This window comes from Ambystoma mexicanum, chromosome 6q, assembly GCF_040938575.1.
Source record: "Ambystoma mexicanum isolate Mex_15411 chromosome 6q, UKY_AmexF1_1, whole genome shotgun sequence".
NCBI classification, from domain to species: Eukaryota; Metazoa; Chordata; class Amphibia; order Caudata; family Ambystomatidae; genus Ambystoma; species Ambystoma mexicanum.
In genome coordinates this window covers 1,343,526,093-1,343,598,181 of record NC_090937.1, presented here as the reverse complement: position 1 = coordinate 1,343,598,181, position 72,089 = coordinate 1,343,526,093, and positions in this window count along the sequence as shown.

Below are 72,089 nucleotides of genomic sequence, written 5' to 3'. Positions count from 1 at the left end.
ATGCTAGCTTTTCACCACACATGTAAAAATGGGCCTTTGCAAAATGAAGGAAAAAAATGGCCCGTTTAAAAAAGACATTGTTGAATGAAAATTTGCATTACCTAGCAATGTGAAGGGGTTATGTTTTGTGTGATAACACACACATGTGCTATTTTATTCCACAGGTTTGTTTTAATTCAGGACCCAAAATAAGAAAATAAAAATTTCAAAACACATGGGATGAATATGCAAACTCTCAAAAACAAGTTATTCCGGATGGCAGAGCGAAAATCTTCCCCCTCAGGAAGGGAGCCATACCATAAACTCTCAGCAAAAATGAGCAAGAGACAAAGGACTGTCATTTGTTTCCAAAGACTATTTCATAAATCAACTTTAAAGACGTTTATCCCTGCAGCAAGAATTTGTAAAAATTTAGGGGGTAATTCATAGAATTCAGCGCACAAGTGGCGCACACGGCTGGCGCACTGTGTGCACGTGCGACTTTCTGCGCCAGCCGCGTGTGCTAAAATCCATTTCCGCGCACAGCGTATTCATGGATTTTAACATCCAAAACCAGCCATGGCCCTGAACCTGCAGCAGCGCCAGTTATGCCCCAAGCCCTTCTCCGTGCGCCATGTACAGCGCACAAATCCCGTACATGGCGCACAGGCTCACAACCACGAAAACGCCTGTAAAACTCCCTGTGCACCCCTCCGAATACACGTACCCCGCTGCGTAGGTAGTCTCACACGCGATTGGGCCTGTGCGAGCAGGGTACGTGGATTCCTGGGGTGCGCAGGAACTTTCACACGTGATTGGCCCTGTGCGTGCGGGGTAGGTGGATTACTGGGGTGCACGGGAAGTTTCATACACGATTGGCCCTGTGCGTGTGGGGTACGTGGATTACTGGGGTGCGTGGGAAGTTTCACACGCGATTGGCCCTGTGCATGTGGGGTACGTGGATTTGTGAGGTGTGCGGGAAGTTTCACACGCGATTGGCCCTGTGCGTGCGGGGTATGTGGATTTGGGGGGTGTGCGGGAAGTTTCACACACGGCAGGCCCTGTGCGTGCGGGCTATGTGGATTACTGGGTGCGCGGGAAGTTTCACACGCGATTGGGCCTGTGCGAGCGGGGTACGTGGTTTACTGGGGTTCGCGGGAAGTTTCACACGTGTTTGGCCCTGTGCGTGCAGGGTATGTGGATTACTCGGGTGCGTGGGAAGTTTCACACGCGATTGGCCCTGTGCGTGCGGGGTACGTGGATTTGGGGGGTGCGCGGGAAGTTTCACATGCGGCAGGCCCTGTGCGTGCGGGCTATGTGGATTACTGGGGTGGGCGGGAAGTTTCACACGTGATTGGCCCTGTGCGTGCAGGTACGTGGATTACTGGGGTGCGCGGGAAGTGTCACACGCGGCAGGCCCTGTGCGTGCGGGCTACATGGACTACTGGGGTGCACGGGAAGTTTCATACGCGATTGGGCCTGTGCGAGCGGGGTAAGTGGATTACTGGGGTGTGCGGGAAGTTTCACACGCGATTGGCCCTGTGCGTGCGGGGTACATGGATTACTGGGGTGTGCGGGAAGTTTCACACGCGATTGGCCCTGTGCGTGCCGGGTACGTGGATTACTGGGGTGCACAGGAAGTTTCACACACGATGGGGCCTGTGCGAGCGGGGTACGTGGATTACTGGGGTGTGCAGGAAGTTTCACACGCGATTGGCCCTGTGCATGCAGGGTACGTGTATAACGTGGTACGGGGGAAGTTACACACATGCTTTCGCTGTCAGAGCGGGGTATGTGTATCCAGGGGGGTGCGCAGGGAGTCCCACACGTCAATTGGCAGTGTGGGTTCTCACAGGTGTGCCCTCTACCCCCTCCACAGACCCTGCAGTCAAACCAAATCACAGGGGACTACCCAGCCCCCCTGGACATGTCCTGCAGGCAGTCCATCCACCATGGGCATGCCCCCAGCCAGGCCACATGTCCCCTTGCACTAGTGATCACCAACCCATGTCCCCCAGTACCCCCATCCCCCAGCAGTGAGCAGGCCCCCACTCATGTCCCACTCATGTCCCCCAGCACCCCCCCAGCAGTGAGGGGCACCTGCCAGCAGGCCCCCACTCATGTCCCCCAGCACCCCCACCCCCCAGCAGTGAGAGGCACCTGCCAGCAGGCCCCCACTCATGTTCCCCAGCTTCCCCACCCCCCAGCAGTGAGGGTCACCTGCCAGCAGGCCCCCACTCATGTCCCACTCATGTCCCCCAGCATCCCCACCCCCCAGCAGTGAGGGTCACCTGCCAGCATGCCTCCACTCATGTCCCCCAACACCCCCACCCACCAGCAGTGAGGGGCACCTGCCAGCAGGCCCCCACTCATGTCCCCCTCCACCCCCCAGCAGTGAGGGGCACCTGCCAGCAGGCCCCCACTCATGTCCCCCCACTCACTCACCCACCCAGCAGTGACATGCCCATCTCATGACACAAACTAAAAGTCAACGATGTACATCAACACATGTCCATCACACACACACACACACACACACACACACAGGTTTCCATTGATTGAGTAAACCCACATGTCAACATGCATGAACCCAATAAGTGAATCCCACACATTGAAGTAAAAGATCAAAATGAATTAACATGAAAACCAATTTAAAGTACTTAAAGCATAAAATAATGGCAAACATGAAATGAAATGCATGTCCAAATAAAAAAAAAAAAAATTCCTCAAAAAAACCCAAGTAATCCAAAAGAAAAATGGCCAAAACTCTCTGTCCACCAAACCAAAATGCAAATGAAATTCAAAAAGGTAAATCCATTGATCCATCGTGAGATGAAATCAAAATGTCCAAATAAATCCAACGTCCAACTATGTACAATCCAATTTTCAAGGGTCCATGAGCCCAACGAAACAAATTAAACCTATCTAATAACCCACCTAACAAAAAAACTATATACAAAAGTGTGGGGCATAGTCCAAAAGCCCCAAAATAAAAAAAAGGAAACCTAACACTATAAACTATTTACAATGGCGACGGGCAAGTCCTGTGGCTCACTCAGTGATGTTTTCAGCCAGGGCATCATCGAACTCCATGTCTATTTGCTGGAGGCGGGCCTCTGTCCTGGCACCGAGGTCTCGCAGGGAGGCACTCATGGCCTGTTCCAACTCCCTGCAAGTCGCCTCGAGGCACTCTCCCCGCCTCAACGCCCGACGCATGGAGAACTCCGCCCTGACCATGGTGAGCCGCGCCTCTTCCACCCTCTGCTGCTCCGCACCTATACGCACCTATACGCTGGCCCAACCGCAGCCACACGGAAGACACACCCATTCCAGGGTCCTCCTGCCCTCTGGCCAATGCCTACCCCCCTGATGTCGATGACCCCTCCCACCTAGAGCCTGCTCCTGCTGTTGCTGCTGCTGCTGCTGTCCATGTGCCCTGTCCGATGATGCCTGCACCTCCTCCATCAGCTGGTCTCCAGTTGTGGTGTCCACCCCTGCTGAACCGCCGACTCCCGACTGTGGCAGGGATGGGATCTCCACCAAGCTGGCTGTGTTGGTCAGTCAGGTCCACATGGGGCCCTGGCGGAATCTGGGCCGGAAGACGGCAGGGAGAACGACTGGCGCATAGTCTCCACAGAGGGGGAGAGGTCCGTCAGAGTGCGCGTCACATGTAGGAACCCACCGACCAGGGCCCCTCCCAACAGTGCCACGTCGCAATGCTGCTGTTCGTGATGGCGTGCGTTCTCTGCCCAGGAAGAACGCACGTCATCACGAATGTCACATGTTCGCAACGTAACACCAATCAGGACGGAGCCCATACGTTCATGGGACCCCTCGTCCGCTAGTAGTGTAGAGGTAGATGACATGGCACTCTCCCCTACCTGCAGATGGGCCTGGGACGGGGCATCCCTGCTGATGCATGGTGGTGCAGTCACAGGGTCAAGGACAGCGACATGCACAGGCCCCTCCGTGGTGACCTGTGCTGCCTCCTGACCCTGGCCCTGGACTGCACCACTTGCACCAGTGGTACTACCCCCAACAGGCCCCATGTGCGGCTCAGTAGCGGGCTCCTCCTCCTCTGTGGAGACCACCAACCTGGATGTCTCCACACCGACTTCTGCCATTGCAAGCCCCTGGGGGGGCTCACCCGGCCCTTCCACCACAGCCGTAGTGGCAGACGCGGCAACAGCCCCCTCACTCCCGGATGATAGCAAGTCCTGGGAGGGTGGCTGGGCCTTGCGTCACCACCCGGTGGAGGCATCCCCGCCGCTTGGCTCCACAGCACCGTCTCCGCCCTCTTCTTCACTTGATGCTGCGTAGAGTAGACAAAGAACACAAGCATCAGGGTACAGTACAATATTCCCCTAGACAGGAAGCAATAACACATGAGTGGCAGTGTCAAACGTCACTTCCATCCTGTCCCTCCACAACACATGGGTGAATGCACGCAACACACATGCAGAAACAGGCACAGCGCCTGCAATCAGCATCAGCATCCATGTACAAGGGCCTCTATTAACCAAAATGTTGCCTTCAAACTCACATGCATCATGGCTCACACTGATCCCATGCACACACATCACCGGAGGGTCATGCATCATGGCTTGTACAGCACAGACACAGTGGATCGACACAGTGCATACAACGGTGACCGCACTGCATGAGTGAATGTACACATCATCACGGACACGTGTCATGTATCCATGGAATTTCAAAGTCACGCACACACTTCTCAGACACACACACATGTGCACCATACATGTACATGACAGCAGCACCCATTCCTCACACCCCTCCATGTCCAATAACAGACACTGGCATGCTTTCATGTGTGCATTTGGCATACAGCTCCCCATGTTGCATTGTAACACATGCACCAACCATGTGGTTCACACATTGCTGGTCTCACATGCATGACCATGATGTCCCTGCACACACACATCCATACATGGCCTATGTCACACATACAGGCAAGTATCAGACCACCAGTACACTGCAACATGCCCTGTCTCACACACCAATGCTTGGCCACTTACCACTCAAATCCAGACGGGTCTTCTCCGAAGGATCTGGGCGTGGAGCGCTGGGCATGCGTGTTCCAGGACCCTCATCTGGATGTCACTCATGCTGACCCGGCCCCCTTCCGCGAGGCGCCGGGCCTTGTAGAGGGTCCTGGACATGAAGTCCTCCCAGCGCTTCTTGACGTGCTTGATGTCGCGGGTTGCCACCCCCTCCGCGTTGATGGCAACCACTACGTCGTCCCAGATCCTCTCCCATCCTTCCTTGTTGGTGCGTGATGTTCCGAAGAGGGCATCAAAATGCCCCAGGACATGCTCCACCACGACACCAACTTCCTTCACACTGAAGCTGGTGGCCCTCTGCCTCTCTGGCTGGGGGTCGCCAGTGCTCTCAGATGGTGTTTGCCCCGACATGGCAACCCCTGAGCAGCAGATGGCAGGTGGGAGCGTTCTCGGGGTTTTGGGGGGCAGTAATTCGGACTTCTGGGCAGGAGAGTGGTCTTCCGTGTGTTGTTGCGTGGCCAGCTTGATACGAAGTGATTTGGCATGTGAAAATCTTGCACGTCTGCGTGTAATTCGAGGAATGGCCCTTAGCGCGTAAGCGCATCTGTGACGTTACCCGCGTGGGCGTTTCCCTCATGACATGGGCATAGTGGTTCAGGGCACGTGAAAAAACTGCATGTCCGCATGTGAATGGTGAATGCGTGTAATCCGGGGAAAGGGCCTACGCATCTGTGACATGACGCGTGCGGGCGTTTCTCTCAACACGGGTGCATGTTCATCGTACACGACCAAAAACTGCACGTCCGAGTGTCAGCTCTTGTAATTGGAGGAAAGGGCCTTCGTGCATACAGGCGTAAGTGACATTGTACGTGTGGGCCGGTTTAAAAGGTACGTGTAGGACCCCATTTCCTTGTACGTGCTTTTCATGGAGAGCGAGTGGGTGAATTCTGTACTTCTTGTCGGTTCACAGGTGATTACTTCACAGCGTTTCAAGTTCGTACTCCCTGTTACCTCTGACAGCGTTAATTTTTTTTGTTGGGCCTGTTTCCTCAAACAGCGTTCACTTCTTCTTTTGTCCTGTCTCCTCATACAGCGTACAATTCTTAGTTTGGCGGGGGTGTTGCCAACGCGCGTCTTTTTCACATTCTTTTTCCAGGCAGACGGTGAGTCGCGCACGTATTTACCAACTGTGCTTGCCCCGTGTGTCGCATACCCCTTCAGAGGTCATTGTAGGCTGCGTGTAACACACGTACGCTTATTTTTGTGTTTATGGGTGCCACAGCGTAGTGCAGGTTCATTTTTCCACACATGTGGTCTACGAGGGGTTGCGTGCATGTTATCTTTTGTTTTCGGGGTGCCTGTGCATTGCGTGACACGTCATCTTCCCCCAGGGGTCACTGACAGCCTTGCTAGAGCACCAGGGTACGAATTCCATTTAGTACCATACCCCTTTCACCCCCATTTGTCCAGGACAATCGTTTACTGCTACTCCCATATGCACAACGACATCAGTGCCATGGTTAGGAGGCGACCAAGCGGTAAGGGAGGCAAAGGTGGCCGACCTCCAAAAGGTGGGCGTGGTGGGCGTGGTAGTGGACGTGGCCAGGATTTGCATGGTGCCCCTAGATCCCCATGCGTGGAGGAGCAATCAGGGACGCCCATGCACCCCCCATGGTTGTGGGAAATGTAGCTGACACCATCCCAGCTCAGCCCTTGTTGGACCAGCCCATTGTGGCACCTGAACCGGCACAGGATGACTCCCATGCTGACTTCCAGGTCAGCAAGTCTACGCCACGTGTGGCGGTGCAGGTTGGGGTCACCAGGCCACGTGGATCTGGGTCAGCTATGTCATCTGCTGCCCCAAGTAGGCAGGGGGGGAGGCTGCAGGGGCAGCTGCAGCTCAATCCACCCTGGCTCTGAGTCTCCCAGCCGGGACAGTGTCGGTCCTGGTCCATCGAACTGACGTTGCCCCTGCCAACATCACCCTGCAGCCAATGCCTGCACGAAGACCTACAGACGCCGAACTTGATGCACTAGTGGCCTATGTGTCAGCACATAGCCGTGAAATGGTGGTGACTGCAGGGTGCAAGACCACACCTGGTCAACGTAAGGCACACTGGCAGACCATCGCGGACATCATTAGTGCCCTTGGATTTGTGAGGCGCTCAGCTGATGATTGCTACAAGCGCTGGAATGACCTGAAACGCAGAGAAAAGAACAAGCTGACCTCAAATCATGCTTCTACTCTGGTGACTGGTGATGGGTCTCCACAAGAGGATAACCAACTCAGTGAGCATGAGTCTGTTGCTGGAACCTTCATCACAGAGGAACAGATCCAAGGCGTGGGAGACCTACCAGGTTACGACGCATTGTCCGATGAGTGCCCATGCATGTGTGTGTAATCCATGTGTATGTTGTGTGGGTGACGGGTTCTGATTGAGTGCCAGGTGAGGGTGTGTGCACCTGAGTGGTATGGGTCACCCATGTGCTTCCTACAAAACATTCACTTGCCTTGGATTTGGGTATGACAGTATCCCTTCTGCCCACAGTAGCCATTTAGTGCCACATTACTGCAGTTGCCCCTGAACTGTCATCTTGCAACAACATTGTTCAGAATTTTTCAGTGTTCATTCAGGCTGATTGTTTCAATTCTTCCACTTTTGCAACACATTTTTCAGCCCTATTGACACATATGTTACATGCTTCTGTCATTGATTACACCCCATATTGGCCCACATTTGTTACCTTGTTATGTGAATGATTAGACCATTCAGGCTGATTGAGTATTGGCCTGCTCACATTGATTTTTGGTGCCTGTTTGTATGTGGTACTTGATAGTTGTTTCCTGTGATGTTAAAGTGACCAACCATTGATGTGTACATCTGCCTGCAATCACTGTATTCTTGTACACTGGATGTGTTGCAGTGAGTGGCACATGCGTATTTTGTCACACTATATAGCATTGTTCATCTCATCATGTCCATCTCACGTGGATGGCTGACAGTACTCATTCACTGACATATGGCTGTACTTGTCAAATGTACCATGGCTATGCTACATGCCATCTGTGTGCTGGCATGTGTCATGTATGTGTATAGGACATGCCACTCACAGGCTAATGCGTGATGCCAGTGCTACCCAGAATGCAGCAAATGTGTTGCTTTTCCATCTTGGTATCATCAGTGTCTGCTTTTTGCCTCCCCTTCCAACTCAGTGACAGTGCATGCATGCCAGGGTTATAGTCATGTGGGACATGTGTAAATCATGTACTGGATCTCTGGCTTGTCAGGCCTATGTGTGTCCTAGGGTGCTAATGCTTGTTTCCATTTTTTGTGTTTCATGTTTTTGCAGGTGATGACGCACTTGATGCTGTTGAGGTTGAGGAGATGGTGCAGACCCAGGAGGAATCTCAGGCACAATCTGGCACCAGTGGGGGACGTGGTGTGGTGGTGGGTGAAGAAAACCCAATCTTACTGCAGACCATACTGTCCAGGGGTGTCTCTGGGTGCACCTCCCCAGACCTCTATTCAGGTGCTGAATCGGATGATGAGACTTATGTGCCATCACAGGTGAGTGTTTCTGGCAGGGATTGTGTTCTGTCCAACCCACCTGCACCAGGGGTAGAACCCTCTAGGTGGATGTCAGTGTTGGTAAGTCTGCCTTTGGCGGTTATGGATGCAGGGTCACACTCCACCACATCTGATCCTGTTCCTGGGCCAGTAGATCAGAGGGGGAATGCAGTCCTGCAGCCTCAGGCATTGCCAGCACAGCAAGGTGCAGATTGCCTTGCCTGAACAGGTGTGGTGCCCGCCAACGCGGTGGTTGTATGCCACCAGGCAATACTGCATGGGGAAACTCCATGTACGGTATGGCAACCCAACAGGCAGCATCAGTTGAAATGATGGCTCAGGCAATGGAGAGGGTGGTCACTTCCATTATCCCTCCTGAAAGGCAGATGGAGCAACAACAGCAGGCAACAGACTCCATTTGCCGATCACACAGGGAAGACATGTTGGCGTCCAACAGGGACCGACAGGTGGCACTGGAGACTCTGCGGGAAACCATTTCTATAGAGTCACAGGGCCACAGGGAAGCCCTGAGGGTAGAACTCCATAACCTCAGGGAGACTCTTGTTGAACTTGAGGCTTCCACAAATTTGAGGACAGAACAGCAGCTGGAGCGGCTCACACGTTCACTCTCAGCTGAGCTGCAGGCAACCCAGGAGGAGATCCGGGAATCACGGGAGGCAATGCGTGCAGAAATGCAGGCAACCCATCAGGTGCTGCATTGGGATCTCTGTACTATTATCCTCCAGAACGAGACCTTTCACACCCGCATGCCTGCTGGCATGAAGGACCATACCAGGTCTTTGCGTGGGCTGCCTCCCATAGCACCACCACCTACCGATGCAGCAGCAGAGGGTGATGAGAGCGACAGCAGCACTTCTCCCACAGTAGCGTAGCCGTGCAAGCCATGACCCCATGGAGGTGTTTTTTTTTTAAACATCCACACAGGTGGGAGTTGGTGTGCACCCTGTCCTCGGACCTCTTGGGTGGCCCCCCTGATCCCCACATGGCCATTTTTTACAGTGTGTTGCCTTGTGTGGCTCTCGTGGGCATCCACTGTGTATTCCGGCTGGGCACATGCAGGCTTGTCCTGTGTTTGGGTTAGATGCTTGGGTTCCTGACACACACACCCCTCCTGCTTCCTGTTTCCATGGGCTTGCAAAGGTTGTGACCAAGTGAAAGTGACTTACACAGTGACATTGGGCTCCCATGAGCTGTGTGGGCAGCCTGTAGTCATAACTGTGTGGACATCCCTAGTGGGGTTTGTTTTTGTATTGAACACTACATGGTGTATTGATTTGTGCTTGTGCATCCATGTCTTCCTCCTTATCCGCAGGTACCTTCTTCATGTCTTCACAAGGCCGCCTCCTTTGCAGATGCAGTTCATGTTGTATGCAGTACACTGACACATTTGCCTGACAGCAACACTCTGGAGTTGGAAGGGGTTGATGTGCTGGCTTATTGAGGTTGGACTTACATTACTTTGAGTTTGTACTGTCATATTTTGGCGATGTTTCATGCTGTGTTGCTGTATTGTGTTGCTGGTAAGTATTTGGTCATGTGTGCTGTTTGTTATTGATTACTGGGAGCATATTGTCTGTGGCCTGTTTCCATTTGGGACAGTGCACTTTGTGACACTTGTGTCATGTGTTGTGCATTCCTTTGTTTGCTTTCACATTGCAGGACATGCCATGGTGTGTTGGGTGGCGGAGATGGGGAGGGGTTGGGTGACATGGTGCTATTTTCATCTTGTATTTTGCAAGGGGCAGTAATTCATGCAGCATAAATGTGTGTCTTTTTGTGACACAGCATTGGTTGTCTTTCAGTAGGTAGGAATGCACACAATGTAACACTTCCAGGTGACCAATCTCAGGCTGGTATGGTTGTGACAGTTGACTGTCCCTTATGTCATCATCATTGATTGTCAGCTGGTATGTGCCAGGGCTGTGTGCACTCCACAGGGGTGTGATTTTATTGAAGTAATTAGCCACCAGATGCGTACGGGTGCCTCACCATGTGCCCTTTCCCCTCCCATGCGCAGCGGCCGTGCTTGTGGTTGGGGATGTGGGGGCACCACCATGTCCACCGGCAGGCCCCGGCGTGTTGTAATGCTGTGCAGGACACATGCTGCCACTATGATCCTGCACATTACTGGGGGCGCTAATAGCAGCTGCCCACCAGAGCGGTCAAGGGGGCGAAAGCGTGACTTGAGCACTCCGAATGTGCACTCCACTATGCCCCGGGTTGCAATATGACCTGTGTTGTATCTTACCTCGGGTGGTGTGGTGGGGTTCCGAATTGGCGTCATCATGTGGGTGCTCAGAGGGTAGGCACTGTCCCCTGGGGAGGTGATGATGGGTATCATTAGTGGGGTTGTGACATTACTCAGTATCTGACATGCATGCGTGTGCAGGGGCATTTATACTCACCAGCAGCCATGTATCGCCATGCCGTCCAGCTTCTAGGTCCCGGTTTAGGGTTGACATTCTGTAAATTAAACTGTCATGAGTGGACCCTGGATAGTTGGCATATACTGAGGTGATGATTCCCTTGGCATCACATACTACCTGCACGTTGATGGAATGCCAGTGCTTGCGGTTTCAGTAGATGTGCTCAGTTGCCCTGAGAGGACGTAGAGCCACATGGGTGCAGTCAATGGCACCTAGCACTTTGGGGAAGTGTCCCACCCCGTAAAAATCCCGGATGACAGCATGCCTTTCTGCAGGTGTTCTGGGCAGGTATATGTGCCTGTGGACTGATGGGCATGCAGCCATGATGGCCAACACCTGGTGCAGGCAGCGTGACTGCGTGGCCTGTGACACCCCCCCCACTATGGCACTTGTCTGTTGAAATGAACCAGTGGCCAAGAAGTGCAGTACATTGAGCACCTTTTCCAAGGGGCTCAGTGCTTGGGAGCACAGGGTGGGTCATGTGAGGTCATCCTCCCACTCACTCACCAGGTCGAGTATTATGTGAGGTGGAAACCTGTACCTCCCATACACCTGGTCATCAGGCATCCCAAAAAGGCTGGTTCTTGGTGTAAAAATTATGGCCCTGACTATCCTCCTCCCCCTCCTGCGGTATCCCCCGACCACTGCTGCGAGGAACGGTATATTCATCTTAGCGTCTGAGCTTGTTTGTTGTTTGCGCGCACTTTTATGCTGCGTGATCCACGTACACCTGCTTCCTGCTGTGTTTCCGGAATAGCATGTCTTTTTTGGCGCACGCGTTAACCCTGTTCGATTCCATGAATTTGTGATGTAGGCGTGCGTGTGGGCGTTCCGCGCATTTGCCTCCTGTACTTCCCCGTGATGTCCTCATTTTCACGTGTTGTTACCCATTCCGCGTGTTACGCCCCGTGTTACGCCTACTTTTGTTGTGTGCGCTGCGCTATGTGTGCTTTCGCTGTGCCCGTAGCACATGCGGTTTGAAGATGTGTGCGCCAGCATGCGCCACGCAGGATTTAAGCGCACATCCATGGATTTACACACGCACGGACTTCCATGAATCGCAGTGCGCGAATTTCGCTGAATTTTTCAGCGCACATTCATTCCATGAATCGGCCTGTAGAATTGTCGCAGTGTAAAAATGATTTGTTGGGCTTTCTTTTAAGACATGTTAGAATTCACTGACACCTTGTGGACAGAAATGGCAAAGTCTGGTGGATTACAAGAAAAGCATCCATTTTGCAAATGCACATTTTTGTACATACATCCCTTATAATAATCCACACCCATCTATAAAAATATAGAATTGAAAAGCACGAAAGACTAGTAGAAGGGTGAAACAAGGTCTCACGGACTGGAGGATTGGACTGTATGTGCTGCATGTTTGTGTCAAAATTGGATTTTAGTTAAAGTAACTGTGGGAGGTTTTTGGACATTGTAAAACTCACATCATAAATCAGACTAAAATTCCCAAATAAAAAGGGGAAAGCTGTGGTGTTTTTGGGAAGCATCCTGATGCCATCCTGCCATCCTGCCATCTTGCCATCTTGCCATCCTGCCATCCACTTCACCTTTAGTATCCAGAGACCAGAATTGTCATTCCAGAAGTGCCATCCGGTGACCAGAACTGCCCAGCTGTTTGCCAGGTGCCCTGCCAGGTAGTGACCAGAACCGTTGACTGTCTAAAATCCCAAACTAAAAGTGGACTGTGAGTATATCACCACCCCATCTAAACCCATAGCCTATCTTGTCTTTGTCCTCATCCCACTTTCTAAGTCATCCTATCCTTATCCTGATAACTTGTTCAAACTGTCAGCACTTGATTTCTGGTTCTATTAATTTTGTCTTGTGTAATCCTAAACCATTAGTCCTATTTCGAGTGATCGGACTGGTTCCGCCAAGGTTGGGCCCTGGGGTGAGAGGGTTGAACTAGTGAATCAACCCTGGAGCTTACTGTGTCCCTCTTTGCTGGCTTAGCCTGAATACTCTAGTGTAAAGTAAAACTATTCTTGTCACAACTGATTTCCTTTCCGATCTCTTTCGCGTCTTCATTTTCCTCATAGTGCACTTTTCTAAACCTTGCATGACTCATCCTATTTACTAGCTAGAGACTTAATTTCACTTTCATATTGTTCCTTTGATATAACTCTACACCCCAACCAAATCAGTGTATTTCACCCGTTTTTATTAAAAACCATTTGGGTAATTTCAGGCAGGAATTGCAAAATTGCAAAGTTTCCAACTTGTCATTTTGCTGCAATCTGTTTTAAACTTTCCACACATTTTCGAACTGTATGCTTTTGGTTATCTAAATCTCTGTGATTGTTAATGTCTTTGCATTGTTTCTTTAGTGAGGAGTTATATTTGCTTCAAGGTTTTTAAGACACATTCATTATTTATTTATCCATTTCCGAGTTTCATTTCATAACATTGCAAGGGGATTGAGATCCGTTTTTCTTTCTTATTTGGGGAGGGAAGATAAGATTTGGTTCTGTTTCCTGTTTCGTATTCCTGGTTACCTACTGCTTCTGTTCATCCACTCAGAATTGATTATGTGTGGGTTTAGCGTTAAGGGAACATTGCAGGGGAAATTCTAACTGAGGTGCTACCTTTCTAAATCAAAAAGTGCTCCTATTCGGCTGTGCTGTGTATATGTTTCACTAGATGGTTAAACCCAGTGCATTGCTCCCATTCTCAATGTAATTATCACCCCATTGGTGATTGCTGCCCATATTGAAAATGGTATGATTTCTTTTGAATTGTAAAATAAATAAATAAATATTGTATTTTACCAACCAGCCTGGTTCATGGTCCATTGTGACCTGGGGTATTTGAAAAGGGGGTGTGATATGAGTGGTGTACCATCTCAATATTGAATCTATATCATATTAAAAAGATAAGCATTTCAGTCGTGCGCTGCATACTAGGCCGAGACGAAGGTGTGTGTCTTGCCTGATTAAATCCTTAACAAATGTAAATTGTGTGAATTTTCATGTACAGACATGAAATGAAAGTTTAACACATAGCAGCTTCTCTGCTGTTGAAGCTTTTTCTTGCATCAATGGAGTCATTTAAAAAAAACATACACATAGATGCATTACAATAGCATTCAACTCATGTTCCATTACTAACGCTGCAATGACTGTATGTTACAATTGAAAGACTCCCCAACTCCATTTAATTCTGTTGCTTTTCACTCTTACAAGGACTGATTTCATTTGAATGTGCTTTCATTGACTCCTTACGTTTCCTAGATCTCTTCTTCACAGGTGCAGGTATAAGGTTCAAGTGAGGATCATACACTACATGCAACCAAGTATATTCTTCAATGCAAGAAATAACCTTCTACATTTTTTCACACGTGACAAAGCTACATTTGACATTCCTTCTTTAAACATTGTATGACCAATTAAACAAGTGCTGATCTAACGTCAACTATTGTGATTTAGGAATAGTTATACCGCTCCTACTTCAAATTATTTATGCAAGAGAGGAATTCAAGAAATTCAATAAATATCGCTACATGGAATACCAGAAGATTTAAACAGTTGATAAATCCTTTGACTAACTCTCATATTAACTTGTGTGACATAATCATTTTACAAGAAACATGGATACTAAATCAACCTGTTTGGCCAGATTACAACCTCATAACGGTCCCTGCAATCAGACATTCCAAAGGATGTTCTAGTGCAGGTCTCTTAATTGGAAATAAAATTGAACTAAATGCTAGTCTTGGGCAACACCGAATCCATACATCCAACTTGCTCGACTAGATTCAAGAACCTCCCATATTGCTATTTTCAATATCTACTGATATTAGAAACTGACCAATTTTTTGATCACATAATCAATATGTTAGATCTGTTCATGAGCGAGCCAATACCCTGCATAGTTTTACTTGTAGGAAACCTCAATATTGCGTGTTTTAAGGGAAAAAATAAACAATTACAATCCAGAGCCAAGAGATGGCTTGAATTAATGAATGACTACAAGAAAGAAATTTAACCATTCTTAATCAGACCTTCGCAGCAGACTGCCCACCCAAACCCACATGGAAGCGAAATCGATCCACAACAGTTATCAACTACGCTTTCCTATCAATTGCAGCAATAGTTCTAGTGAATGAATTCAAGATTATTCAATCTGATAACAGTGACCGTAATATTCTAACCATAAATTAGTTTTATATTCCAACAACTAAGACACAGCAATAAACTTCAATATGTGAACTATCAGAGCGACGGAATGAAATCACGTAGTCAAAACCAAAAATAAAGGAGTTGCTATCCAACACATACAACTCAGGAACAATCAATGATGGTTATACGTACACTCAAGCTCTTACGTTGATTACTGAAAAAAAATTATCATTCTACTAGACCAATCTTTCGGCATAAATATTGATTCAACCAAAACATTCAAAAATCTAAATGCAAAATGAAGTCAGATTTAAGAAAAATAAAATTATTGTGAACTAAAGACAAAGAGAAAAAGACAGAAAATATCCGAATAAGATATAAAAACTTTGCAAAAAATCCAAAATCCGTCGACTGTCAAAATTCAAACGAACAAATGATATCATCATTAGCAACAAAAAATGGTGCAATATTCTGGAAAATACTGAATGAAGCAGCACATACTGTCACTCCAACTTTACTGTTAAACATTATATCAGAACACACCTGGTTAAAACACTTTACCACCTTATTCAATGATCCTCAACCAAAACAATGTGTAATATCTTTACATTCTTCTCCGATCATGGACCTCAACTTCGATTATCATGATATTCTAATCCAGATCAAGAAAGTAAGCACATCATGAGCCCGGGTACCAGATGGGCTATCAAATGTAATCCTGAAACAAAACCTCGAAGAATGGGCAGGAGTCTGTATGAAATATCCAATCAAGTTCAGAAAACGGGGAACATTCCAACATCTTGGAAGCACTCAATATTAAATACCATCTTTAAAAAAGGCAATCGGAATATTCCTACCAACTATTGACCGATTGCCTTACTCGACATACCTTGGAAAATATTTAAGATTGCTATTGAAAGACTTGAATAGCTTGATATCCATGACCATACAACTTGATCCACATCAGTTTGGTTTTGTGTCAGAGCCAGGAACATGAGCTAACTTACCAATAATTACTGTGCTAAAAATACAAGCATTGTCCACCAACCAATCCCTATTTATCGCATTCATAGAATTTCAACAAGCCTTTGATTCAATATTTAACGCCATTTTGTGGGAGAAACTTGAACAAGCAGGTTTTCGAACATATATTTGTCAAGCCATACGCCAACTCTATACAAACTCTTCCGACAACCAAAGCCTTGAAAAAAGGTAGTGTTCTGGCAGCTACCCTTTTCAATTTCTACATCAATGAAATAACCAAACATATGCATGCAGTAAGAGCTTTTCCACCGAAACTGGGGATCCATTTTGTATCACATCATTTGTATGCAGACAATCTAATACTAATGGATTTGACCACAATAGGCCTACAAAGGCAGCTTGAATCATTTAGAATTCTTGCCAAAGAAAATGGACTATCTATTAACATAAGTAAATCAAAGGTGATGAGAAGAATCCTGAAACTCCAACAAAAAAAAAAAATGGCTTACCTGGACAGTCGGAAATCTAAAGATCGACATAATTAATGAGTACACATATTTGGGCATGAATATCAACTACAAAACGCAGGAGATCTCCCATACAAATCATGTATTAAACTTAAGGTACAGCATCTAACCTTGCAAGCAAATAGAATCCATGAGAAATACGGAGCATACTTTTATCTTCCAATAATCAAATATTACAAAGAAAACGTATTTCTAACCCTAACTTTTGGCACACACTAAATCACCGGATAATCACCCAGATTGGAACCAAATAGGGGGTATATTTTGGAAATCACTACTACCAATACCACCAAGCTTTCCTATTCAGATTGTGCACCACTAACTAGGCTTTCTCTTTATGAAAGGAATAGTAAACTGGAAATGCTCTAAAGATTCTTCCCGCACACAATGATACCAACTTTGGCTAAAATACTGCACTCGAATCAACCATCTACTCTATCTTCGTGGCAACAATTTTGCCAAGAAAATATGATGATAGCTGGTCGTGATGCAATTCTAGTTAACACAAATACAAACCGGGCGAAACAAAAATGTTGGCTAACATCCTGGAATACGAACCAAGAAAAATTGGCCAAATGCGAGATGTTTAAAGACGGACACTGCATCTTCAAAAGAGCTGGTAAAATTCCCACTTATTTGCATAAATTTCCATGCCAAGAATATTGTGCACAAATCATGTGACTTTACTTTAATTTATGGCACACAAATGCAGTGATATCTTCAAGATTAAAGACAAAAAAGTAGCATGTGTTGCTTCTGTCAGCAGATGAATAAAACAGAACCATTGGAACATCTTATTGCAGACTGCCAAAGACTATCCTCACTAAGGAAAGAATAATTCTTAAAATTCCAACGAGTTTTAACTCCACACTATTTATGGGTTATGATTTTTAATGCAGAAAATATATTTCTAACCTTCATCAATCAAAACAATCATCAGATTCCTGACCAGACTAAAGACTGCAAGAAACAATCTATTGAAATGTTTTAAAACTTGAGAACATATATATCCCTAAACTTCATTATTCAAAACTATCATCAGATTCCTGGCCAGACTAAAGATTATACAAAAGATATAATCTATTGAAATGTTTAAAAACTTGAGAACACGTGCTGAGTGACTGAGAAAGAACTGTCATATCTTATACCTATGTTATACCCAATACTATGCAGGTCTTCTGATTACTTAATATAGTTGTATATTTCTATACAGTTGCTACATAACCTTTCATTTGTAATGTAGTTATAAGTTGCATGTGCTTCCTATCTTTTCTTTTTCTTCACCTCTCTATTCTCTAATACTATAAAGAAAAATATTATTTTAAAGTAAAAATGAATTTGTGAAGTTGAATGTCAACTAAACCAAATAATAAAATAATAATAAAAAAAGAATAGTTATTGCATACTGTTGGGTATTTTTGTGGAGATTTGGGGCCTGACGGTATTTTCTTACCGCCGAAAAATAATTTAGCAACAATCACTCCTAGTATTCAGATTGGGCCATGTACAACAATAATACAGTGGACATGCATTATTTCAGCACACAGACATGCGTGGTTGGTATGCGTGGTTGGTATGTGCGGTTGGTGGTATTTTGGTGAGCATAATTCTGTTGTTTTATTTGTGGCCCCAATATCCAGAACCCCTTATTTTTGTTTAGATTTTTCGTGTAATCACTAGAGAGACCTCAGGCTTGCATTTCAGGAACACCACATTTTCATTTTTAGTGTGCCACCATGGGCAATTTCTCTCTTTTTTATCTACGGCAGCGAGCTATCATGTGGTATTTTCACTATCTTATATACGGTAGTGAACTATGTCCCGGGCCTCCCTTTTTGCCGACTCATAGACCTCCGGCAGACTACAACACACACAGTTAGTTATAATTGCTCATACTGAATTACATTGTGCACACGGCTGCAGCCAAATCTTATGTTTAGCTATCTTGAAAATGACAATTGCACTTTCTAAACATCTCCCCACATCATCAGCACTGTATTGGTAAATATAAAACACACCACCCGTCTGCTTTCAAATATTTTTGTGTATTATAAAAATTGCATTTAAACACGATCTCACTCTTTACAGAAATAAATGAAATAGCACAGTAATAGCATTATCTGTGATACACTGATAAGAGAGTGGCGGAGACAAGAACTCAATTTGCAACATTAAACACGTGAGTAAAGCACAGGAATCTCCTTTCCTACACTGACTGAATATTCTCGTACACACTCAGCCCCCACACCTCAGCGAGATAATTACCAGGCTTATTCAGCATGTAACTTCTTTGGCTGTTCGCCTTCTGAAGGGGTTCACCCAGCAAGGACAAGCATCTGCCGTCACTCGAACTGGGACTTGTTGACTGGAAAAGCCAGTCTCTGCAACCAAGTTGAATCTGCTTTAGGAATCAGGCCTCCCCAGCTGTCAACCCCGTCCTTCTTCGAGCTGTGTCAAGATGTCTCTCTCTTTCTTCCCCCAGATTCTGCAGCAAAGCACTAGTCACAGCCTCCAACATGATGTTTGATGTGACGTGCTCCAATCAGAATCAATCATGTTCTATCCTCCGACTTTTAACAATGGTTCTTCTTGTACAGTTGCAACTGTAACAAGCTGATTTCCTGCTTATTCGAAGTCTTTGCTTCCTGCAGTTACTGTGGACAGAGCGCAGGAAGGCAAAGAAAAAAAAAAACAAAAAAAAACTTGAATGTGTGTTTAAAACTGATTTTCAGAGTCTGCTTCTTTTTGCAGTGAAGACACATTCTTTTATTAATGAGTTATAATTATTAGTCTTGTTAGTGATATTAGTTTGTTAATTACCAAATGTGTCTCTTGCAACATAGGCATTTCAGGTGAGAAATGGTGTGCATTTTGAAGGTACAGATGTGTGCTTTTAACTGTGAAAAATGTATTTGCATTTTATATGTAAAAATCGTTTTTGACTGAATAACCTGCCCTTACTTATATGTCCATGTTACACTGGCATCCCATAGCTTGAAACAACTGCATCATACCAATGCACCAAACCCATGCAGTGGAGCTGCACTTAAAAAAAAAAACATGCTATACATTGATCCTGTGGAGTGGTGCTGTACTCTGTGCTCCCAAAACACGCAAAACACTCCTACATATACCCTCCTTTTTTTTTAGAACTTGGCTACGATCCAAGCCAATTTCTAAAAACAAGTTTGCCCCCCATCCTTCTTTTAAAATGCATGTGTATTGGGATATCTTTCTCTTCCTGACGTAGCTACCAGAATCAGCAACATTTTTATTTTTACTGATAGCACAATCAACCATCCACCCATGATTAGCACCAGGACAGCCAAACCCACTATTGAGCGTTCCCCCCAGGTTCCCCAATTAAATCTTTCCACTTCTATTATCCCCAGATTACTAACTGTAATATTAGTTTTTCTCAAATTCATTTTTATAACATGTCTTTCTTTGTGATTCAATAAATATTCCACATCCGGATCTATTGGAAAAGAGTCCCTTTGAAAAAAATCGATATTTTCCACTTGGCTTTCCCAAATATCGTTTGTTACATGAAACAATGTTAATCCTCCAATTGACACAATTGTATCCTTTGGAACCTGTAAATAAAAAACATTATATTTCACCTGTTTAACCACGTATGTTCCATGGTTCAAATGTACTACTGTCATGTTCTTTAAGCAGGTGCTGACCAACCATTTACCTCTGACCATCTTAAGCTGTGCCTGTTCTTCACTCCCCATATTGCTAATAATCACTTCACATCCTTCTGATATTCTTGGGTCAGATTTCAAACCACAAATAGCATCTGTGGCATGAGGAACAAACGGTTTACCTGGACACATATAATTTTGTTCTTTAAATTTGACACATGTTTCCAGGTTTGGTATTAAGTAAACTTCAGGTTCCCATGACTGAAATGCCACCACTTCTGGAGTCTTCATCTTAATAAATTTGTCCTCTTGCCAAAATCCCACGTTGTGTACCCACTTCGTTTGATAAATAAGTTCAGGAGCTACATATGGGATGCATAGCAAAAATCCAATTTCTAGTCTTTCCAAGTCCACATATAATGGCATTGCATTACCCATTTCAAATGCAATTTTTACCTGTACCACATCAATTTCCCTCCTGGTCAATCTTTCTATCATTTGACGAATAATATCTTGCGAAACAAAATACAAGGGGATATGTCCTTGAATCAATTGTGAAACTGCAGTTTGAACTTCTCTCATATAATTCGTTAATAGTCTATCAACAGGACTCATTATGTTCAATATTTCATTTAAAGTTCTGTCATGCTTAATAATTAGCTTCGTTGCCCGTTGCATCACATCCGCTTGTTCATTTAGAATGATTGCAGTTTCATTTATGAATCTTACTTGTTCATCCAGTCCCCCTCTAATCCCATCTAATGTTTTTTGTATTATTTCTAGGTCAATACTCAGTTGTTGCACTTTAGTACTCAGTGTTCCTACCGAAATAGCATTGGCTGTTGATATTGTCGTACCTATTATGGCTCCAACTATAGACATTACCAATGATATCGCGAGCATCACCGCACCTCTCTTTCCTCTCCTCTTCTTAATGTCTGCTGAATTCACAAATGTTTTCTCCAATTGCATCAATATATCTCTTATCGACTGCTTAGCGTCCTCTTTTCTTATTTCCAGCCACTCTTTAGTGTGTTCAATTTTAATTCCGTTATTGTTCAAATGTTTTTCAATCAAAATCTCAGCATTCAATGGTATGTAGATATTTTGGAAAATCATCCTTCTATCACTCATGATGAATCCTGGTGCCTCTTCCACCGCGATACCAGATGCTGGTCCAGGTTCAATGACCACCTGTGCTTCTGAATTCTTGAAGATCCCTCCGAATATCATCACCATTAAACATATTGTTGGTGTCATCTTTAATGCTGATCGCTTTGCAGCCTTGGTCTTCACCCCCCTTCGTGGCTTTCCCGGAATCCGTCCACATGGGCTCCAGGAATCCATCGTCTCCCGTGGCCTCTGATCCCGGAACCTCCGATCAAATAATGTTAATTTTCTAAATCAAAATAGAAAAGAAACAGATTAAGTATATAGCACAATACTAACCACCCTTTTGCCAAAAATAAAACATTTTTTTTCTCTGAAATTAAACACAGGTTAAAAAGAAAATAAGCATACATGAAACAATATTCAATGCCTTTTCATTCTGCACACCGACCATGAGCTTCCATTATATTTTTTTTTTACTTTTTATATTATTTATTTATTTACATATATTACAGTGTTTATGTGCCATTATAATAATCAGCTTTTTAACTTCTCTGTCACTGCCTCCTGATTGTACCCATTTATCTTATCTTTTTGTGTTCAAGGGACTTTCTGTTGTATCAGTGGGCAGCAGCCCCAGGGCTTTCTGTTTCTACATGCTCAAGCCGCCTGATCTCGTGTCTGGGATGGCATGGCTTGATCTGATTTACGTGGACAAACTGCTCTATCGCCGTTTCACCTTCATTTTTCAAAATGTTATAAACCACAGGAGAGACCTTATCTATAATTCGAAATGGCCCCTGCCAGGCTGCTAGAAATTTAGAATTTTTCTGTTTACTTTTTCCAAAATGAAACTTGTACACCTGATCCCCAACACTGTATTCTCTCACTGATGTTCTTTTATCATAGTATGTTTTAGTACTGTCAGCAGCCCTTTCCAGATTTCTCTGCACAAAAGCAAATGCATGTTGCAAATGCTTCCTCAGTTCATCAATGTACTCATGAACTGTGGATGCACTCACAAGTGTCTGCTCATGTGTTCTGTATAGTAGGTGTTGTGGTAACACCATTTTCCTACCCGTCAAGACCTCATGGGGGCTAACACCTGTTGCTTTGGCAGGAGTTGATCTGATTGCCATCAAAACCAACGGTAAACGTAAATCCCAGCTGGAACCTGCTTCTGCCACGAATTTCTTTAAAATATCCACAACAGACCTATTGCTCCGTTCAACTCCACCTGAAGAGGCTGCCCGATATGCGATATGTAGTTTCCTTTTCACACCCAGTATTTGCCATACCTTACTCATTAGGGTACTTGTGAAATGACTTCCTCTGTCTGACTCAATTCTTTGTGGCAACCCAAACCTTGAGAACACATGGTTCACCAGCAATGTGGCTGCTGTTTGTGCACTACAATCTGGTGCAGGAATACATTCAATCCACTTCGACATCAGACATATCACACTTAAAATGTAACGGTGCCCTCTGCTCGACCTTTTTAAAGGGCCTACATAGTCTATTTGCAAATCTGACCATGGGAGAGTTAGGCCTCTTTTCATCAATGGTGCTCTATGCATTGGTGAAGCAGGTTTAAATTGGGCGCATACTAGATATCCTCTAATATATAATTCCACATCTTGGGACATATGTGGCCAGTAAGCATAATCTTTCAGTATTTCCAATGTTTTTTGTGAACCTCTGTGGCCTGCAGTTATTGCATCATGTGCATGTTGTAGCATTAGCCCTCTGAATGAAAGGGGTACCACCCACGGTATCTATCCTGTTATGGACTCTGTAATCATGAGTCCATCTTGTAATCTAATTCATCTTTTATTCTTTAATAGTACCCTCAACCCTTCTTTTCCCATACAATCATTTTCTGTTAAAGGGTTTTGTTCAGGATCTATCAAATGATTATAACAGATTCCCAAAATTCGATCATTCTTTTGTGCCTCAATCAAATCTTGGTCTGGCGTGTCATGGCCCCATTGCACCACTGGTTGATCTCCTTTGGTGCTTTAGAACGTGTTACTGCATCAATCTTTATTTCACCCAGTAAATCATCAATAGGTAGCAATTCTCCCATCACAGCCCCAATTGTAGCCAGGTGGTCTGCCTTATCATTTCCCTCCTTATCCTCTCCTGGTGTTTTTAAATGCCCACACATTTTTCTCCAGTATTTTGTTAGATCATTCTCTGAAACCAATTTGTCTATGGCTTGTATCATTTTTCCATGTTTAAGTGGCTTTTTGTTGTATGTAATCATTCCTCTTGCTTTCCAGCCAGGTAAATATTCCACAAAACTATTCCGTGCATAGTCAGAATCAGTCACCAGGACAATTTCACTGAACTTTCTATCAACTGCAGTAGTAATTGCTTTATAAATGCCTGCCAATTCCGCCACTTGACTGCTCCTATCTCCAATCCTCATCCCTATACTGGGGACTCCTTCACATTTCAACCAGACATTTCCTATTCCTGACACTAATTGTTTATTACTGTCATTTTCAATGTGAAAAGCACAACCATCCACATATACAGTTGGCAAATCCTTGCATGTTTTTTCATCAAAAGCTTTGTGTGGTGATTGTTCAAATTCCTGCCAATTAGGTTCCACTTCCATTTCATTTGATATTTGTTCAGCTGCGCAGTCATGTAAGTCAGCTAACCCTTGAGCAATTGGGCTCTTTTTATTTTGTCCATATCTCACTTCTACAGGAAAACCTTGTAATGCCAGCGTCCATGAAATGAGTCTGGACTGCGCTCGATTACCTGACCTAATTCTTTTACTCTCTAAAAACTGCAAAGGTTGATGATTTGTTTCAATAATCACCTTTTCTCCCTGAACAATGGGGCGGAAATGTTGTAGCGCCCACACAGTGGTTAATAGGGCCTTTTCACATTCATTAAATTTCATTTCAACTTGGGAAAATGCCTTACTTGCATAGGCAATTGTTTTGTGATTCAAATCATGTTTTTGTGATAACACTGCTGACATACAATGTTCAGAAAAACCTATTTCTATAAAGAAATCCCTACCTTTTATGGGATATGCTAAACATGGTGCCTTTACCAGACATTCCTTCAGTTTAGCCACTGCCTCAGACTGCTCTTTTTCCCATTTCCAGGGAGTATTCAGTTTAAGCAGTTTAGTCAATGGTTGAGTGATTTCAGCATAATTTTCAATGAATTTTCTGTTATACCCTGTCATTCCTAACAAACTTTTTACTCCCTTCACATTCTTAGGATCGTTTAATCTTTGTATGGCCTCTATCTTCTTCTTTTGTGGATTTAGCCCATGTTCAGTCACTTCATGGCCTAGAAAGTTAACTTTTTTCTTGCACCATTGTGCTTTTTGCAAAGATAGTTTGGCGCCTGCTTTCTGCAATTGGCCAAGCACATGTCTTATTTCATCAAAATGGCTTTTCAGGCCTTCATTTTATATCAAGACATCATCCACATAAACTATGCTTCCTCTTTCCGCTGCATCAGGCATGGCCTTTCTCAAAAATATGCCAAATTCACTCCCACTATTGATGTACCCGAACGGCGTTCTAAGCCAGGCGTATTGAGTCCTGTCAAATGTAAAGGAAAATAAATTCTGTATCTCCTCTGCCAATGGCACGCACCAATATCCAGAGGTGAGATCTAATGTGGTAAACACTTTTGAACCATGTATCTGAGCTAAGCCCTGATCAATGAATGGCAATGGCCATCTGGACACTGGTACTCTTTTATTTAACTCTCTCAAGTCTGCACATAGCCGCCATTGACCATTTGGCTTTAACACACCTAAATTAGGTGTATTGGATGTGCTATGAATGGGCCTGAGGATTCCCCGCGATTCCAAATTTTTAATAATCTCTGCCAATGATTCTAAACATACCAGCGGTAGTCTATACTGGCGTACAAACACTGGACTTCTGCTACACCCTTCTGGTAGTGTGGCCACATGTAAATCAGTTAAACCACAATCATAAGCATCTTTTGCAAATACATCCTTAAACTCCATAAATATCTCCCTCAGATTGTTTCTATCCTCATTGCTGTCACAAGCATCTGCTAAGGAGATCTGCTCTTCTACCATTTTGGAAAATTCTGGAAAATCTTCTGGTAAGGGAATCTCGGCGCTTTCCTCTAACTGTGTGGCTGTGTCTTTTTGTAAAGCTGCCACTTTTAAATATTTTGGCATATCAGCTTCCACTTCAATGGGCTGATTTTCTGTTTCATTTTGATTTAAATTAAATATTATGCAATCCTCTTGATGGCAGCACACTGTCTCATTTGAATCATAAGGATACACAGAATGAATTTTAAATATTCCTTTGGGCTGAGAGTCCAGGTGTTCTGGCAACTCACCCTTGGCATCTACATACTTTTCAGGGATATTTCCAATCACCATGTTATTTAAATCTGCCGTATAATGTGATTTTTGTATGGCCATTCCTAATGGGGAGTTTTCCTCTAAATGAATATCCTGACAACCTTTATTATTTACCATCATTTTAACAGATCCTTCACCAATATCTACCAATGGAATGTATTCATAATCCAGGCCTTGCTGTTTTATGGATTCATTCAGGCATACACATGCATCAGAGTCTTTCATCTGCTGTCCATTTTTGCATTTCAGTGTTATTGCAAACTGTTTTGTAAATGCAGGAATAATAGTATCTTTCCTCATTTGTAATTCGATTGCATAAGGAACCAGTTGTGCACAATGATAAGCCCTTATTTTGTCTTCAAATTCAGGTGCCGGGCCACCTAGGCGTGACCATATTTTTTGATTAAGGAAATCTAACACCATACACATTCTGTGCATGATGTCATTGCCCATGTAAAATTCATTTTGTGCTCCACTCACTATCCATACATTATGGTAAATTGTTTTCTTCCCAATGCTAATTTTAAGCATGCATCTACCTGCAATTCGGTTTTCAAAGTCTGGACTATCCAACCCAGAAACATATTGGTTTTTAATCCTAAATTTCGGGATTTCCTCCCTCTCCATTATTTTTTGCAACAATTTCTCATTAATGAAGCTCCTCTCCTGTTCAAGCGCTAAAGTGGCTTTTATTGTTTTACAACAGTCATTTATACCAACATGAACCCATGGTTGCTCATCTTCCATGTTTATTTCAGCAAGAGTGGTAATGTGTTTTTCTGAATCTGTTTTAGAAGCAATATTCTGTTAGTAATTAGTGTTTTCTCTTTTAAATAAAAACATAATGTGTGCTCATCTATGGCAGTCTGCCAATTTTTCCTTCGGTCCAAGTAGATTTGTACAGGTAGTCCTTCATTATCGCTCTGCATTTTGTCTTGACACATTAATATAACAGTGACACTAGGTATGCAACTATTCTGGAGATATACCTCCACAGCATCATTTGTTTTGGCAATGGTGTGACATTCATTTATGTTGCTGTTTTGTGATTTTAGTTTCTTAGGCCTCAATGGTTTTTTGGTTAAGGACCACAGCACTCCATTCACCCCATCTATGAGAGGAGACAATCTTTTCAGGCAATCTGTCCCCATCAAAAATGGAATTTCACAAATAGATGTGATCAATACCTCTTGTTTCATTCTGTGCTTTCCTATTTTTATGTCAACCTCAGTTACACCTATGATGGGCACCTCCTCCCCATTAAAGTTATGCACTGGACCTTGATTTTCCTTCACCGTGATCTGACTCTGTGGGGGTCTCCCTTCATTGATACTCTTTACCAGCTCCTTGGACATAATTGTGGCCGGTGCGCCAGTGTCAATCATAGTAAATGTGTGGCATTTTTCTTCTACAGTGATGGGTGCATAATATCTGTCCTCAACTTCCTCTAATACACATAAGAAGTGTGAATTCTTACTGATTTCAGGGCTCACCTTTCTCAGGCCTTTTTCACTTTTGGCTAAGCACATTGGTAAATGGAAAGACATTTTTCCCTCCTTTTTACCCATTTCAGCGCGAGAGACTTTATTCATTTCTCCATGATCAGAGGTTTTTTGGAGTGTGGCCACTGTTCGCCCATCCATCTGGGTAACATCAGAGACCACATTACAACCTTCCAACTGAACATGTGTAACAACATCATTCAGCAATTTGTCATTGTTTAATTCTGCGCATTTGTGATCATTTAGTGTAATACCAGCTCTTTCAGCCTCTTCAAAAATATGTGGCTCAAAGAATTCTTCAGGTGATTGACCCGTACCCTCCTTTTGAGTATTTCCTTTTTCTACCTGTGTTTGGTCATTGTTTTGCTTGCCCAGGGAAGAAGCTATAGCATCCCCACTTACTCCCTGTTCACTGGTATTCCTCATGCATGAGTCATTTTTCTTAAATCTGTCTCTTTGTTCTTTTGGAATTCCAGGTGTTTCTTTTTTATTTGCACAAATCTTCAATGTTTGATTTAGTTCTAGGTTAAACCGTACCTCTTTTTTAGAAGTATTTGCATTTTCTGTTACATGGTGCTTTCACTTTTAAATCATTAGGCCTCTCAGAGTCATTATGCAAAATTACATCAGGGCAATCTGTCTTTTTGGCACTGCAGGTGTCATAAGTACTTAGTCACTTCTCAGAAGCCCCCGGGTCATTGCTAGGGCCATCAGCCCCCTCTTTAGATGGTTGTTTTTGTGCTGTATAGAGCTTTCCTATTTGCTCAGCTAACATTTTCACTTGGGCCTCAAGGCACTGGAACCTTTCCATCTCTCTAGAATCCTCTTTCTGTGGCCTAGGTCGATATTGGTTGTTTTGCCCCTGATTGGATCTATTCTGATACCTCTCAGGTGATTGATGTCTGTTGGGATGGTTTCTGAACTCTTGATTAATTTGTGGAGGGGAGCGGGGTGCACCCATACTTTGATTATAGTCCCCTGGTGGGGAATCATTGTACTGACGTGGATTGTAGTTCATGTTTTGCCTCATGTCCTGTCTCTCAGATTGTGGGTACTGGCCCCTATGTTGATTTCCATTATCAGTAAATCGATCCACATATCGGGGTCTATCCTGATTACCATATATCATGGTGTTGGGATCAAATCTGCTCTGTGTCCCCAATGACTGGTAGCGACCATCATTTCTTTGATCTTGATTTTGTCTCTGGTTATTATTCATACCTTCCATATCAGGCCGATATCCTACCCGGGGTCTGTCCCCTAAATACCTAGGGCTGATGTAGCTCTCTCTATTACTAGGATCACGTGATCGGAACATTGGTACAGGAAATGGCGATCTTTGTTGATTACCCCTTTGTTCAGGTGTCACATTATTTTTACCTTGGATTTGAGCAGACTCAAGGGACATTTTGGCTGACCTGATTTCCATTACTGTGGCTGAGGGTTCTTTAGATTTAGGTCTAGTATCTTTCATTTTATCACTTTCTCTACCCTGACAATAGAGTACCTCATATAGTTTTGTGCTTTGATGTACAATCCATTCAAGGGACTTGTCACGGTAAAATTCACGGACAAATTGGGATATGATGTCTTTCTGTAGCCCACAGAAGTATGCAGTTTTAAACTCATTGGAATTTGGGTCAAAAGATACATCAAAGCGATAAAATGCTCTTTTTAAGTCTTGTAAAAATTGGCGAGGGGATGTATTAGGTCCAGCAGTGATTGTGTAAGCGACTTTCTTTGCCTCCTGCAATGACTGAAAAGGAGAAAAATGACGCCTAATTTCTTTTTCAAACTCCACCCAGGTCATATTCTGCTGTTCATTTAATCCTCTTATGATGCTGGCCGTCGGGGCATCTAAAGTTAAATGAAAATATTGTCTGTACTGTTCCTTAGGTATCTGGAGTGCTTTAAAAATGTCATGCACCGCTTCTAAGTGATCCTCAATGCAGCATTCACCTCCCTTTTTAAATGGTTTGATCAGGGCTTTAATGGATTTCATTATTTTTATGGGGCTACTTGTTGTAATGCATGTAATTGCACTACTTTGTGATTCAATCCTGTTTTTAGGTGTATGAGATTGGTGGCTGCCCCCAATGGGAGTATCAAATCCCCCAAGGGCGCTGCAACCAAGTTCAGTCACCGGCCCAGTCACTGGAGCACTAGCTCTTTGGGCAGAACTAGAATTCACCTCCACTCCATTGAATGTGGTACCCTGCCGCCTCTCCTGGGACCTGGGAATGCACATTTGCTGTTCTAAGTCCTTACACTTTTTAAAGAGTCTGTTTGCTTCATTTTGCAAATAGTTGTTTTCATCACTCATCTTATTAATCACCTCCTGCATGTCGCACATTTGCATTTGGCATTCATTGAACTCTTTATTTCTCTTGTCTCTTTCTTGAGTCATTTTAATCATTTCTTGTTCTGCACTCTGGAGATCACATTCTTTTTCACAATGTTATTTTTATAAAATCTGCATTTCTGAAACAACCTCATCTTTATCCTGTCTAATGTGGTCCACTAAGGCTTTTAAGTGTACCAATTCTTGCTCACTATCCTCAAATTGTTTCTTGCTTTTGGATAACTGAGCATCAAAGTCTCTGCATTTTAATTGCATGTCTTTTTGGCATACATCCAATTCTGCTCTTAACATTTCCTGATTTTTACTTGCCCCATCTAATTCAGTCTTTAACCTGTTAATTAGCTGGGTATCATTTTCCTGCATTCGCAGGGACCTATTCAAAATAAAACATATTTTGCCGCATAGCCGTATTAAACAGTCTTTCTGTGCACTTTTATCGGCTGCATTAAATAATCTTGTAAGGCAGACCTGAATTATGCTGCCTTCTGCAAAACTATTGTCTAGTTTTTCTTTCTGCACCTCACCCTGAATGCGGTCACGCCATTCTAAGGTACTGTTCGACGACCACGTCCCATGTGCAAACAACTTTGCCTCTAAATATTGCACTAGGCCTGAAAATGTGGTTTCCCTTTGTGACATTCTGAAATTCATTTTTAGTGGCACACTGCTATTATAAAATGGGTTCCCTTTAATGTACAAATGGCAGTGTGAGACACGCTTGCCACGCCAAGTAGGTACTCTATGAACACTTTCCCGGCCTGCAACGCACCATAAATATGTTGGGTATTTTTGTGGAGATTTGGGGACTATCCTCACTAAGGAAAGAATCCTCACTAAGGAAAGAATAATTCTTAAAATTCCTACGAGTTTTAACTCCACACTATTTATGGGTTATGATTTTTAATGCAGAAAATATATTTCTAAACTTCATCAATCAAAACAATCATCAGATTCCTGACCAGACTAAAGACTGCAAGATACAATCTATTGAAATGTTTAAAAACTTGAGAACACGTGCTGAGTGACTGAGAAAGAACTGTCATATCTTATACCTATGTTATACCCAATACTGTGCAGGTCTTCTGATAACTTAATATAGTTGTCTATTTCTATACAGTTGCTACATAACCTTTCATTTGTAATGTAGTTATAAGTTGCATGTGCTTCCTATCTTTTCTTTTTCTTCACCTCTTGATTCTCTAATACTATAAAGAAAAATATTATTTTAAAGTAAAAATGAATTTGTGAAGTTGAATGTCAACTAAACCAAATAATAAAAAAATAATAAAAAAAGAATAGTTATTGCATACTGTTGGGTATTTTTGTGGAGATTTGGGGCCTGGCGGTATTTTCTTACCGCCGAAAAATAATTTAGCAACAATCACTCCTTGTATTCAGATTGGGCCATGTACAACAATAATACAGTGGACATGCATTATTTCAGCACACAGACATGCGTGATTGGTATGCGTCGTTGGTATGCGTGGTTGGTGGTATTTTGGTGAGCATAATTCCCTTGTTTTATTTGTGGCCCCAATATCCAGAACCCCTTATTTTTGTTTAGATTTTTCATGTAATCACTAGAGAGACCTCAGGCTTGCATTTCAGGAACACCACATTTTCATTTTTAGTGTGCCACCATGGGCAATTTCTCTCTGTTTTATCTACGGCAGCGAGCTATCATGTGGTATTTTCACTATCTTATATACGGTAGTGAACTATGTCCCGGGCCTCCCTTTTTGCCGACTCATAGACCTCCGGCAGACTATAACACACACAGTTAGTTATAATTGCTCATACTGAATTACATTGTGCACACGGCTGCAGCCAAATCTTATGTGTAGCTATCTTGAAAATGACAATTGCACTGTCTAAACATCTCCCCACATCATCAGCACTGTATTGGTAAATATAAAACACACCACCCGTCTGCTTTCAAATATTTTTGTGTATTATAAAAGTTGCATTTAAACACGATCTCACTCTTTACAGAAATAAATGAAATAGCACAGTAACAGCATTAGCTGTGATACACTGAAAAGAGAGTAGCGGAGACAAGAACTAAATTTGCAACATTAAACACGTGAGTAAAGCACAGGAATCTCCTTTCCTACACTGACTGAATATTCTCATACACACTCAACCCCCACACCTCAGCGAGATAATTACCATGCTTATTCAGCATGTAACTTCTTTGGCTGTTCGCCTTCTGGAGGGGTTCACCCAGCAAGGACAAGCATCTGCCGTCACTCGAACTGGGACTTGTTGACTGGAAAAGCCAGTCTCTGCAACCAAGTTGAATCTGCTTTAGGAATCAGGCCTCCCCAGCTGTCAACCCCGTCCTTCTTCGAGCTGTGTCAAGATGTCTCTCTCTTTCTTCCCCCAGATTCTGCAGAAAAGCACTAGTCACAGCCTCCAACATGATGCTTGATGTGACGTGCTCCAATCAGAATCAATCATGTTCTATCCTCCTACTTTTAACAATGGTTCTTCTTGTACAGTTGCAACTGTAACAAGCTGATTTCCTGCTTATTCGAAGTCTTTGCTTCCTGCAGTTATTGTGGACAGAGCACAGGAAGGCAAAGAAAAAGAAAAAAAAAAAAACTTGAATGTGTGTTTAAAACTGATTTTCAGAGTCTGCCTCTTTTTGCAGTGAAGACACATTCTTTTATTAATGAGTTATAATTATTAGTCTTGTTAGTGATATTAGTTTGTTAATTACCAAATGTGTCTCTTGCAACATCGGCATTTCAGGTGAGAAATGGTGTGCATTTTGAAGGTACAGATGTGTGCTTTTAACTGTGAAAAATGTATTTGCATTTTATATGTAAAAATCGTTTTTGACTGAATAACCTGCCCTTACTTATATGTCCATGTTACACTGGCAACCCATAGCTTGAAACAACTGCATCATATCAATGCACCAAACCCATGCAGTGGCGCTGCACTTCAAAAAAAAACATGCTATACATTGATCCTGTGGAGTGGTGCTGTACTCTGTGCTCCCAAAACACGCTAAACACTCCGACATATACACAGAGCACAATGGAAACTGTACTCTTTTCACAAAGGTATCCTTAAAAAGCATGAAACATTCAGAGCTCTGAGAAATCAGGTGAGTTCCTTCAACACGATCAAATTTAACTTCAGCATGTTTAATACATGTACTTTGTGGAAAAGTGTGAAGTGCAATCACTCTTCCCATTGTTCCATTGACTAATCCAATTTCTAGATTCAAATTCCTCTTGAACATTACTCGTGCATTGATTCACAGTTTTAAAACTCCTTCCAGACCTGCAGTTTTAGAAAATGAATTCTCTAGTTTACCTTATCAACCTTTTTCTCTCTTATCCAACTCTAAGGGCATAACATGACCATCTAAAACATCACATGATTGTATCACTACAATATTTTCCTTCTCTGACACTAGCATATTAGAGTTAAACATGTTACACTTTGCAAGTGTGCACATCAAAGCAACACAAAAAACGTTGTTCCTTAAGAGTCAACATGACATCATGACATCAGATGGACTGCAATCTACATGAAACAACCTTGAAAACAAATATAGGTTGGTATCAAAGGATCAGACTGATGTTATATACACACATATGAATCCGTTTTTAGTATTACATCAAAACACAGGTCTAGCCACCTAATATTTCACATAGAATTCATTTGTTAAAAAACACATACAATCATCAGTATACAACATCTGATGGCACGATAAGTAATACTGCTGGTAATACAAACATGATACACTGGGTGCACAGTGGGCACTTCGAAGATCAAGTCCCTATGACTTGACTATACATAGTGTTGGTTTTAATACTACCAATTCTTACACTATGATTATCTTAGCCTGACTTATATACATTTCTGTCCTTTGTGGCTAAACCTTGCCAGACATTCATCGCTGTTTCTTTACATATTCAAATGAAATTGAATCCAAGATAGGATATAACATGCACCCTTTATCCATCACTATCAAAGAATCATCCCAACCATACTCAGTGGAACTTAAAGTCGCAAACCAGGTTAGAGATCCCAAGTTTCTGACCATGCATCTAACCTCAGAGTGTCTCCTATACCACAATTGTTTAGTTCCTCTCTTTGTAGCAAGAATATTCGTAGATTTGCCCTGTGCAGCATTTAACATGCAGAAAGATGTATACATGTAGTTCCGGTCTGAAGTGTATTAGCAACAACATAACATAATGTTGAAAATTCACTTTCATTCAATAAGTGAAAAATATATTCAATATTGGTGCGGGATTGTGAATCTTCTGAATACATTCTTGTACAACGATATTCTGAAGCAGAGATACGCACCTTACGTTTATCTAATCTCCCTCAAGTACGAGTTGGAAAAAGCATACGGAAACAATGGGCTTCTAATGTCTTTTCCTCAATACTAATTGCGCACCTTTCGTTGCTTTCATTTGATACAATTCTAAACTGTCACCTATGACTTCACTTGAGTGTAGAGGATGAATAGTGTAATGTTCATACAAACTATTCCCTTCTGCAACAGATACACACTGAAATTGACCTCCACTGCTCTTGCATAAATCATTGTGCTCCAATAAAAAACACCAATGTGTTTTTCACTTTTCCAATATCGATAAGCTGCAGCCAGGTACACTTATCTTTAGTGTCAACACCATTTACTAAAACAAACAAAGAATCTGCAATGTCACGCTTCACTCCTGGAGTATTCCAAATTCAGAGTTAAATACACAACTTTGCCTCTCACAACTTGCACTAATGACTTCTTAGGCAGGTTTGACATCTTTGTTTGCAGTCTAACAATAACTTGAAAAGGATGAACAGTTTGCAATCACTTCAATCAGGCATTACCATATTGTTTTCTTGGCGGAATACATGTTTGATTATAAAATCCAAAACAGTGTCCACAAACATAAAGTGCCTCACTTATGTCAAATCGTTCTTCTACAAACAAATACAGATAAAGTTCTTTCCAAACATCTTATGCAGTGTGTTTAATTTGTTCTCTACATTCGCTAATTGCACTTGAGACTTATAAAAAGTGTGTCGACAAGATATCCAAACGATGTCAGGTCTTTCAGTAAAAGACAACTCAAATATTGCAATATTTCTTTTATACTGTTGAAAAATCTGTTTCCTTTGAAAGCATAGGCTCTTCATTTACACTTCCTGTAAGTGTTTCATCTATGTACACATATGGGCCTCATTACGAGTTTGGAGGCAGCCATGGAGCTATTAGCTCCATGGCTGCCTCCAAACCAGGCTCCATTACCGGGTTCCTGCAATGAGGAATAACTGGGTCATTCCGACATAGGAGAACCCGGTAATTCCTCCTTGCAGGAACCATTCCCCATTCCCATTTGAGCCCCCATAGGGGGAAATGGGAATGGGGAGGGAGGTAATAACGGGCCGATTTCAACTGGCCCGTTATTACCTCCTTCTTCCTCTTCCCCTCACGGGACCAGGAAAGGACGTCTGGTTTCACCAGGCATCTGATCCGGGTCCCGCATAGGGAAGCTTGTAATCACCGCTCCCATAATGAAGGGGGGGGTCCCGTACCGGCCTCCTTCATTACGGGAGCACCAGGGTCATAATGAGGCCCATAAATGCATCATATTTATCATTTGCATTGTAGAAACTAAACTTTCTATAGTTCCAGTCAAAGGTATTTGATTTAAAACTGCAAGAGACATACTTGGTGTTTTGCACTGATACAGTTTAACTAGAAGGTATCTCATTTTGGTATGATGTGCAGCCAGCATCGGTATATGATGAAACTGACTCTGACATCTACTTTTATCAAGACAAGCTAGAGAGTGACCCAAACGTCCTGTTTTTTCATGAACTTCACAGCCATCAATTCTTTGTGGCATCTTGATTTGTCTTTGAACATTATCATTTTTGTGCACTACTTTCAAAAATCTGCTTAAAACTTTACAAGAAAACATAACAATATTGCACAAATAAATGCAAGTCCATACCTCACAATCCTTCTTTCTTTGACTGACCTACAGTTTCCATTTCTGTATTATTACACTGTATGATTTCTTCTTTTTTAGAAAATACACCATTTTGGGCTTCATAGCTATGTCCCTTCTCATCAATGGCTAGTGGAACATTCTTTCCTTGAATTTAACTCTCCTCATTAAAAGAATTTTCAGTATGAGAAGTGTGTTTCTACTCTCCACCAAAGATGTCAAAAAAGTTGTCACGTGAAAGCACATTAACTGTTTGTATATTTGTATAGAATGGTGTAGTAACCTTAAGCAATTTCTTAATTTAATTTAATATGAAAATGAACAATTTTATTTTCATATCAAAAGCTTTCTTAATGATTACTTCTACTTTTTTCTTTGGTAAAGAATGTTTTACCACATATCTAGATTTTGGTTTACACTTCTCCAAAGACTGGTAAAAACTTGGGAGTGATACATTCTCCTATATATATATGTATATATATATATATATATATATATATATCCTTATTCCTGTTTCAAATTGACAGCACATTCACTATCTTTTTATCTAAAAATCTTTCTTTTTTTTGTACTTTCAATAAAAACATTATTGGTTCCAGCAAAACTTTGTGTTGGCATATCTGTTATTTCAACGTCAACATTTCTAAAACTATCCCCAACACTAGAAATGGTTGCTTTATCTACAGGATTTGTATCTACAGATTAGAAAACACTTTAAAAAAATGATACTGTTTGACTCTACTTCCCTGCAGATGCCCTTTTCTTATGGCTCATTGTTGTTCTTTTCTTGAAAGCACCTTACAAAAAAAAGCTCTATATAAAAAAATTAAATTGGAAATGATTAAGTTCACACATTCCTTTCTTTATATTTTCAATATAAAATATAAGTTTCAGATTTAAATCAAAAAACACTTGTTTCCTTTTCAGATGACAGAAAACATAAATAACTGCTCCAAATTGGCCACCATAATTAAAAAAGGAACCTTTAAAATAAAATTACTACTAGTACTCTAAAAAAACATATCAGCATGTCTACCCTCCCTCCAATACCCAGCCGGAATATCACTACAGTTTCAATTACTAAGTCCCCTGGTAGTGCCATAAAATGCCTCTCAAACCTGTACTTTACAGCTCATCAACAACTTCAAGTACACAGCATTACGTATATTAGTGTTCTCATAACTAAATCCTACCACACCCTTGCTTCTCCCAGCACCCATTTAATTACTCCTCCTTAGCCATCCTCTATAGAAAACATGCACATTTACTACATCTCCTGATTCCGCCCATTTCAGCATAATAACACAATAGCCTAATGCAATATCCCACCTTTCCCCTAGATACTAATAACTACTACTGCTAATCAACAAAAGATATCAGAATCTATGTCCTCCCTTCACTGTCCATCCCCACTCTACTAGGTTTGAAATGGCCTTTTGCCCTAACTAGCCCCAGAAATCATTCTTAACAAACATCATCAATAATACTGTATCCCTGAAACCATTATGCAACACCATTAATTTAACATCTTATACACCACATTACCCTTTACAGACCATAACAATTTCACATCCACACCACATCCAGAAAAAAAGGATGTAAAATGTTGAAGCACAACACGTGCCATAACCGCGGAAAACAGGATTTAGAAAAAACAATAAGTAGATAACCTAACAAAACAGATGCTGGAAAATCAGCCATTTGCTCTACATACAATGCCAAATTGTGCACATTAAACCACGAAAATCACCTCCATCACTAAGAAAGTCAGCATTTATTTCACATTCTCTGAAAGGAAGCAAAGATCCATCCACTTCACCCACTGTGGACATGATAAGCCTACCTGCAACTCAGAGAAGACTCAGAGTACCATACAACCTTGTGGCATCCTCCGCCTTTATCTTGTGCAGCTGTCCCTACTTATTAAAGGCATAATAACATTCATTCTACACATGACCCTGCAAGTAAGGAGAAGAACACGATAGACACACATATCCAGGGTGACACTGACAAACAGAGTAAAAAATCAAGAAACCTTATTATCTACACCAGCTCACAATCATCTTCATACTCCATCTCGTTGACAGAGACCTTGAATTCAAAGGAAATATACACACTACCATGCCACCCCATTTGCAGTTGGTAGTTACACACCATTGTTTTAAACAAACTCCTCAATACACTGTTGGCATGGTTCATGACCTGATACAGCCAAAATTTCACACATACTGACAAAGATGGTAATAGCACCCCTACACCGTGCTACAACACACATGGCTACTGCAATTCTTTGGGGTAACAGATAATATAAAAATATGATTTTACATCAGTGACCAGTTCACAAACATCAATGGTTTCCTGAACTGCACACATGTGCAATATGCCATGTGTGTCACCGATTGAGAGGAAGCATGTCTTCCAGAACTGTAAACAATAGCAAACCCTAAATGTACAGATTAGATGTGACACAGACATAAACTGCACACCCTGTCTCATCGGGATCTCTAGGTCCACACAGCAGTTCATGGAACTTTAAAACAGTCCACTGGATGCATTCATGGCCACACACATGGGACAACTGGCATGTCTCCTTGCTAACTGAAACATAGAGAGTGACAAGGGAGAGACTCAGAACTTCAACACTAAGTGCCACTTAAGGTAGAGGTCTCAGATACCACTGTCTGTGACAGTGAAGGTGATGGGATAAGTCTGATTGGAGGTGCACAGTTATCATATAACCCACAATTATCAAATGCATCCCCAAAAATATCCCAAATGTTATGATATCATAACTCATTTATAACGCACATGTACACAAGTATTTGTAGGCACAACAAGACAAGGGAGGGAAGACAGGGAAGGCAAGACAAACAACCTCACTAGGGCTTGTGTCATTCAGATCATAAAAGTGCAAGAACGAAAAGTGGAAACAGAAAAGAAGGAAGAAAGTGCAACGGAGAGAGGAGGGGAAAACAGGACACAAATGCTGTAAGTGCAATCAGGGCAGCACGCCTCTGGGTGTGCAAGGACACTACTAACTGCATATCCTCTTTCAAGTACACTGGTTTTTATCTCAGGAATTCTGACACCAGTTCATGAAGAGAGGTGAAAACAATGTACTCATGAAACATGATAGTGATAACAAGTCTGCAGAAAATCAATCCGGTAAATACTAAAACCATAAGTGGTAAAGAGAGGTGTACTGGATGATTACACCTTTGCCGCCACACATGCAGTAATTGCAATTACTGCATATGAAAACACAACAAAATTGCATTTCAGAAAGCCAATAATGTATCATTGCATCAAGTAATGCTCATACCAGAAGCAAAAACACCACATATGCTCAAGTGGATACCTCAGAGGGCAGCCATCATAGTCGTTCAATCCATCAATAATATCAGCCAAGGAAAGTCATACACTTTTCAGGATAGTCTGCTTAGATGCCTGTGATTAGCAAGTGTACATTAAACAAGAACTCTTTAGAATAGCATTTATGGTTACAACCTCTATGCCCATTGTATGCACCCATGTTCCACAAAAACAAATACAGTGTAAAGAAGTTGTTTGTACAACATATTAGGCCCTACCACACTCTTGCTTCTCCCAGCACCCATTTTCTTACTCTTCCGTAACCATCCTCAACAAAAAGCATACACAATTAACTACCTCACCTGATTCCACCCATCTCAGCATAATAACACAGTATCCTAATGCAATATCCTGCCTTTCCCCAACAAACCAATAACTACTACTGAAAATCAACAAAAAGATATCAGCATATATGTCCTCCCTTTACTGTCCATCCCCACTGTATTAACGTTTCAATGGCCATATTACCTTACCAGCACCAGAAGACTTTCTTAACAAACCTCTTCAATAATACTGTTTCCCCCAACCCACTATGCAACACCATTAATTTGACATCTTATACACCACAGTTCCCATTTCTTACATACCATAACAATTCAATATCAACACCACATCCAGAAAAAAAGGTTGTGAAATATCAAAACCCAATACGCGCCATAACAGAGAAACCAAGATATAGAAAAAAACAGGATGTAGATAACATGACATAACAGATGCTCAAAAATCAACCATTTGGTCTACCTGCAATCCCAAAAATAAAACATTAAACCACCAAAATAACTTTTACCAGTAAAGAGGTAGGTATGATTGCCATGAGCTTTGAAAGGAAACAAAGGTGCAACTGGCCATTAATTTCTAGTATATCTGTGCTTAAACAAATACATTTTTCAATGATAAACGTGATCATCAATATAGGGCCACAAAAAACAGCTTAATATCCAACTAAAAAGCACACACAAAGCCACAAAAGTTGTCAAGAGTACATTTATACTGCTTATTTCACACTAAGATTTTGTATGCACCCACATTCATGTCACATCTTGCAATGTCACTAAGAAACAACCTTTATTTGCAAAATATTTTCTGTCAAACAAAAGCATAGCATTCCATGTCATAGTGCTTCATCACTTTCCTAAAAGCACTGAGTTAAATATGGGAAACCCTACTTTGCAAACAATACTTAACTTGACCAAATGAGGCCCCTAAACACACTTCAGTTATCTTACAAATAAAATAATTCAAACTGTACATAAAGTACATAAAACACACTATCACTCACTTTCAGCTGATTCAAATAATGAATAAATCTTCAGCAGAACCAAACTCAGAATTTATGCACACTCTGAGTTCTGAAATCATACTCTCAAAAGTGCACACAAATGTTACTTTCATAGCTTTCAAAATTCAGTAGCACAAAAAGATGACTGTAGAAAACAAACAAGTAAAATGACAAACGCATTTCTATTACAACCTACATCAATCTATAAACCCCAACACAATCCTTCAAAGAATACTTTAGACAATATTTCCACACTACATAAAAAATGTTTATTTGCTTCCTAATTTTTCCCAATAACATACCCGCGGCTATAACCCTGGTTACAATATGAAAACCCACCTATAGTCACATTTTTCTAATGTGCTCAAAAACACATTCCAGAAATATGTCAAAATCAATTCACATTAGCTTTCAGGTGACAACATCCAAATAGAAACACATGTACAAATCTGAGCTAAAACATCCATAATATAATATGATCACTGCACTAAAATACAACTGGCTGTAGTCGAGGCTATAGCAACGCAATAGCGCTAGCCGTGACTACACCTGCTAAAGATACACAACGTGCCATTTTCCCACTTGTACCCATGGTTATCATAGACCACAGCTGTCATGACCTACAGAACGCACCCCTTTTGGACTTCCTGGTCCTTGTCTCAACGGGGCTTGCACTCCCTGGTACTCCCAACATGGCCGTCCAGCGTGAAACACCTTCCTCGCTCTACACGTTGGATGTAGCGTGTTCTATTAATAGACCACGCCCCCCGCGGCTCTGCGCATCTCAATGCTATTGCGAAGTAGCCACCAGACGTGTGCTCCGTAGCTTGCGGTATTGCTTCCCTGATTCTGTCCCTACTAACTCCATTCCTAGTCCCTCTCCTTTCTTTCTAAACTTCCTGGACTTGTGTACTGAGTAGAGCATTTTCTTCATTTCCCGGATTCCTGGATCGTTGCATCCCGGAACTTTGAAAGCACGCTGGAGTCGGAAGAGACTCGTGCAGCCTTATTCAAGACCCGATCCATCCGCAAGCAGGCATCGACCAAGAAATCCAGCAAAGATCGGACTCAGGTGAGAAGGGGGGAACTCCGTGACAACAACATGCAATGGGTACACTCATACCTGCAGCTAAAACAGGACAGTTACAGCCTTAGCTGCAACCACCAAAAACACACAACGTGCCATTTGCCTGCTCCTACCCGCGGCTATGGTCTGTCCTGTGATGGTCAGTACCTGCAGTTGCAATGCATCTGACAGAGCACAACGTTTAATTGGCTGTCATTGGAGCCACAACTAATTAAAAAAAGAACAACAAATGCATTTTCCTTTTCTAATACACTTAAAAAGTTTTCTGAGTGGCTCTTAAAAGATTCTTCTACCAACACATCACCAACATTTTCAATCAGAGAAATACTCTTCCTCTCCATGATGATTCAAAACATTTTGAAAAACATGTCTGTGATCTTTCTTTAGACGATTCATTAATTTTCTTTTTCCCAAGAGAAAAAAAAACATGTGCACCCTGACTAAATATGTTTCCACAATCTCAGCATATTCCTCTCATTTAAAACACTCCATCTAATATGATATTATAAAACCAAAACAACCTTGTAAACCAATGCTTTCAGAGCTCATCTCCTGTATCCTTAACATCACTATTAACCCCATTCTCAAAATAATTATCCAAAACTTTCTGAACAAAGACACTCCTCTTCTTCTAGAATTTGCTCCATGTTTCAGATATAAATACAAAAATAAATATACTCCAAAATTAACACTGTTTCCTTAAGTTGCACCTCACCCATCTACAATGTTATTGCCATATATAAACATCACAAAAAACAATACATTCTCTCAAATTCTCTATACAATTCAACAGAGTATGAGCTAAATAAAATCCTATTCACAGCCACCCTCCACACAAACAAAGAATAAACAATCACAAAGCAAACACAACCATTCCACCTTCTCCCCTCATTAATCTTCATCCATTCCAAATTCTAACTCTGAACTGACATGAAGTATTTCTCAGTCCCACTAGAACAATGGAACAATACATGGAATGGCTGGAGGAGAACTATCCTACAGAAGAAGAAATGTGAGTAGAAGACACACAAAGCAATGCTCCATAAGAAGATACACCACAATCGGGATGTTGCAAGTACATTCTATGTATTCATGTAAAATGTGACTAACAATTACATTTAAATTAACAAATATCAGTCACCAAACACATATCATGTATCTACCTATTGTCAAACTATCAAATCTCTATACAACCAACCCATCTTCAATTGTGTAAACATATTTAAATTATTTTCAAACAGACGAGGAAGTGAATCAAGTGTCTAGAAGATTCACAATTACGCCGCGCCACTGAAACCGCTTCTGGGATACCTCACTGTTGTTGCTGTGGTTTACGTTCATCTCCAAATGCCAATGGCTCATTGGACTGCATTGCAGCCATAGCTATACATCTACGTTTAAAAATAAATATGATATCCTTCTATCTAAAAAAAAAGAAAACAGAATCAGTTCAATAACACACACACTTTAATAAACACAATTTAATAAACACACATTTGTATGACCCTCCGATTTTATATGCAGTGCATCACATGCACTATATAACAGACACAACATTAGTGCATAGAACACTGTTCTCTTTGCACACACTAATCACTGGGTCATTGGGAAAGAAAATACAACCTGGATTTAAAAAGAAAACATACAATAATATAAAAAATGATAAGAAACCCCACTACAAAAAACAAACAGGGATTTATAAACTGGGTGAAAGTAAACAAAGGACATTATACTGAAAGCATGCAGAACAAATTATGAGAAGGTAAAGAAAACTTGGAGAACAAGAGAAAATACGGTAGGGTAAATAAACTTGGAGAATGAGTCATCAAACAAATACAGTCTATCAAAATACTTTTGTTTTACTTTTTTCATTTTTGGCAGCATTGTCTTTTTCTTGTTATCATTTTCAGTTGGCGCTTCTTCAAAGTCAAGAAACACTGTGCAAAAAAAGAGGCAGAGAAGGTACTCTTCAACTTTTACAATAATACTCTTTGCCGTGGACCTTCCAATGTTCCAACGCAAAGTCTAGGAACATCAACAATGATTAATCCTTCATAAAAAAAATGCATGGGTCCCTTTCCTTGCATAAAAGGAGATCAGCACCACCTGCAGCACCGCCATCCCCTAATCCAACAACATCAACAGCTATATCAAATGCACAGACTCCTCTTTAACCAACTTCCTTCATCACTGGAGCAGTGAGCAGTGGTTGTAAAACAAATCTACCAGCACACATTGAAGGGGCTGCCACCAACAGCCACAGTGTTAAAATACCTGAATCCCTACATTTAAAGAATAATCCAAAAAGCTAGAAAGGTCACAAAGGAGGCTTTTCATGAAGAGTCTGCAGATGCACTGCTCCCATCTCCGACAGCAAGACTATGTTTTGAACATAGGTTAACCTTTCACAGGAGTTAACTGTTCAACATTTAGTGCAAATCCACTGGGATGATGATAAAAATGCAGCTACATTTTTTTAAAAAATATAAGCACATTACAAAAATGTACTTGCACAACCCCACCATTTGAACTATCTCACAAAACACCAGAAACACCTACATTAATGCATAGCTCAAAATACATTAGAAGTACAACAGGTACAATCAAAGAAACCTTCAGCCTTAATATCAAATAGAAAAGCTACATGTTCAAATTGTTTTAAAACTTAAAAAATACTATAAAAAATACTTGCCACTCAAACACAGCAAATGAACAAAATAATAATGTGTGCTTTCTGATAGCAAAGGGCATTACAACTAACACACAAAACACAGCAAAAAATCTTCAACTCTGTACATAACGATTAACACTTATTTTCACATCGGCCACACTCCTACCATGTGCACAGTCAGAATTTAGGATTCAAAAAGACAAAACTGCAGAAAATAGTGGCTTTTATACTTTCCAAAAGAAACACCAAAAAAGAGGACTTTAGACCAATAAAACTACTAATATTGCTGACACATTTTCAGCACAACCTATAAGTAACAACCAATAACAAACAATAAAGCCGACACACACCCATCTAGCATCTTTCATAGCCAAGGCTTTCCGATGCGGGTAATAATCCTGATTTGTAACTGTTGCTATACGTACATTTTCCTGCAAACCCAAAATCAAACTAAACTGGCTTTCAAACCTTCAAATCAAACAATTGAAAAACAAAATACTTGAAATAACACACAGAAATAAAATGATGTACTGTATCATGCACACAAACATATGATTATTGCACAGAAAATGTATATTTATAGACATGGCTGTTAATATCCCCGTGGCTCGGGCTGCATCGAATGAAACACGGAATGTGCCTACACGCATGCTTTTTATAGATGCTACATTTCTAGCACCCGTCCTACACGTACGCTGGTAGCTGCGACTATTCGCAAAAACATTGAATTCAAAATTGCATTTCCACTGCAACAAACTTCAAAAACTATCCCCAACATACCTACCAACCCCCTTCGACTCCTCGTAGCCTTCCTCCACTCCCATAATGTCTTACAATACCCCTCAATGCATATAAGTTGCCACCCAACCCTAAATTTCGGGTAGTCATGGCTACTACACTTCCACAAACACACAACGTGTCACTTGCAATGTAGCCAAAGCTATGGGGGAGGTGTAGCACCGGCCACCAATTAGAAAGTGCAACACACACACGTCATACATACCCTGCTCATACAAAGTCAAGCTAGCAATCATTTGCCTGGAAACAGACAAATACTGCAGATATCATGGCTGGTTTGAAAACTGTGTGGCTGATTGGAGACAGTTGGCTAGACCTAGGTTTGCAGGTTTGACCATTGAATAGTTCGAATTGCGGGGAATGTGTTAGGTCCAGGTTCTTTTTCCAAAATTGTTAAGCCTGAGAAGTACAGGGCACCCAGACGTCATGCTAATTTATTGTGGAGGCAATGATTTGGGGAATGTACGTGGGGTGTCCCTTACTTTAATGATGAAACAAGACATGGGAAAACAAAAGGAACTATTTCTTCACACCATCTTCATCTTTTCCAATCTCACTCAAAGGCAAAAATGGAGATGGACCACCAGATTTAATGGTAAAATTGAAAAATCCCAGAGAAATGTTAATAAAGCAGTTTCAGCATTCATGACAGACCACAACCAATTATGGATTGCGAACAACAACAAACAGTTCTACATGGGCAATTTCTATAGGCTTGATGGAGTACACCTAACCAATGAAGGAAATGCAGTGTTCCATCATGACATCAAAACAGTACTCCTGATGTGCTAAAGTTCTACAATGATTGTACCCCAAAACAGTCCTTATAAGGACTATTCATCATACATGAGTACACAAATACAATAAATAATAACTAAAACATTTTATTATTTTACCTGCAGCTACAGTTCATTAACTTTTACCTTAGCCGCGGCTACAAAAAGTCAGTTAACAGGGAGACTGACTTCAAGTTTTATACTGTAATCCAACTTAAATGATGAATACATAACAACACTACTCATGTACTAATGTAAAGTAAATGAAAATTAAGAATCATGAAAAAAATACATAACAGTAAACTAGATAAGCAAACACTGCACACCCACATAACATAATACCATAAGTGATATTACACAACCTAAAATACATTGTGGGGTGCATCAAAAACTAGACAACAATTGCTCATTGTTATATTAATTTTGTTAAACTATTTTCTTCTATCTTTCTCCAAAGTCTTACATGCTGAAAAGTTGGAAAACATACATCCAAAATAAAAAAAAACACTCTTTAATACCTACCAGTTTACTGACCATGGCCTTTGGCCATGGCCAGTGACTTTTCACCCGTGACGTCACTATACCTAAACAAACGACTTTAAAAAAAAACCAAAAAACACTGACACACCAAACTATATAGCTGCGGCTACCAAACTACACAGACGCTTGGCTACCTGTAGTCCTTTGTAGTCCCGGATATAGCTGTGAATATCGGCAGAATGTCTGGAAAAATCATTCCTGCCCTACCCCCTGCACCTCACCAAGTGGTCACCTCCTCTCTGCCAGCTCTTCCCACTCCCCAGATGGCCTCCTCACCACCCCTGCTCTCTCCCTTTCACCCCAGAGCACACGCTGCTTTTGTGATGCAGTTTGCTTTCAGATGTCGGCTACTCGCGGCTATAACCGAGGCTACTGAAAGCTTTGTGGTGCGATCTCGGTCCCTAGACCCCTTCCAACTCCCAAATTTCACTCAGTGCTTTCTAGCCACCCCAGCTTTTTACATCATTTTATTTTCCCATAATCTCAGCTACAGCTGTGATTATCTATTGCATCAAGAGAAAAAGAAGGGTTCCATGTCTTAAAATCACTGCAAAAATGACCGTGTATACAAAATATTGTGGCAAAAATTCTGTGGTTTTGCCGCCACAATCATGTAAAGGATGTGGGGGACACCGGAGCAAACCCGGACCCATTATGCCATTTAATGGGAACGGGGGACACCCCCGCTCCGTTAAATGGTATAATGGAGTACAAATTGACTGTGTCAAACCACGGCAAACATTTTTGTTTATCGGCAACATTATTGCCATGATTTTATTACCTGATACCAAAAGAAGATGGCGCTGTTCATTTCTGAAAACCATGATCCTGCAATGCACCATGGGAGATATAACTATCATTTTTGGGGATGGGAGCACCCCCTTCTCCATCAAATTTTAAAATAACCACAGCATGGAATAACCCCAAACCACAAATGGAGTGCGAGTCAACGGTTTGTGCCCAAATTGTTTCAGACCTGATCCAAACCCATCCTGTGGTTTGGGCTGTGCGCATTGACAAAAATTGACCTTTTTTTGTCTACAGGAAACTGAACGGGAAATAGGCTGCAACTTTGAGAAAAAAAAAACCTTTTCAAGCTTAATAACTTTTTGATTTTTTAACAAATATTTACGAAATCTTTATGAAACTTTGCAGTCAGGGGGCACAGACTATTAATCACTTTAGTAATTTTGGCCAAATCCGATACTCAAATCAGAATTCTGAGGGGTTCCTATGTGTTCCCGACTCACCTTAACTATTGGGGTTAATCTTTTCATTGGGTAGAACATAGGCTACAACTATCTGATGGCTCCACCTTAGAACATCCCTAAATTGATAAAGGTAAAAAAGACATCATATCTTCAATAGGTAATTGGCTAGTCTAACATATACTGGAGAGCATAACATTGACAGAGTAATTTATAGAATTCAGCGCACAAGTGGCGCACGCGGCTGGAGCACAGTGTGCGCGTGCGACTTTCTGCACCAGCCGCGTGCGCTAAAATCCATTTCCGCGCACAGAGTATTCATGGATTTTAGCATCCAAAACCAGCCATGGCACAGAGTGGTGCAGCGACCCTGCAGCAGTGCCAGTTACGCCCCCAACCCCACCCCATGCACCATGCACAGCGCACATATCCCATACATGGCGCACAGGCCCCGAACCATGAAAATTCCAGTAAAAATTCCCGCGCACCCCTCTGAATACATGTACAGCCCGGCGCGGGGAGTTTCCCACGCGATTGGCCCTGTGCGAGCGGGATACGTGTGTTACTGGGGTGCATGGGAACTTTCACACGCGATTGACCCTGTGCGAGCGTGGTACATGTGTTACTGGGGTGTGCGTGAACTTTCACACGCGATTGGCCCTGTGCGAGCGGGGTACGTGTGTTACTGGGGTGCGCAGGAACTTTCACACGCGATTGGCCCTGTGCGAGTGGGGTACGTGTGTTACTGGGGTGCGCGGGAACTTTCACACGCGATTGGCCCTGTGCGAGCGGGGTATGTGTGTTACTGGGGTGCGCAGGAACTTACACACGCGATTGGCCCTGTGCGAGCGGGGTACGTGTGTTAGTGGGGTGTGCGGGAACTTTCACACGCGATTGGCCCTGTGCGAGCGGGGTACGTGTGTTACTGGGGTGCGCAGGAACTTTCACACACGATTGTCCCTCTGCGAGCGGGGTATGTGTTTTACTGGGGTGCGCAGGAACTTTCACACGTGATTGGCCCTGTGCGAGTGGAGTATGTGTGTTACTGGGGTGCGTGGGAACTTTCACACGCAATTGGCCCTGTGTGAGTGGGGTACGTGTGTTACTGGGGTGCGCAGGAACTTTCACACGCGATTGGCCCTGTGCGAGCGAGGTACGTGTGTTACTGGGGTGCGCAGGAACTTTCACAAGCGATTGGCCCTGTGCGAGCAGGGTACATGTGTTACTGGGGTGCGCGGGAACTTTCACACGCGATTTCCCTGTGCGAGCGGAGTATGTGTGTTACTGGGGTCCGCGGGAACTTTCACACGCGATTGGCCCTGTGCGAGCGGAATTTGCTGTCAGAGCGGGTTACTTGTATCCAGTGTGGTGCACGGGAGGTCCTACACGTGAATTGGTAGTGTGGGTCCTCCCAGGTGTCCCCTCTACCCCCTCCACGGCCCATGCAGGCAGGCCACACCACATGGGACTACCCTGCACCCCTGGACATGTCCCGCAGGCAGCCCGTCCACCATGGCCATGCCCCCCAGCCAGGCCATGTGTCACATTGCACTAGTGATCACCAACTCATGGCCCCCTGCACCCCCACCCCCATCAGTGAGGGGCACCTGCCAGCAGGACCCCACACATGTCCCCCTGCACCCCACCCCCCATCAGTTAGGGTCACCTTCCAGCAGGGTCCCACATATGTCCCCCTGCAACCCCACCCCCCATCAGTGTGGGGCACCTGCCAGCAGGCCCCCACTCATGTCCCACACATGCCCCCCTGCACCCCCACCCCCGTCAGTGAGGGGCACCTGCCAGCAGGCCCCCACTCATGTCCCCCTGCACCCCCACCCCCCCATCAGTGAGGGGCACCTGCCAGCAGGCCCCCACTCATGTCCCACACATGTCCCCGTGCACCCCCACCCCCCATCAGTGAGGGGTACTGCCATCAGGCCCCCACTGATGTCCCCCTGCACCCCCACCCCCATAAGTGAGGGGCACCTGCCAGCAGGCCCCCACTCATGTCCCACACATGACCCCCTGCATCCCCACCACCCATCTGTGAGGGGCACCTGCCAGCAGGTCCCCAATCATGTCCCCCTGCACCCCCACCCCCATCAGTGAGGGGCACCTGCCAGCAGGCCCCCACTCATGTCCCACACATGTCCCCCTGCACCCCCACCCCCCATCAGTGAGGAGCACCTGCCAGCCGGCCCCCACTCATGTCCCCCTGCACCCCTACCCCCCATCAGAGAGGGGCACCTGCCAGCAGGCCCCCACTCATGTCCCACACATGTCTCCCTGCACCCCCACCCCCATCAGTGAGGGGTACCTGCCAGCAGGCCCCCACTCATGTCCCCCTGCACCCTCACCCCCATCAGTGAGGGGCACCTGCCAGCAGGCCCCCACCCATGTCCCCCTGCAACCCCACCCTCCATCAGTGAGGGGCACCTGCCAGCAGGCCCCCACACATGTCCCGCTGCACTCCCACCCCCCATCAGTGAGGGGTACCTGCCAGCAGGCCCTCACTCATGTCCCCCTGCACACCCACCCCCATCAGTGAGGGGCACCTGCCAGCAGGCCCCCACTCATGTCCCACACATGTCCCCCTGCACCCCACCCCCATCAGTGAGGGGCACCTGCCAGCAGGCCCCCACTCATGTCCCCCTCCACCCCCACCCCCATCAGTGAGGGGCACCTGCCAGCAGGCCCCCACTCATGTCCCCCCCTACATGAAATAAACATGTACAATCATGGCCCACTTCTACACGAAAATACCACAGCACGCCACCCCATTTCTGAGATGCAATGATTTCCCAATCAAACCCACACTGACATGCCCATCTCAAGACACAAACCAAAAGTCAACTATGTACATCAACACATGTCCGTCACACACACACTCGTTGGCATTGATTGTGTAAACCCACATTTTCACATGCATTAACCCAAAAATATGAAAATGTATTAAGTACAAAAATAAATCAATAAAATGAAAGCAGAACAAAATAGCAAACATGAAATGAAAAGCATGTGCAAAAGAAGAGCAAATGAAAAGTATAACCAATACAAAGAAATCCAAAAGAAAAATAGTCCAAACTCTCCCTCCACCAACGCAAATCCAAAGGAAACGTAAAAAGAAATCCATTGATCCATGGTGAAATCAAAAGAAAAAGTTCAAAATAATCCATTGTCCAACTATGTGCAATCCATTATCAAAAAGAGAAATCCATTACTCCATGTAAAAAATCAAAATTAATCCAACGTCCAACTATGTACAATCAAATTTCTAGGGGTCCATGAGCCGAACTAAACAAATGAAACCTATCTAATAACCTACCAATAATTTACAAAAGTGTGGTGCATAGTCCAAAAGCCCCAAAATAAAGAAAAAAAAAAGAAGCCTAACACTATAAACTATTTACAATGGCGACGGCAAGTCCTGCGGCTCACTCAGTGATGTTTTCGGCCAGGGCATCATCGCACTCCATGTCTATTTGCTGGAGGCGGACCTCTGTCCTTGCCCCGAGGTCTCGCAGGGAAGCACTCATGGTCTGTTCCAACTCCCTGCAAGTCGCCTCGAGGAACTCTGCCCACCTCAATGCCCCACGCATGGAGAACTCTGCCTTGACCATGGTGAGCCGCGCATCTCCTGTCCGCCGCCGCTCCGCACCTATACGCTGGCCCAACCGCAGCCACACGGAAGACACATCCATTCCAGGGTTCTCCTGCCCTCTGGCTGATGCCTGCCCCCCTGATGTCGATGGCCCCGAGCCATCATTGCTCCCACCTAGAGCCTGCTCCTGCTGCTGCTGCTGTCCATGTGCCCTGTCCGATGATGCCTGCACATCCTCCATCAGCTGGTCTCCAGTTGTGGTGTCCACCCCTGCTGGACCGCCGACCTTCGACTGTGGCAGGGATGGGATCTCCACCAAGCTGGCTGTCTTGGTCAGGCCAGGTTCACAGGGGGCCCTGGTGGAATCTGGGCCGGAAGACGGCAGGGAGAACGACTGGTGCATAGTCTCCACAGAGGAGGAGAGGTCTGCCAGAGTGCATGTCACATGTAGGAACCCACCAACTAGGGCCCCTCCCAACAGTGCCACGTCGCGACGCTGCTGTTCGTGATGGTGTGCGTTCTCCGCCCAGCAATAACGCACGTCATCACGAATGTCACACGTGCGCAACACGACACCAATCAGGACGGAGCCCATACATTCATTGGACCCCTCGTCCGCAGGTAGTGGAGAGGCAGATGACATGGCACTCTCCCCTACCTGCGGACGGGCCTGGGAATGGGCATCCCTGCTGGTGCATAGTGGTGCAGTCACAGGGTTAAGGATAGGGACATGCACAGGCTCCTCCGCGGTGACCTGTGCTGACTCCTGACCCTGGCCCTGGACTGCACCACTTGCACCAGTGGTACTACCCCCACCAGGCCCCATGTGCGGCTCAGTAGCGGGCTCCTCCTCCTCTGTGGAGACCACCAACCTGGATGTCTCCGTACCGTCTTCCGCCAATGCAACCCCTGTGGGGGCTCACCCAGCCCTTCCGCCACAGCCGTAGTGGCAGACGCAGCACCAGCCCCCTCGCTCCCGGATGGTGGCAAGTCCTGGGAGGGTGGCTGGGCCTTGCGTCGCCGCCCAGTGGAGGCATCCCTGCCGCTTGGCTCCACAGCGCTGTCTCCACCCTCTTCTTCACTTGACGCTGCATAGAGGGAGACATAGAACACAAGCATCAGGGTACAGTACAATATTCGCCTAGACAGGAAGCAATAACACATGAGTGGCAGTTTCTAACGTCACTTCCATCCTGTCCCTCCACAACACATGGGTGAATGCACGCAACACACATGCATAAACAGGCATGGCGCCTGCAATCAACATCAGCATCCATGTACAAGGGCCTCTATTATTCCAAATGTTGCCTTCAAACTCACATGCATCATGGCTCACACTGATCCCATGCACACACATCCCCGGAGGGTCATGCATCATGCCTTGTACACCACAGACACATTGGATAGACACAGTGCATACAGTGGTGACCGCACTGCATGAGTGAATGTACACATCATCACGGACATGTGTCATGAAAACATGGCGTATCAAAGTCACAGACACAATTCTCAGACACACACACATGTGCACCATAAATGTACATGACAGCAGCACCCATCCTTCACACCCCCACCACTGGCATGCTTTCATGTGTGCATTTACCATACAGATCCCCATGTTGCATTGGAACTCATGCACCAACCATGTGGTTTGCACATTACTGGTCTCACATGCAGGAACATGATGTCCCTGCACACACACATCAATACATGGCCAATGTCACACATACAGGCAAGTATCAGACTACAAGCACACTACAACATGCCCTGTCTCATACAACAATGGTTGGCCGCTTTCCGCTCAACTCCAGACGGGTCTTCCTCCGAAGGATCTGGCCGTGGAGCACTGGGCATACGTGTTCCAGGACCCTCATCTGGATGTCACTCATGCTGACCTGGCCCCCCTCTGCGAGGCGCCGGGCCTTGTGGAGGGTCCTGGACCTGAAGTCCTCCCAGCACTTCTTGACGCGCTTGATGTCGCGGGTTGCCACTCCCTCCCTATTGAAGGCAACAACTACGTCGTCCCAGATCCTCTCCCGTCCTTCGTTGTTGGCGCGTGATGTTCCGAAGAGGGCATCATACTGCCCCAGGACATGCTCCGCTAGGACACCAAATTCCTTCACACTGAAGCTGGTGGCCCTCTGCCTCTCTGGCTGTGGGTCGCCAGTGGTCTCAGATGGTGTTTGCCCCGACATGGCAACCCCTGAGGCAGGCATGGATGGGCAACTGGGTCCTGGGGCTGGGCTGTGGAGCGATGGTATCCCAGTCGGGAGTCTTCTGTTCCAGCAGGGGTGGACACAGCAACTGGAACCCTGGCTGATGTGCAGGCACCAAATATCAGGGCACGTGGGCAGCAGGCAGGCAGGCAGCAGCAGATGGCAGGTGGTTCTGGGGGGCAGTAATTCGGCCTTCTGGGCAGGAGCGTGGTCTTTCGTGTGTTGTTGCGTGGCCAGCTTTATGCGGAGTGATTTGGCACGTGAAAATCTTGCACGTCAGCGTGTAATTGGAGGAAATGCCCTTAGCGCGTAAGCGCGTCTGTGACTTGACGCGCGCAAGCGCTTTCCTCGTGACATGGGACTAGTGGCTCATGGCGCGTGAAAAAACTGCACATCCACGTGTGAATGCATGTAATCTGAGGAAAGGGCCTACGCGCCTGTGACATGATGCGCGGGCGTTTCCCTCAGCACGGGTGCATGTGAACACATCCAAGAACTGCACGTCCGAATGTCAGCTGTGTAATTGGAGGAAAGGGCCTTAGCGCGTACAAGCGTAAGTGACGTTGTATGTGGGGGCCGGATTATAAGGTAGGTGTAGGACCCCATTTCCTTGTACGTGCTTTTCGTGGAGAGAGTGGGTGAATTCTGTACTTCTTGTCAGTTCACACGCGATTACTTCACAGCGTTTCAAGTTCGTACTCCCTGTTACCTCTGACAGCGTTCATTTTTTTTGTTGGGCCTGTTTCCTCAAACAGCATTCACTACTTCTTTTGTCCTGTCTCCTCAGACAGCGTACAATTCTTCTTTTGGCGGAGGTGTTGCCAACGTGCACACGCGCGTCTTTTTCACATTCTTTTTCCAGGCAGACGGTGAGTCACGCACATATTTACCAACTGTGCTTGCCCCATGTGTCGCGTACCCCTTCAGAGGTCATTGTAGGCTGTGTGTAACCCGCATACGCTTATTTTTGTGTTTCTGGGTGCCACAGCGTAGTGCAGGGTCATTTTTCCATGCATGTGGTCTATGTGGGATTGCGTGCACGTTAATTTTTGTTTTCGGGTTGCCTGTGCGTTGCGTGACCCGTCATCTTCCCCCAGGGGTCACAGACAGCCTTTCTAGAGCACTAGGGTACGAATTCCATCTAGTACCCTACCCCTTTCACCCCCAATTGCCCAGGACAATTGTTTACTGCAACTCCCATACACACAACAACATCAGTGCCATGGTTGGGAGGCGACCAAGCGGTAAGGGAGGCAAAGGTGGCCAACCTCCAAAAGGTGGGCGTGGTGGGCGCAGTAGGGGATGTGGCCAGGATTTACAGGATGCCCCTAAACCCCCATGTGTGGAGGACCAATCAGGGCCACCCATGCTCCCCCGCCATGGTTGAGGGAAACGTGGCTGACACCATCCCAGCTCAGCCCTTGTTGGACCAGCCCATTGTGGCACCTGACCTGGCACAGGATGACTCCCAGACTGACTTCCAGGTCAGCAAGTTTAAGCCACGTGTGCAGGTGCAAGTTGGTTTCACCAGGCCACATGGATCTGGGGCAGCGATGTCATCTGCTGCCCCAAGTAGGCAGGGTGGGGAGACTACAGGGGCAGCTGCAGCTCAATCCACCCCAGCTCTGAGTCTCCCAGCCGGGACAGTGTCGGTCTTGGTCCATCAAACTGACGTTGCCCCTGCAAACATCAGCCAATACCTGCACCAAGACCTATGGTCATTGTGGCTTCGCAGACTCCCATTACCCAGTCCACCTGTGCTTCTGTACCTACTGACCAGAGCAGCGCAAGCCACTCAGGCTCCGCTCCACCTTTGAAAAAGAGGAAGAAGGGTGCTCTGGCACTACAGGCTGAGACCCCAGACAGAGCTACACAGTCCGGCATGTCAAGGAAGCCTAGCTTTAATGACGCCGAACTTGATGCACTTGTGACATATGTGTTGGCACATAGCCGCAAAATGGTGGTGACTCCAGGGTGCAATACCACACCTGGTCAATGTAGAGCACACTGGAAGACCATCGTGGACCGCATAAGTGCCCTTGGATTTGTGAGGTGCACAGCTGATGATTGCTACAAGCGGTGGAATGACCTGAAACGCAGAGCAAAGAACAAGCTGGCCTCAAATCATGCCGCTACTCTGGTGACTGGCGGTGGGTCTCCACCAGAGGACAACAAACTCACTGAACATGAGTCTGTTGCTGGGACCTTCGTCACAAGGGAACAGATCCAAGGCGTGGAAGAGCTACCTGATTACGACGCATTGTCCGGTGAGTGCCCATGCATGTGTGTGTAATACATGTGTATGTTGTTTGGGTGACGGGTTCTGATTGAGTGGCAGGTGAGGGTGTGTACACCTGAGTGTTATGGGTCACCCATGTCCTTCCTCCAATACATTCACGTGCCTTTGATTTGGGTATGACAGTATCCCTTCTGCCCACAGTAGCCAATTAGCCCCACATTACTGCTGTTGCACTTGAACTATCATCTTGCAACAACATTGTTCTGATTTTTTCTGTGTTCATTCAGGCTGATTGTTTAGATTATCCCATTTTTCATTTGCTTTTTTCATCCCTAATGCCACATATGTGACATGCTTCTGTCATTGATTACACCCCACATTGTGCCACTTTAGTTACCTGGTTATGTGAATGGTTAGACCATTCAGGGCGAGGGAGTATTGGGCTGCTGAAATGTATTTTTAGGGCCTGTTTGCATGTGGAACATGATATTTGTTTCCTGTCATGTTGAAGTGACCAACCATTGATGTGTACATCTGCCTACAATCACTGTCTTATTGTACACTGGATGTGTTGCAGTGTTTGGCACATGCATATTTTGCAACACTATTCTGCATTAATCTTCTCATTATGTCCATGTGACATGGATGTGTGACTCATTCACTCACATATCGCTGTAGTTGTCTAATTTACCATAGCTATGCTATATGACATCTGTGTGCTGGCATGTGTCATGTATGTGTATTGGGCATGCCACTCACAGGCTGATGTGTGATGCCAGTGCTACACGACATGCTGCGAATGTGATGCTTTTCCATCTTGGTGTCCTCATTGTCTGCCTTTTTGACTCCCCTTCAAACTCATTGACCGTGCTTACATGCCAGGGTTATAGTCATGTGGGCTGCATGGGGATCTCTGCAGTTAAATCCTCCAGAATCAGACCTTCCAGACCCGCATGCTTGCTGCCATGGAGGACCATTCCAGGGCTTTGCGTGGGCTGCCTCCGATAGTGCAACCACCTCCTGATGCAGCATCAGAGGGTGAAGAGGGTGAAGAGAGCGACAGCAGTTCTCCCACAATGGCATAGCCATGCAGGACATGAGCACATGAAGGTATGTTTTCTTTTCGCAACATCCATGCAGATGGGTGTTGGTGTGCACCCTGCCCTCGAGCCTCCTGGGTGGCCTTCCCCCGTCCGGCCCCCACATGGCCATTTTTATTTTTATTTTATTTTATTTTTTACAGTGTGTTGCCTTGTGTGGCTCCCAGGGGCATCCACTGTATTCTGGCTGGGCACATGCAGGCTTGTCCTGAGTTTGGGTTAGATGCTTGGGTTCATGACACACACACCCCTCCTGCTTCCCGTTTCCATGGGCTTGCAAAGGGTGTGACCAAGTGACAGTGACTTACACAGTGACATTGGGCTCCCATGAGCTGTGTGGGCAGTCTGTAGTCAATACTGGGTGTACATCCCTAGTGGGTATTGTTGTTCTATTGTACACTGCATGGTGTATTGATATGTGCTTGTGCATCCATGTCTTCCTCCTAATATGCAGGTTCCTTCCTCATGTCTTCACAAGGCCATCTGCTTTGCAGATGGAGTTCATGTTGTATGCAGTACACTGACACATTTGCGTGGCAGCAACACTCTACAGTTGGAAGGGGTTGATGTGCTGGCTTATTCCGGTTGTAAGACTACCACTACTTTGACTTAGTACTGTCATGTTTTTGCAATGTTTCATGGTGTGTTGCTGTGTTGTGTTGGTGGTATTTGTTCATGTGTGCTGTTTGTTATTGATTACTGGGAGCATATTGTCTGTGGGCAGTTTCCATTTGGGACAGTGCACTTTGTGACACTAGTGTCAGGTCTTGTGCATTGCTTTGTTTGCTTTCACATTGCATGACATGCCATGGTGTGTTGGGTGGCGGAGCTGGGGAGGGATTGGCTGACATGGCACTATTTTCATGTTGTATTTTACAAGGGGGTAGTCATTCATGCAGCATAAATGTGTGTTGTTTTTTTGTGACACAGCATTGGTTGTCTTTCGGCAGGTAGGGATGCGCACAATGTAACAATTCCAGGTGACCAATCTCAGGCTGGTATGGTTGTGACAGTTGACTGTCCCTTATGTCATCATCATTGATTGTCAGCTGGTATGTGCAAGGGCTGTGTGCACTCCACAGGGGTGTGATTTTAGGTGAAGTAATTAGCCACCAGCTGCGTATGGGCTGCCTCACCACGTGCCCTTTCCCCTCCCATGCGCAGCAGCCGTGCTTGTGGTTGGGGATGTGGGGGCACCACCATGTCCACCGGCAGTCCCCGGAATGTTGCAACGTTGTGCAGGACACATGCTGCCACTGTGATCCTGCACAGTACTGGGGGCGCGTATAGCAGCTGCCCACCAGAGCGGTCAAGGGAGCGAAAGCGTGACTTGAGCACTCCGAATTTGTGCTCCACTATGCCCCGGGTTGCAATATGGGCTGTGTTGTATCTTACCTCGGGTGTTGTGGTGGGGTTCCGAATTGGTGTCATCATGTAGGTGCTCAGTGGGTAGGCACTGTCCCCTGGGGAGGTGATGATGGGTATCATTAGTGGGGTTGTGACATTACTCAGTATCTGACATGCATGCATGTGCAGGGGCATTTATACTCACCAAGCAGCCATGTATCGCCATGCCGCCCAGCTTCTAGGTCCCGGTTTAGGGTTGACATTCTGTAAATGAAACTGTCATGGGTGGACCCTGGATAGTTGGCATATACTGAGGTGATGATTCCCTTGGCATCGCATACTACCTGCATGTTGATGGAATGCCAGTGCTTGTGGTTTCTGTAGATGTGCTCAGTTGCCCTGGGAGGACGTAGAGCCATATGGGTGCAGTTAATGGCACCTAGCACTTTGGGGAAGTGTGCCACCCCGTAAAAATCCTGGACGACAGCCTGCCTTTCTGCAGGTGTTCTGGGCAGGTATATGTGCCTGCGGACTGATGGGCATGCAGTCATGATGGCCAACACCTGGTGCAGGCAGCGTGACTGCTTGGCCTGTGAGACCCCCCCACTATGGCACTTGTCCGCTGAAATGAACCAGTGGCCAAGAAGTGCAGTACATTGAGCACCTTTTCCAAGGGGCTCAGTGCTTGGGAGCACAGGGTGGGTGATGTGAGGTCATCCTCCCACTCACTCAACAGGTCCAGTATTATGTGAGGTGGAATCCTGTACCTCCCATACACCTGTTCATCAGGCATCCCAAAAAGGCTGGTTTAGGGTGTAAAAATTCTGGCCCTGACTATCCTCCTCCTCCTCCTGCAGTATCCCACGACCACTGCTGCAAGGAACGGTATATTCATCTTGGCGTCTGAGCTTGTTTGTTGTTTGCGTGCACTTTTATGCTGCGCGGGTCCACGTACGCCTGCTTCCTGCTGGCGTACGTGTTTCTGGATTAGCGCGTCTTTTTTGGCGCACACGTTAGCCCTGTTCGATGCCATGTATACGTGTTATAGGCACGCGTGTGAGCGTTTGCTCATTTGCCTCCTGTACTTACCCCGTGACGCCCACATTTTCACACGTTGTTCCCCATTCCGCGTGTTACGCCCCGTGTTACGACTACTTTTGTTGTGTGTGCTTCGCTATGTGTGCTTTTGCTGTGCGCATAGCGCACGCTGTTTGAAGACGTGTGTACCAGCGTGCGCCACGCAGAATTTTAGCGCACATCCATGGATTTACACATGCACGGACTTCCATGAATCGCTGTGCGCGGGTTTTGCTGAGATTTTCCCACTTGCGCTGCGATTCGCACGCTTTCGCACACTTACGCAGGAATATTCAGCGCACATTCATTCCGTGAATCGGCATCTGAAAGTTTTGATTGCTTGGCATCTATCTTGACAACCATGAGCACTTGTCAGACAATCAACACATGAGCCAAAGTGGGAGAGGGAGAGAAACCCAGAAACTGCTTCCTTCAAATAAAATGAGATACCATCATCTATTTCCACGGCCACGTGACAGGGCGCTTAGCTTTTTGCTTGACTTTGTCAGGCGCCTCTGTTATGGGAATTTGTGGGGAGTGGACACAAGTGCCTATCTGTGTATGGAGCTAATGAATTGAAAGTGTTTTCAAATTATAGGCCCTGCATGGATCTGTATTTCAGTGAATTCTGCTAGTTGTGCCTTCCTGCAACCTCAAGGTTTCTCATTCAATCCAATGCGGCTCACCCGTCCATTTTATAAAAGATGGCTGCTCATCAGTGTTGCGTTTCTACATTAGCAAGCTATGTACATTTATAGTTTATGCTGCATTTCAGAGTATCACATTGCTTAAGTTATATTGTTTGTTGCTTTGCAAGCAATATTCTTTGTGTCTAAAAGCACATTTAGCCTAATGTCCGTGTTTCTTTATGGTGACTGCATATTTGTTTCCTGTCTATTGTATGAGTGTCTGTCAGTTAACAGTGAGCTTGCTTACTCTCGCCATCTTTAGTTACATGAGGTTCATTTATTCTTGCATTTATCTGGGAAAATGGCTGATATTGTCACTGTAATGTATAACGTTTTTCACCTGCATGATATAGGGGTGGGGGGGCAGTTGCCATAAATTACATATTCATCTATCTCTCAATACTCACCTCCTCTGGTTGAGTCCTTGACCACACCCTTACTCTTTCCCTCCTCTGCGTAAGGTACCTTGGGTACCTCTATCTTAGTCACTCCCTCAAGTCACCTGCACCTCTTATGTGTTCATCCAGACTCCAGGGCACATAGAACCACTGACGCTCTATGTTCATAAGATATTTCTGCAAGAGCATCTCTTGAATTTGATGAGAAATAATGTTCCCTTTTACTGCGCACAAGAGAGGGGATCTCTTCTTCCTTAAATGCGCATCCTTTCTGGGGAAGTTGGAAGCTGGTATGTTACTCTGGGGTGCTACCCAAGTTAATATGTTTAATAGCACTATGAAAAATAACACTCCCCAATTCAGGGCAACTTCATGTATGCCCTGGATCCACAAGGCAAATAGTGATTCATCAATAGCGTTGTGCCTGTCTTATTGTATCATTATTTCGGAAACATAGTGTGCCATTTTTCAGGGGTACTATCTGCACTGGCCCCCACTTGTCACAGACCCATATAAGTAACTTTGTAATTTTGGGCCACAGGTTGAGACATTCTGGTTTTGTGTTTACCACAACCTCTTCCCACTGTTCCAAAAGGGATAGTGCTTTGCATACCACTAGTTCATCGGTCCATCCCTCAGGTTTAAGTACAATTCCCTTTTTTTGCAATTGGCCCCATTCCCAACATCTGGATATTTTTTCCCCTGTATTGCCGTTGCACTGTTGCATTTTATTTTATTCTATTGTAACGCTTGCTCTGTTTGTTGCAGATGGCCCATATCTTATTACCTTGTGCCGTGTTTCATTTTTTTTCATGGATATCTTAATTTATATATAATTATCTTCTCACTGGGATTCTGCTTTATTCACCCTTGCTAGTGAAGCACTCTGGCCCTGGAATTGATAATTGAAATAGTGGCTGCAAAATGTGAAACATGTAGCTACACGCATTATTGCCCATGTACCCACGTTTTGTAAAAGCGAATATCTAACAAAATTAAAAAGCCCCATTTTCTTCTTTTTGCAATGTTTGTTTACTTTTTCTCACAGGAAAAACTACCAATACAGCAATAACTCTTTAAAAAATAAATCACATTTTGAGAATCCCTAGAATAGCAGCAAGAGTTATATTTCTTGCTTTTAAAGCAGGATATGTATCTATTATATAAGTACAAATCATAAACCGTAGCATCTGAAGAGTAAGCATTTAGTGTCTATTTTTCTCCTTGTAAAAGGCTTATTATTTATGTTCTGAAGGTACGGTTTTTAGGGAAAGTGTTCACTGAATTCTTTCTGTTTGCTGGTTATGAACAATCAACTATTTTCTGTCTCATTCCTCTGGTTGCTGCTTGCTTCTGGAAGCTGACCTCGTTTTGACCTGTGTCATCTCTTCTTCACCTTCAGATTCAGGTAGTTGCGGCAGGGGGTGTGTAGGGTTTGACATCACTAAGGTGCAGCCAGATTCTTCTTCCTTGCACCTTCACCACCATGGGCGTGAACGCCTCCATGACATGTAGAACTTCAAAACCTGGCTTGTGCCAGCACTGTGTAAATGTCTTGATGAGCATGCAACCCCGAAGGTAAAATGTTAGGGGCTTTCACACTGTCACAGTATCAATATGTTTGTTGTCTTCATCACCCTTCTTTGACCTCCCCTGCCGAGCGCGAATGTGTTGAGACATAAAAGCAACACTTTCCGTGATAGCAGTCAAATAATCATACATTTCATTTCCAAGTACATTCGACACGCTACGGGAGACACTTTGTGCTCGAGTGGGAGGAGCAAGAGGTACATGCATACAGTATCCCGTCACCAGCTCGTGAGGAGTCAGGTGATAGTCTGAGCAGGGTTGATTGGATAATGCAAATATGACTAGGGCTAGGCAGTGGAGCCGTACTTTTTTAAGAGTCATTTTTAGCTTAGCAATGCGTTCTTTGAGGAGCCCATTGAGGCCAAAAATCCTGTTTGCCTGCGAGTGATAGGCAGATGGGTGCTTAATATCCAAAGTGCTCCAAAACATTGTTTACAAAATGTGGTCTATTATCAGACCGGAGGATTTTGCACACTCCCCACCTTGGGAAGAATTCACATACAAGAATATTTTGCAGCACATATGGCAGGGGGATGTTTGCATGGACCAGCCTCGATCCATCGAGAGAAAGGACACACGAGATTTAAGCATATATCTGTATCCGTTACAAATTTGGAGCATATCCACATAGTCGATATGCAAATGCTGGAAGGGTCCAGTAGGACTGGGTATTGCTCTTCTCACTGTGCATGTGCCCCACGATATACTGCTGACAGACCAAACAATTTACAATGAAGGCAGCAACATGCTGCACCAGATTGGGCATGAACCTTTGTTCAGAGATTAGAGCTACAAGATTCTCTTGTGTTGTATGTCCTGGGTTATGTAGGTGGTCTGATGCTAAATTAAGTAATCCAAGGGGCATACCTATTTTTCCGGTGCTGTCCTGGTGCCACATTGCATTTGTGAGGGACATGTGTTCGAAGTGCCAAAATCAGCACAATTCTGCTGATTGTGCTGAAAAATGCAAAGGCGATCTCGCTCTTGCTACTATCTCAAAGTTGCCATTCACTTTCACTTTCACCACTGAAGTTCCTGTGTACCATTCACGTGTGATCTGGTCAATTGATGATGATCTGTCAATGATTAGGACTCCCTACCCACCAGGCCATTTTCTTTGACATGCAGTATCTCATCGAGATATTCTGTACACTTGGTGCAATCATGCACATAGTCCCCTTCGTCTACTGGCTCTGCTATGAATGTAACTGTATTCACTACTCTGCACCTAACAATTTTGGTTTCTGTATTTGATATAGTCGCCTTGTACCCAGATGATCTATGTGTGGTCAATTTGCTTTTAGGCTTTTCAAGGATAGCAAATAGGGCATGCTCAACATAGAACATTCCTGTACAGCCCATTTATTTTAATACAGGAAGGATTATCAATGGCAAATGCTGCTGCTCCTAATGATTCATCACATGGATAATGACCTCTCATTACTGGATCTAGGATCCTGCTGTGAAATGTCAGTGGCTTGTGTCCTAAAGTGGTTTTTTGCATAGAATAGAAGAAATTCTGCACTGTAACCAGAGATCCCTAGCATGGGTCCTATGCATATTGCCGTCTTTACCTCATTGAATGCTTCTGTCATTTCACCTCTCCACGTCATGTCACTGTCATTTTTCTGTGCTTCTTTGAGTCCTTTTCAGAGGGGTCTGACATATGTACTGTACTCAAAGACCCATGGACTGCAATAATTGAAAGACCCAGACATTGTTGCATTTCCCTCACTGTTTTTGGTCTGCCTGTTTAACTGACCTACGAACAGAACTTCTTCCTGGCAATATTGCAATTTCTCCTTATCTACCTTATACCTCTTCTCTGTCAAGACTGTCATCAACTGTATTAAGTCTTTTCTGTACTGTTTCTCTGTCTCGCTGCACACCCAAATGCCCTATACATATTTTATCAATATACTGTAAAGGTGTATGCTCCTGAGGTCCATCTGGAGCACTCGGTTGAAGATTGAGGGGGATTCACAGAACCCCTGAGGTAACCTTGTATGTTTCCACCTTTTGATCGGATAGGAAAACAAAGTCAAATCCTGGGACTCCTCGTGAAGGGGAGTTGAAAAGAAGGCATTCTTTAAATCAATTACTCTGAATTATTTAGCTTTGGGCAGAATAATATACAATATTGTGGCTGGGTTTGGAACCAATTTGAACTCTGCTTCAACAATGCTGTTTGGGGGGCATAAATCCTGAATACATTTCCCCAACCCCCCCATTGATTTTTCCACTAAGTACACTGCTGTGCTACATGGGGATTCTGATGACACTAGTATCCCTTCTTGCACCAAAGTGGAGGTGGTATCATAAATGCCTTCATCTGCATCTCTAGACATTGGGACTGTCTCACCCGCAGAAAAATAGCTCCTGGCTTCAGTTTAATTTTTACTGTAACAACTCCGTTTAATAATCCTACATCATATGGACTACTGGTCCAGAAAACCACAAGAAGACGTTATTGATCACACTTGAAGCCTTTTGCGTACTGAAGAAGATGGTAAAAAAACACTAGTGAACCATCGAAACCGGTCGGCCAGACCTGTTGTGGCTCCACCACAACACCACACAATATCCCCACGACCAACAGGGGGTACTCCCACAACTAAAAAAGAACCCAGAAAGCACGGTTCTATTTTCAGCACACCCCACACCCAGTGGGTCCTGTGTGCTTTTAAGAATAAATCAAAAATCCCTACTCACGTTGTTGTATATAGTTTCGGCAACCACCAACATGCGAAGAGCAATGAGCCATCAGGGTAAATAAAAATTGTTAAAAAGTCCCGATTCCTCCAGCCCACACATGCCAACCAAAGTTGCCTGGTTCATGATTTCGAGATCTAAACCCCCTCTCGTACTCACCTACAACACTGTTGGTTGCCCCACCCCCCTCTGTTTTTCAGGCTGTTGGTGATAGAAGTGAATGTGGTATACAGATAACCAAATGAAGAGAGCTAGGGCCAGTCTCTCCTCTTTTCCCTCCTAGATAGGCGTTCCACCATCCCCTGTCTAGGGACAGGCACCCCCCCGCCAGGGATAGGGTGTCTTTCCAGAGGGCCAGAACAGCTCACCATCTTGTGTCCCACGTTTGGGACTACTCTTGAATCACCACAATCACTTATTTTTGCCTTCACCTGCAAGAATATCAATGTTTCCCCAGTGAACTGTCTTTTGTGTACCAGTATGTCCCTACGGTTTGGGAAGGCAGTTGCACACCCGGCTTATCAAGCCTAATTGACCCTGTTGTTACTCCCTCATTTTGGTTCCTCCAGCTTTCCTTCTTCAAGTTTCTTTCTGGCTTTTTTTTGCTCCAACCGACAATGGTGGACTATGTCTAACTGAATCTCTGGCTCTGGATTTGCTTCCATTCCCACTATCTTTTTCAATTGTGTCTGCACTGCCGGGCAGACCCTGGAATAATGTGCGGTACAAAATTGATATATTTGTATCCCATTCTTCTCGCATTTTTCTTAAATCTCTTCAATGTAAGCAACCCGGTCTTCACCATCACACATTTTGTGTGTCATAATCTCACTGATGTCTGACAAATCATGATTTTGTACACTAAGCACTCTCCACACATTAGCCTTATGATTTTTGAAAAGCGTTTCATCATGAGTAGTGTTTTGTGCTGTCACTCCAGAATAACCAGCTAATTTCCAAATGTTGTGTGCTCTCTCCCCTATTATGGCAGGAAGCATGCTCTTGATGTCACTCACCGATAGAGTCATTCCTGCTGTCATTCTTTCTAATACATAAATCTACTTGCCCACTCCCGATGTCAATGTTGGTTACATATAGATTAAATTATTCATATCCATCGGTGGCCATGGAATATATGCAGCTGTCCTGCCCCCTTTTCTAACAAAGGGAATTGCGTGAACTCCTGTTCTGGCCAACCGTGGCCAATCCCTGTCTCTTGGGTATGGCATCTATCAAGTCAACTTTCTTCTGCCCCTATAAATTCATCAACCTATTCATACAAGGTGTTCTTTCTTATAAACCTTCTGATTGCATTTTCTGGAGCACATCGTTTCTACAAACTCTGGCATTTGTCCTGATTCTTCCAAGCCTACTCACATTCTCTCTTCCTGTTTTTAAGCCTGTAGAAAGGGGCTTATGTAGCCTCTTCCTCCTCCTCTTCTTCTTCTTCTTTCTCCTGTCTTTCTCAAACTTCCCTTTCCATTTATTTAGAGTCATCCATGTTTCTTCCATCTAATTTAAGTAATATTTGCCCTCCTACCCACTCATTTGAGGTAATCGCTGTCTCTTCCCTATTGCCCTGCGTACCATTCTGTCTCTGGATTTCTTCCTCAGTCTCTGTCAATTTTGCCTGCAGCTTACAATGCTTATTATACTCATCACACGTGGATACTGTATTTTGTTCATTTATTTTAGCTATGTCGGGACACTGGATTTTGTTTATTTATTTTTGCTCTGTTTAAAGCACTTTCACTACTGTAGGCGGAGTGCGCATATGTGAGGCCAGTATTCCAAGCTGCTGCGTTTAATACTTTCAATTGATACAATACCTGTACTTCAGAAGACAGATCGATGCTCTGAGGAGGAGGTGGAGGAGTCCAGGGTGCAGTGCCATCCCCTTCATGCTGATTAAGCATCCACTCTTTCACAGGTGGCCCTTCCGTCTTGTATGTGCCATGTAGATATGTTGTCATGTGTTGCAGCACTGATCTCAAAAGAGTGCCCTCCTGCAGCCAGGGCATAACCATCTTGCCCACTGTGCCTTTCACCCACTGTGTGTGGTATTTGCCAATTGTGTCTCTATACCTGGGCAATGCCTTACATAAATGCATAAAGGGATTGTCGCCCATGATGGCATGTCACAATTATGACTGATCATACTTACCAAACCTTAATATAACCTCAATATTATTCCCTAATTAACCCTCCACACTCTTTCCCCATCAATACGTTTCTCTTTATTTTCAACACATATATGTATCTTCCTAACTCCACATCTTCTGTGTCACAACCAACTAACCAGGCAAGCACCAGAAACGCTGGCTACTCTCTGGACCACGCCTTCTGGTCCAAACCACATCTTTATGTCCTCAAAAATACAACACTGTGTACAGAATTTGCTTTGCACACAACGAAAACCACCTTAGACCATGTGGCTGGCACAGTGCTTTAAGTGGGCCGGGGCCTACCGGGGCCGGGCCCCGGCAGTCCCCAAAAAGTGGGGCTGAGCCGGGGCCCTGCCGGGGCCCCGTCCCACCACCCGCAACATTGGCAGGATGCATTATCCCGTCGCGGCTGTAACATATGTAACATATTTATATGTTTAGAAAAGATGGCCTGCAAAGTACACAAACCATAGTAAGGTACGCACACAGATATATAACATGTATATATATTTGTGTGCAAACCTTACGATTTGCGTGCTTTTTAGGCCACGCCCCTCCCAGAAGCCACGCCCCCAAATGAGGGCCCCCTCTCGATTTCTTACCCCACTTAAAGCCCTGGGCTGGCACCAGCAATCACTACACATATAGGTGCTCCACAAATATAACACAACACGGCTGTCTTTTCATTATCCAGAGAGGTATCCTTATCTTTTACGCATACCCTACAAGGGTTTTTGTAACATACTCTTCCACAACCTTGCACTGGCTAATCTCTTTGTCATTAAACCTCATCACATGGTTTAGTGCGTCACCTTCTACAACCATGTTACAGGTATTCCACTGTATTTAATCCTTTATCATTTCACAATTCCCTAATATTCAAATAGTTCCACATCATTGCTATACTCATATCCGTGGATCCACTGAGGCCTGCGGTATCAATCTTGCCTCAATAAGCCAGATGCCGTTCCGTACTATGGGGTGCCCCATGGGGATTGGGCAGGATTTTCTCCAAAGGGGGTTCAAGCTGACCTTCTCGTTTCATAGGTGATTCACCGGTCCCCACAGGTCACCTTGCAGTCTTCAGGCCACGGCAGGGAATTTCAAAAATCCGAGTGCACTGGCCAACCATCCAAACCGCTGCCATATGAAACGGTAGACTAAGGGGAACAGATTGGCTCAGAAATCCTCCACCCAAAAATCGAAATAGTCAAAGTAAATGGCAAAGCCTGCTTTAGTAACAAACCACATAAAGCAGGGACAGAAAGTAAACACAAAAGTCTCAAGAGCACTCAGAGGTTCTAATTCATAACAATGAATTATAAATGTAAAACATGTAATTGCTGACTTCATATTACAATTTTAGTTACCAAAATCTATGGGGACAAGGGATTGGTCAGGCGAATTGTATACATATATAAAATATAGGGGTTACTCTTTTCATTGGGTACAAATATCTGATGGCTCCACCATAGAGCATCCCTAAATCGATAAAGGTAAAAAAGACATCAGGCCTCATCATAAGTTGGGCAGAGCGGTAAAAATGCAGCAGTAACGCTATTACTGCTGCATTATCGCTCCGCCCATCTATGAGTTTGGTGGAAAGTCTGTCAAGTTTCCACCCATTTGCAGCGCTATTACTGAATCGCAATGTGCACCGCAGTAATTGTGCCCAATATGCCCTATTGGGTCCAACACAACTCAGGATCTGGTGCTAATTGCACATGACCGAGTTGCGGTAATGCTATTAGCGTTGGACACTATCCCGGCGCATTTACTAGTGGGATACCGCCCAACTTCTGTGTGCTCTTAGTAGTTACTATACCACAAACACAGCATGAGTTACATTACAAAATGTGCATATCACCAGACTGACTAAGGCATACATTTAGTAGGTTTTGATCTAGAATTGCAGAAGATTAAAAAGCCACCTACTCTTTCGCTATCATTTTGCCATGGGGCATTTATGAAAGGGGGGTCTGATTAGCAGACCTTGCTTTCTGCCACAGAATTAACCTCATCATTTTATAGGAACAAAAAGCTACGGCTTTCACATCCTTGCAGATGCCACTACATTAAGAAATGTGTGCTTAAAGGGCTAACGAAAATGGATTTAAAATGTCTTTTTATGAGGATTCCAAGATGGCCGCCGCGGAGTCGGGACGCGACTAATCCGCGCTCGATCCGGGCCGCCAAAAACAGCACAAATCGCAGCGAAGCAGCGCAGCACGGGAGCCGATCGTCGCTCCGATCGCCACCAGTAAGCTCCAGGAGACTGGGGGCTCGACTGCGGGGCGCCGAACGCCGCGGACGGCACCCTCGGGGAACTCTCCCCCCTCCCCCATCGGGTGTTTCCCGCCGCCGAGCCGGCGCCCACACACAGAGAAGCGGAGGGGGCGGACGGACAGCAACGGAACCGAAGGAGAAGGAATAGAAGAGGGGGCGACGCCGAGGCACCACCCCCCCCCCCAGAGAGAATCGGAACACCGGTGGCGGCAATAGCGAGAGGGGGAACGATCAGGATCCCCCCCCCCCACCCCGGCGCCCCTCCCAGAGCAAGAGGGTCGCAGAGAAGACGCCCGGAGACCGGCACCAGAGACACAGGGACACCGAGGCACTAGCGAGACGCCCAGGACCACGGCACAGAAGCGGAGAAAGTCGGTGAGCACCACGAAAGGGGGAGAGAGTGAGGAGAACACATTAACCCAGTGAGTAGAGATACCCCCCACCCAAGAAGGGACAGGAGCAGCGTGAAGGAGGGGTAACAAGTAGAAGGATACCATCTGGCGCAGCCACACCTAACGGCAGCAGGGAGATATACGCTATACAACCCCCACAGTCAACACAGACTCCAAAAGGAAGAGCTGGAGCAGGGCCCCACAGACAGGGGACACAAGGAGAATAGACCCAGCAACAAGGAACAGGAACCCCAGCCGAGCCCCACCTGAGAGTTGGGACCACAGGAAAGAACCACCGAGGCCAAGACAGGAAAGCTTCACAAGGAAAGGAACACACCCGGGGGAAGAGAGGACCGGCCTGAGCAGACCCAATGCAGGCATAGACATATTGGAACAGGACGCTCAGGGGCGAACCAAGAAAACACCCACTCGAGTTACAGAGGGGGCACAGCACTAAAACACACAGGGGACCATAAGAAGCCCCCACTCACTCCAAGTGACAATCATACCATGTCAAGGGCAAAAAGTAAAAATAGTGCCTCCCAACAGACCACGCTCCCCTCAAAGCAAGACGCAAATATCCTGCAACTGTGGTCGGCGGACTCCACGCCACAAGCGAAGGGAAGGTCGCAAGACAACCAACAGAGAGAAGAAATGGCACAGGCGACCCCCCCACAACCCCCATCCAGGGATGACATGCAATCATGGTTTCAGGAACTCCAAGAAAAATTCATGTCCTCCGTACAGGAACAGTTCACGATGATGAAAAACGACATGAAGCAAGCGATCCAAGACCTCAGGATAGATGTGGCGAAACTGGAGGAAAGAACTGATATACTGGAAAGAATGCTCCAGGGGATAGATGAGGAAACGCAGCAGACGAGTGAAACCCAGGAACACTTGACGAGACTCACCCATAACTTAGAGATCCAGTGCGAGGACTTGGAGAACCGCTCCAGACGCTCCAACATCCGCATCAAAAACATGGCGGAAACAGTACAGGACAGAGACCTAATGTCGGCAGTTAAGGAAGTGTTCAGCAACATCATAGGAACAGCGGAGCCGGACGCAATCGGAGTCGACAGAGTCCATAGGGTCGGCCCAAAACGATCGGGGGCGCCGGGGGAGAGACCGAGGGACGTCCTTGTGGCACTTACCTCCTACCCGCAAAAAGAACAAATCTTGAGGAAAGCCAGAGATATGGAACACATTAGAATGAACGGTCAAGAAATACAACTGTACCAAGATCTGGCATTGAGTACACTGCAGAAGAGAAGGGCGATGGCCCCACTTGTCAAGGCCCTGCAGGAGAAAGGAATCCGATACAAGTGGACGTTCCCATTCGGGCTGCTGTTTACATGGGAAGGGAAACAGCGGAGAGCTACCACTTGGGAAGAAGGCCTCAGCATAATGGACCTTCGGGGTGACACGGAGGAAGTGGAACAAGGGGCCACCAGCGGAGAGCAGAGGAGAAGACCTAAAGGATGGGAAACGATTAAGCGCAATAGACCAACCAAAGGAAGAGAAAATCCGGGGAAGTAGACATGAAAAGAAGAAAAGCCACGGGGACAACGGAGGACGCCAAATGACAACGTATCTAACTATGGAGAAGGGGGCGGAAGAGAACACAACAGCTGCACAAGAACTGAAGAAGGCGGCCCGGGATGGACCAGGCGGCTTGGAATCGGGTAAGACAAGACTACTATGTGGGGTTTAGGAGCCCCCACGCACACACTCCCCGAGAGGAAGGAGGGCAGGGAGCCTCGGGCGCAACGCCCGGGTATCAGTAGGAACCCGTGCCCTACTCGGGGACAACAAGTTTGGTTCAGTTCTGGTTATCAGTTGGGGGGGAGTTGAGAGGGGGGGGGATGAGGGATCGGGACAACAGCCAGAGGGCATTGGAGAAGGAAAGGACGATAAGTACTCTGAACATTTACCTAACAAAATGGGGAAGATACGCATAGTGACCTATAACATAAGAGGGATGAATCACCCCGCAAAAAGGGTGAAATTGGAGAAATTTTTCAAAAGGGAAGGAGCGGACCTCCTTCTTCTACAAGAAACACATATAAGAGCAAAAGACAAACAAAAGACAAGAATAAGGGGATTTACAATATGGGCCCAAGCTAACGCCACAGACAAGAGGGCGGGAGTCATAATAGCTATGAGGAACGGAAGGGACGCCGTACTGGAGAACTCTGTCACAGATAAGGAGGGGAGGTATGCGTTCGCAAATGTGCTGCTGGAGGGACAGAGGATTACCCTAGCGTCAGTATATGCGCCCAATGTGGGACAGGACAGCTTTCTAAGAGACACCCTGGACAAATTAGAATCCTTTGCAAGGGGGGAAGTGATCCTGGGAGGAGATCTGAATATGGCGTGGGACCCACAAAGGGACAGAAGTACCGGAGGGGCATATAGTCAGGGGGCCCCATCGAAAAGACTTAAGCAGCAAATGGATCAGATGACCCTGGGTGATGTATGGAGGGAACTCAGGGGGGACCAACATGGATACACGTACTTCTCTCATGTCCACAACTCGATGTCACGAAAAGACTACCTATGGGCTTCGGTAGGCCTCATGGGCAGAATCCAGGAGGTGGAAAAGGGGGCAATCGCATTATCGGATCACGCACCCGTGTGGCTTGATATGAAACTACAGGGGAAATCTAGGGGCCTGTGGAGGTGGAGATTGCCGGAGGACATAATCCAGGACATGGTCATGGGGGAAACTATAAGGGGAATGATAGATGAATACTTTACGGACAATGACAATTGGGAAGTATCCACCTCCACAGTATGGGAGGCGTTCAAAGCAGTGACCCGAGGGAAAATAATGGCACTAAAAATGGCGAGGGAGAAACAGAGGTCGGACTGGGAAAAGG